Source organism: Myxocyprinus asiaticus, chromosome 32, assembly GCF_019703515.2.
Source record: "Myxocyprinus asiaticus isolate MX2 ecotype Aquarium Trade chromosome 32, UBuf_Myxa_2, whole genome shotgun sequence".
Lineage (NCBI taxonomy): Eukaryota > Metazoa > Chordata > Actinopteri > Cypriniformes > Catostomidae > Myxocyprinus > Myxocyprinus asiaticus.
In genome coordinates this window covers 20,676,682-20,735,509 of record NC_059375.1, presented here as the reverse complement: position 1 = coordinate 20,735,509, position 58,828 = coordinate 20,676,682, and the positions used below count along the sequence as shown (strand labels likewise).

Below are 58,828 nucleotides of genomic sequence, written 5' to 3'. Positions count from 1 at the left end.
CAAAGTGAAAATGTATTGTTCTTTATTTCAGTATTTTCTCTAAATGCAAGAAATTATCATCTATAAAAACTTACTTTTGCATGTAATAGTCTTCATAATAGCTCTTTAAATCCATATGCTATTTACTTTGGAGCATGCCCCACTTAAACTGAGATAGCTAGCACTCCTTCAGCAGTACTCTAAACAGAAGTGCTCTACTGCTCTCTCAAGGCCACTGAATGGCAATGCAGACACTCCTAATGTCTCATAATGAAGAAAATATGTTTCACCAGCCATTTAAAGTATTTGCAGTGAAATGTGCTTTTACAATATTTTACCCAGGTTCCACTATGGAGCCTGGCCTGATTTATGGTCTTCTCAACTTATCCATTAATGAATTAAATGTCTTAATATTGGCCATTTGCCAATGACGGTAGAATCTTTAAAGGAATGTTCAGGGTTCAAACAAGTTAAACTGACAGCATTTGTGGCATAATATTGATTATCAAACAAAAAAAAAAAAAAAAAAAAAAAAAAAAACTTGACTTACCCCTCCTTTTCTTTAAAAAATAAAAGCTATAGTCTGGGTTACAATGAGGCACTTACAATGGAAGTGAATGGTGCCAATCTGTAAATGTTAAAATACTCTCTGTTTCAGAAGTGGTGGCTCAGCGTTTAAGGCTCTGGGTTACTGATCAGAAGGTCAGGGGTTCAAGCCCCAGCACCACCAAGATACCATGGTTGGGTCCTTGAGCAAGGCCCTTGACCCTATCTGCTCCAGGGGTGCTGTATCATGGCTGACCCTGCACTCTGACCCCAGCTTAGCTAGGATATATGAAAAAAGAATTTCACTGTATAATGTGTGATAAATAAATACAATTATTACAAAAACATTATAAATTATTTAAAAAAAATGTATTAATTTTTTTTAAATTATAATTATTAAGTGTAGCCACAAAACCTAAACAGTATGTATTAACATGATTTTAGTGTGATAAAATCACTTACTAACCTATGTAGTGAAAAGTTATAAACAATTTTACAACTTAGTTGGCATGACGATGTAATTCAACAAACCCTAAAACAACTGTAAAAATTATGATTTAAACAACTTTACAGCTCAAATATCATATGAGTTTTAATAGAATTAATTTAAATGCTTTTATGAAAATTTAAGCTTCACATTTCTGCCTTTAAACCCTCCAAAAATGTGCCCCATTCACTTCCTTTGTAAGTGCCTCACTGTAACCTGTAAGAAAAGGAGGGACAAACTGAAATAAGTTTTTGTGGTAATCAACAGTATGACATTATGAAATGCTTTTAAAGGTAACGTTGATCTTTGTGTCATCTTGGACTTACACTGACACCTAGTGGCTTGGATGCAGCATCATTTAAAATCAATAGTTTTTAGTTTCAGATGCCATTGTAGAAATTCAACCATGATTACTTTAATCAGTGAGTGAAAGTGTCAAATATCAGGACAGTTACTGAGATTAAGCAAGTAATATTCAGCTGGTCATCTGATTCTAACATGTGCGGACCCTCTCCATGAAGAATAAAACAGCTTTATAAGGTCACTGATATAACTGGAGTCTTCATTTTAATGTAAGTGGTCATGATTTCCTACATACAGTATATTGCAAAATTACAATTCATGTCTTTAGGAGTTAAACTTTTTTAATGTGGAAAAAATTCTGAATGCACCTTTCATTGAGCTTAACTTATATTGAACCTGGAATAGATCTTTTAATACGTATGGCTTGTGTAAAACTAAGCTCTAAAATATTGTTTACCCTTTACTTCAATAGATTCTGGTGCCTTAGCCTATACAGAGACATGCAATAATAACTACTTTAAACACATATGGAGAATCAAGTGAGGATGAAAGAAGCATATTGAATAAATAATACAATTAATGTTAGGTTGTATGTTGTGACAGTCTCAAGAGTTAGACAAATCTTTCTCACTGTTAAAAGAAGTGTTTACTGTTCTTGGTCAGGAGGACACCTGTGGAGTACACCGCTTACATCCTCCATACAGTGACGACAGTGTTATGCAATTTCGAATACATGGGATTTTATTTTCAATTGCTTTTATTTAAAAAATAAAAAATACATTTACAACATAAAAAAATTTAAAAATACTACTCTAAATTAAAATTGCTCAAAAACAGGCCATTGCGTCATCTACCTCCAGTGCATAAGGTGGCACTAATATCGTAAATTCAAGTGACACAGTACTCCTGTTGTGAAACACGGAGCTCTAATACACCGTTTTGAAACAGCAACAAAGACGAGGGTCACGCTCGAGCTTCATGCTGGGCTACAACAGCGTAGGAGGCTGCGGTTGGCAACACGTGACGAGCGAAGATGGGCGGAAGTGATCTGGAAATGGAGGAAGAGTTGTGTGGAGGGGATTATGAAGGATTTAACAATAGTACGTGGAATTAGGACGGCCAAAATGGCATCTGTGTGGTCAAATTTTTTCAGTCTCTTGCGAAATTTAGTGCAAAACTTTATCTTATTTAACTTTCCTTGGTGATATGCGTTATTGACACAAATATCTTTATATCCTGAATGATTCTGTAGCGTTATTAAGTCTGAGTTGAGATTCTTTCTTTTATTTTTTTACCATGTGAGGACACAATGTGGTTTTCGACCAATGGAGCGCATTGATTGAAATTGCCCTTCACGTGTTGTTGAGACAATACTCTTTAGCAACTCCAGACAATTAAGTGGACAAAGGAATGGCGGAAAGTGTGAAGCGTGTATTTGATTATGCTAAACCCACTCTCGAGGAGGAGTTAAATATGGATTGTATTCCACTCTCAGAAACCCAGTCTAACAGCCATCTTCCAAAATTGCAGCGGCATACATCCAAACCTTCAAATATGGTTCTGCTGGAGGCGATCGAGAGACTTTGGAAAAAGCAAGATGATTTCATGGAGAAGTTGTTGGTAATCGAAAGGTCTGTGGCATCTAACTCTGCCTTGATATTTGAACTTACTACTAAAGTTGAATCAGTTACGGATAATACGGAGAGAGCTGTCGCTAAAACGGACAGACTGGATGTTAAAATAGGGGCCGTGATCACAGAGAATAAACAGCTGTGGGAAAAAGTGGACAAATTGGATGCATATAAAAGACGGTGGAACTTGAAAATGTCTGGCATTCCCGAGGAGGAAGGGGAAAATGTGAAAATGGTTGCAATGGACATTTTTTCTCGAGTCTCACCAGGATTGAGAGATGTTCTTCAGACTTCCATTGACGTTGCACACAGACTCGGGCCGAAAGCCTCCCTCTGGGGGAAAGAAAAACACTTTGAACTTTAACTGAAAGCTCAGCTGTGACCTCTTTGTAAAGATGGTGTCCATTTATTTTGTTCTGACATGATCCCCATCTCTGAAGGTTGTTTGTTCATCTCATTCTCAGACAGAATGGTTTTGATATTTTTGAATAACCAATTGATCCTCCTTAAATATGGAAGGTAAATAGATAGAACCATCTGCCTGCAAAACCTTTCTTGTTCTTCATTCAGTGTCTTATAACTTTTCGTGTTTTTCTTTTAATGTTCAGGGGATTCGTGATCTAACCAAACGTAAAGCTTTATTTTTATTCTGCAGTTCCAAAAGAAGAGATGTCTATTTTTTTACAAGAAACTCATTCTAGTGTTAATGATGTATTATTTTGGTCAGCTCAGTGGGGAGGTAAAATTATATTTTCACATGGTTCTACTCATTCTGGTGGAGTTATGATTTTAGGGAAGATAATAGCCATTATTCAGTCCAGGGAGACTATTGTTATATTATGTAATATTTATGGCTTTAACAGGCCTGAGCTGAACAGTATTCTTTTCCCAAAGTTTGTCTACGAAACTTTCAGCTTTAAATATGAAATTTCCTTCAGTTGAATTTATTGTGGGAGGGGATTTTAACAAGGCCCCTGATTTATATTTAGATACATTTACACCAAGACTCAATGTTAATAATCTTAATATAGTTATAAATGATTTTTGTAGCAGCCTTTCTTTGCTGGATGCTTATAGACACATTCATGGAAGCAGCGTTTCATCATTTACAGTGCATCCGGAAAGTATTCACAGCGCTTCACTTTTTCCACATTTTGTTATGTTACAGCCTTATTCCAAAATGGATTACATTCATTATTATCCTCAAAATTCTACAAACAATACCCCATAATGACAACGTGAAAGAAGTTTGTTTGAAATCTTTGCAAATGTATTAAAAAAAAAAAATGAAAAAAAAATACAAATAAAAAAATCACATGTACATAAGTATTCACAGCCTTTGCTCAATACTTTGTTGAAGCACCTTTGGCACCAATTACAGCCTCAAGTCTTTTTAAGTATGATGCTACAAGCTTGGCACACCTATTTTTGGGCAGTTTCTCCCATTCTTCTTTGCAGGACCTCTCAAGCTCCATCAGGTTGGATGGGGAGCATTGGTGCACAGCCATTTTCAGATCTCTCCAGAGATGTTCAATCGGGTTCAAGTCTGGGCTCTGGCTGGGCCACTCAAGGACATTCACAGAGTTGTCCCGGAGCCACTCCTTTGTTATCTTGGCTGTGTGCTTAGGGTCGTTGTCCTGTTGGAAGATGAACCTTCGCCCCAGTCTGAGGTCCAGAGCGCTCTGGAGCAGGTTTTCATCAAGGATGTCTCTGTACATTGCTGCACTCACCTTTCCCTCGATCCTGACTAGTCTCCCAATTCCTGCCGCTGAAAAACATCCCCACAGCATGATGCTGCCACCACCATGCTTCACTGTAGGGATGGTATTGGCCAGGTGATGAGCGGTGCCTGGTTTCCTCCAGGCATGACGCTTGCCATTCAGGCCAAAGAGTTCAATCTTTGTTTCTCATGGTCTGAGAGTCCTTCAGGTGCCTTTTGGCAAACTCCAGGTGGGCTGTCATGTGCCTTTTACTGAGGAGTGGCTTCCATCTGGCCACTCTACCATACAGGCCTGATTGGTGGAGTGCTGCAGAGATGGATGTTCTTCTGGAAGGTTCTCCTCTCTCCACAGAGAAACGCTGGAGCTCTGTCAGAGTGACCATTGGGTTCTTGGTCACCTCCCTGACTAAGGCCCTTCTCCCCCGATTGCTTAGTTTGGCCGGGCGGCCAGCTCTAGGAAGAGTCCTAGTGGTTCCAAACTTCTTCCATTTACGGATGATGGAGGCCACTGTGCTCATTGGGACCTTCAATGCTGCAGAAATTTTTCTGTACCCTTCCCCAGATCTGTGCTTCGATACAATCCTGTCTCGGAGGTCTACAGGCAATTCCTTGGACTTCATGGCTTGGTTTGTGCTCTGACATGCACTGTTAACTGTGGGACCTTATATAGACAGGGGTGTGCCTTTCCAAATCATGTCCAATCAACTGAATTTACCACAGGTGGACTCCAATCAAGTTGTAGAAACATCTCAAGGATGATCAGTGGAAACAGGATGCACCTGAGCTCAATTTTGAGTGTCATGGCAAAGGCTGTGAATACTTATGTACATGTGATTTTTTCATTTTTTATTTTTAATAAATTTGCAAAGATTTCAAACAAACTTCTTTCACGTTGTCATTATGGGGTATTGTGTGTAGAATTTTGAGAAAAATAATGAATTTAATCCATTTTGGAATAAGGCTGTAACATAACAAAATGTGGAAAAAGTGAAGCGCTGTGAATACTTTCCGGATGCACTGTACATGGTTCAAAGCAGACATGTCACAAACATCTAGGATAGACCTGTGGCTTGTGTCTGACTGGCTAGTTTCATTTATTAATTCCTGTACTATTTCTCCTGCCCCTTTAACTGTTCATGCTTGTATCGACCTTGAAATATCTGAGGTTTATAGTAGTTCTTGGAGACAGCCAGGACACTAGAAACTAAATACTTCTTTCTTACAATATTCTTCATATTGTTTAGGTATCAATACAATTATTGAAGTTTCTAAAACCAAATCAGACTCTGCAATCACAAAGTGGGAACTATTTAAATACGAATGTCGGAAATTCTCTATTCAATTTGGTAAACACCTCTCTAAGGCAAGGGAGTCAAGAAGCTCTGCGATTATAAAGGAGATAAATCATATTTTGCATCTATCCTCTCCTAGTGAACAGGACAAGGAGAAGTTTTATTCACTGAGGGAAGATCTTGGTGTTCTTTATGCGGAGAAGGCCAAAGGTGCATTTATCAGATCAAGGGCAAAGTGGTTAGAATTTGGATAAAATAATTCTGTATATTTTTTGAATTTAGAAAAGAGAAGAGGAGACTCCAAAATAATTTCTACACTTTGCATTGATGGTAATTTGACATATGATGAATACAAAATATCAAAGTTTGTATCTGATTTTTATTAGCGTCTTTATACTTCTCTTTTTCACTTTTCACATACATTTTTTGGTAAAGTGGAGCCATTCATTCCAAATGTAAGTGAAGATAGTCATGCTGCTTGTGAGGATGAGAGAATATGGAGAAATTGGACACTCTAATTACAAAGACCCCACTTAATAAAAGTCCGGGCCCTGACGGTTTGCCGTTTGAATTCTATCGGTCGTTTTGGAATGATATAAAAGTAATGATTTGAGATGTTTTTAAGGAATGTTTAGACGGGGGGGGACTATCTGAATCAATGAAGCAAGGCCTAATTACATTAATTCCAAAACCAAACAAAGATAAAAATTTCTTAGTTAATTGGCGCCCAATAACTTTGCTTAACTCTGATTATAAACTATTAGCTGCAGTATATGCTAGGAGACTGAAGCCCTGTTTAGAAGAAGTTATCTCACTCACTCAGTCTGGCTTCATGAAAGGTCGACACATTTCAAATAACATTCAGCTTGTTTTAGATCTTTTAGATTACTCTGAATTGGTTAATCATGATGCACTTATTCTGTTCATAGATTTTTATAAGGCATTTGACACCGTAGAATATGCTTTTATGTATGATGCTTTGAGATGATGTGGCTTTGGTCCAAAATTTGAGAAAACTGTACAGACCTTGTATAAAAATATTACAAGTAATGTTTCCTTGTCTAATGGGACTTCACCATGTTTTCTCATTAGGAGAGGCATTTTTTTTTTTATTTTTTTTTTTTTTTTTTGGTCGCAGAGCTTCTTAACCTCTATACAGTGCATTTTTTGAATATCAAAGGGATTCAAATAGCAGACCACACTATTTGAATCAGTCAGCTTGCAGATGATACATGTTTGTTCCTGAAGGATAAATGGCAGGTCCCCATTATATTAGATGCATTAAAACTGTTTTCAGATGCTTCTGGTCTTTCTGTTAATCAGAGCATGTCTGAGATTTTGGCAATTCATAATTCTAACATTTCAGAAATATGTGGAATTAAGCTGAAACAAACAGTTAGATATCTTGGTATTGTAATTAGTAAGTGTCCATCTGAAAGAGTTGAAATTAATTTCTCTAAGAGTCTGCACAAAGCAAAGAATGTTTTTAATTGCTGGTCTCAGAGGAACCTGACTATCCATGGGGGTGTACTGCTTTCCAAAATTGAAGGCATATCAAGGCTGGCATATCCTGCACTATCTTTGTATGTCACTCCTAGAATGTGCTTAGCTGTTGGCAGGGTTTTATTTAAGTTTATTTGGAAGAACAAGACTGAATATGAAAAACGGTTATAAGCACTCTTTCAGAGGGTGGTCTCAACGTCCTTGATTTCAGTACATTTAATATCATTTTTAAAATCAATTGGATAAAACATTGCTTGGCTCAGGAGGACTCTGTATGGATTTATATCCTCAATTTGTTTTTTAATAAGTGCGGTGGTCTAAAATTTTTACTTTCGTGTAACTTCAAATGTAGTAAACTTCCCATTAAGCTAGCTAATTTTCATAAGCAAGCACTGGAAGCTTGGAAAATAGCCTTTAAACATAATTGTTCTCCACACTCATCTATATTATGGAATAATCAACATGTGTTATAAAACTAAATTTACTAAATTGTAACGGTGAGATTTATGCTTATGAGCAGTTTATCTCTATCTCAGGAATTCTGTGTTCATGTAGAGAATACCATTTGGTTGTGAAAAGCATTTCTCCTAAATTGCTTCATCTTGTGAAATCACATTTTAGGCACAACTCAGTAGTTGGACAGGTTCCAAATATTTTCTTGGTGGTATCTCTATCGTGGATAAGAAATGTAATAATTTTCACATTAGAAAGTGTCTCACACAAGATTTAAGTTGTCCCCCAAACGCACTTGTGAAATGGAAACAAAATTTTCCTATGCTTCCCACTGACAAGATATGGTCTTGAACCTGAAACTTCTACACATTTTATTTGCACCTGTAATTATTCTACAGACTTTTGGACCCAGGTAGCCATGTTAATTTTTAAAGCATTTCATAACATAATCGCAATAGATGAGTCCATGATTCTGTTCTTGGATTGTAACACTGGCTTTCCCATAATTGATGACACTTTAAATTAATAATTATTTTTGGGAAGTTTCACTTGCATAAAGCTAGAGTAATGTCTATTAAACCTTCTTTTAAATTATTATATGGATCTGAAAATGTTTTATCATTCACTGAATGTGTTATCCAAAAATAGAAAATCAATGAAAACCTCTCTACTAATAGAAAAGGTAATTTGTTTGATTACATTTTTATGCTTTGTATGAAAAAAAGAAATAAAAGTTTTGTAATTTATTTACAAAGAAAATGTATTTTCAACTAATGTTTATATGCAGAATGGAAAGATCTGTTTTGTATCCCCCATTTTTGTTCTTATAATTTCTAACTTTGTATGCTTTTGGAAAAATAATAATAGTAAGTGGAATTTAGTAGAGTCAAAAAAGAAAAAAAAGTGGGGGTCAAGCATCTGGAACAGATAGTGAGAGAGAAAACCATCAGGCCAGAAGAAGGAAAGAAGAGTATAAGGTACTAATGAAATTCATGCCAGAAGTTGTAAATAACCTGTACCCATTGAAGTTGGCTAAAGCGCTGAAAGAAACGGCTGGCTATATTGAAAGTGATAAGATGTTGCAGGATGGTAAATTGCACAACAAAAGAAAGTTCTAGGGCTAAAATCTCTGCTAGGACAAAAAGTCACATAGAAGTTTTCTATGATGGGAGAAAATAAATGGATGAGAGGAGTGATTACAGGGATTCCCACTAATGTTTCTGTTGATGTAATTAAGAAAAGCATAACAGGAGCTGCAGTGATTGACACTAGGTGATTAAAATACATCAGAAATAAGGAAAAGATGGACAGCCTCTCTGTGATGTTACATTTCGATGAGGAAAAAAAATGCCAGAAAGAGTGGTTTTAGGATTTATGAGTTTCACAGTAAGGCCATATATACCTCCCCCGCTGAGATGTTATAAGTGTCAAAAATATGGTCATGTGGCGACTGTACACTGGCGGCCAAAAGTTTGGAATAATGAAAAGATTTAGCTGTTTCGGGAAGGAAATTGGTACTTTAATTCAACAAAGTGGCATTCAGCTGATCACAAAGTATAGTCAGGACATTACTGATGTAAAAGCAGCACCATCACTATTTGAATATGTTTTGATTCAAAATTTTTAATTATTGATCAAATTTAGACAGGCCCCATTTCCAGCAGCCATCACTCCAACACCTTATCCTTGAGTAATCATGCTAAATTGCTAATTTGGTACTAGAAAATCACATTCCGAAAATGTTCACGCTAATGCGCACCTGAACGGTCAAATACATTTAAAAATTCCGCCAAAATGCCCATCTTGGTGAGGTATTCATGTAAACGCAGAGAGTGATGTCTAAAGTGAACGTAAACAGTGGAGAAAAAAAGCAGATTTGTAATAAAATGTTGGACTTGTAAGTATAAATGTAAACTAATAGACCTGCTGCTGTCTAGTGTGTCATTATAATAATCAAACAACCATAACAAGAAAACGAGAAAACACTCACTGCTCTTGACGGAATAACTTTAGTTGCTTTAAAAAGTATTAATATATTACAATCATACAGTAAAGTTTGGACTCAAGATGGCGCCGAGTATGGCTGCTGCGTTGCGAGCTCCGACACAACTTAGCAATGGTTTGTTTGTTTTGTTTACAATTCTTATGTTTCTTGTCTTGGATGTTGCCTGCCTTATTGTCTACGACAGACAAACACTTTTGGACATTGGCTCAGCGATCTCACACCGTAAACCGGACTTCACATTCCTCAATGCCGACCCGCTGTTTACAAACACGCAAGCGGAGCCCTTTGTCTGGGCAGCACGGCCGCGGAAACGCAGGAGGAAAAGGGGAAACAGAGCCGGCGTTCTCATCAGAGTAAGACGCCGCGCAAATCGACCCCCGCTACCCACTATTCTACTGGCAAATGTTCAGTCTCTGGATAACAAGCTCTGCGAGCTGAAAGCGCGGATCTCTTTCCAACGAGAGACGAGGGACTGCTGCGTTATCTGCCTTACGGAAACTTGGATGTCTGCGGAGATCCCAGACTCAGCTATTGAACCCGCGGGGTTCTCCATGCTCCGAGCGGACAGAGCGAAAGACCTCTCAGGTAAAACTAGAGGAGGTGGTGTATGTTTTATGATCAACAAATCCTGGTGCGATCAGAGGAACATACATTCTATCAAGTCTTTCTGTTCTCCTGATCTGGAATTTCTTATGCTTCTGTGTCGACCATTCTGGCTACCGAGGGAATTCACAGCGGTCATTATCACTGCTGTGTACATCCCCCCACAAGCCGACACAGACCGGGCACTCAAGGAACTGTATGGGAGTATAAGTGAGCAGGAAACCGCGCACCCTGAGGCCGCGTTCATTGTGACCGGGGACTTTAATAAAGCCAGTTTAAAATCAGTCGCACCAAAATATCACCAGCACATTAGTTTCAACACACGAGGGGACCAGGTTTTGGACCATTGCTACTCTCCGTTCCGGGATGGCTACAAATCCCTCCCCCGCCCACCATTTGGAAAATCGGACCACTCTTCCATTCTGCTTCTGCCCGCTTACAGGCAGAAACTGAAACAGGAAGCACCCACCCTCAGAACGATCCAGTGCTGGTCGGACCAATCAGACTCTACGCTACAAGACTGTTTTGATCGCACGGACTGGGAGATGTTCCGGTCCGCCTCTGATGACGACATCGAGCTTTACGCTGATAGCGTAATGTGCTTCATCAGAACGTGTGTAGAGGAAGTGATTCCGACCAGAACTGTGCGAATCTATCCGAATCAGAAGCCGTGGATCAACAGCGATGTTCGCGCAGCACTTAATGTGCGGACCTCCGCTTTTAATTCCGGGAACGCGGAGGAGCATAAACAAGCCAGTTATGCCCTCCGAAAAACTATCAAAACAGCAAAACGCCAGTACAGGAGTAAGATTGAAGGACAGTTTAACACCACCAACTCTAGAAGCATGTGGCAGGGAATTAACATCATCACGGACTTTAAAGGGAATAAAAACTCCGCCATGAACACCGCTGCCTCTCTCCCAGATGAGCTAAATACTTTTTATGCTCGTTTCGAGGGAAATAACACCGCCCTCGCGGAGAGAGCTCTCACGGCCGAAGCTACAGAGGTTAGTTCACTCTCCGTCTCTGTAGCGGATGTAACCCGATCATTCCGACGGGTGAATATCCGCAAAGCCGCGGGTCCAGACGGCATTCCGGGCCGCGTCATCAGAGCGTGCGCGAACCAGCTGGCTGGTGTTTTTACGGACATTTTCAACCTCTCCCTCTCTTTGTCTGTAGTCCCCACATGCTTTAAAACATCCACCATTGTGCCTGTTCCAAAACAATCGAAAATAACTTGTTTAAATGACTGGCGTCCTGTTGCTCTGACCCCCATCATCAGCAAATGTTTTGAGAGACTAATCAGAGATTACATCTGCTCTGTATTACCACTCAATCTTGACCCGCTGCAGTTTGCTTACCGTAACAACCGCTCCACTGATGATGCCATTGCATCTACAATACACACTGCTCTCTCCCACCTGGAAAAAAAGAACACTTATGTGAGAATGCTGTTTGTAGACTACAGCTCAGCATTCAACACCATAGTGCCCTCCAAGCTAGATGAGAAACTCCGGGCTCTGGGCTTAAACAGCTCGCTGTGCAGCTGGATCCTGGACTTCCTGTCAAGCAGACGCCAGGTGGTTAGAATAGGCAGCAACATCTCCTCATCACTGACCCTCAACACTGGAGCCCCGCAGGGCTGTGTTCTCAGCCCACTACTGTATTCCCTGTACACACATGACTGTGTGGCAACACATAACTCCAATGCCATCATTAAGTTTGCTGATGACACGACGGTGGTAGGTCTGATCACTGACAATGATGAAACAGCCTACAGAGAGGAGGTGCACACTCTGACACACTGGTGTCAGGAGCACAACCTCTCCCTCAACGTCAGTAAGACAAAGGAGCTTGTGGTGGACTTCAGAAGAAAAGACAGAGAACACAGTCCCATCACCATCAATGGGGCACCAGTGGAGAGAGTCAGCAGCTTCAAGTTCCTGGGTGTCCACATCACTGAGGAACTCACATGGTCCGTCCACACTGAAGTCGTTGTGAAGAAGGCTCATCAGCGCCTTTTCTTCCTGAGACGGCTGAGGAAGTTTGGAATGAACCGCCACATCCTCACACGGTTCTACACCTGCACTGTGGAGAGCATCCTGACTGGCTGCATCTCCGCCTGGTACGGCAATAGCACTGCCCACAACCGCAAAGCACTGCAAAGGGTGGTGCGAACTGCCAAACACATCATCGGAGGTGAGCTTCCCTCCCTCCAGGAAATATATACAAGGCGGTGTGTGAAAAAAGCTCGGAGGATCATCAGAGACTCCAGCCACCCGAGCCATGGGCTGTTCTCACTGCTACCATCAGGTAGGCGGTATCGCAGCATCAGGACACGCACCAGCCGACTCCATGATAGCTTCTTCCCCCAAGCAATCAGACTTCTGAACTCTTGATCTCCCACGATCAAAATACATCATCCCTGCACTTTATTACTCTTTTATCTCACACCGGACTGTCATAAATTATATTACTGTCATTATATTATGTCTCTCTTAACAACTGACTATCAACCGACAGCCTGAATGTCAATACAGTACAATACTGTACATTCTATATATATACTTTTTTCATATATATTTTAATTTTTATTGAATAATGTGTATCTATATAGTATCTATATAGTAAAAAACAAAAAAAAAAAAAACAAAAAACAAAAACAGCATATTGTATACTGTGCAATGTATGTTATTATTGTATATTGTTGAGTGTAATTGTGTATAAACAGATGTTTAAATTGTGTTGTGTTAATTTGATGTTTTAAGTTGTGTAATTATGTATAACAGATGTTTAAATTGTGCTGTGTTAATTTGATGTTTTAAGTCGAGTTTAATTATGTATAACAGATGTTTAAATTGTGCTGTGTTAATTTGATGTTTTAAGTCGAGTTTAATTATGTATAACAGATGTTTAAATTGTGCTGTGTTAATTTGATGTTTTAAGTCGAGTTTAATTATGTATAACAGATGTTTAAATTGTGTTGTGTTAATTTGATGTTTATTGTAGATTGGCGTATGTCTCATCACTGTCACGACTGCTATGTTGATCGGAACTGCACCCAAGAATTTCACACACCATTGCACTTGTGTATATGGCTGTGTGACAATAAAGTGATTTGATTTGATTTGATTTAAAGACCAGTAGTAGTTTTATGTTGCATTTCATTCTGAATGTTTACTTGAATACTTGATACTGCTGTTAAAATCTTTTAAAGCTGTTAAAAAAACACTGAATTTTCTTCATTTGGTTCTATTAGTTTTAATCAATTTCTATGCATTGCTGTTTTTTATTATTTTATTACTGACTGTTTATTAGTCTTGAATAATTACTTAAGAACTTGAAACATTTCTTCCATAATTAACATATTAGTTAGTGTTATTATTTGTTGTGGTTTTAAAGCTGGTATTGAGAATTGTCAAATTTCAATACCGACTACTGACATTTTGGTATTGTGATAATGTATAGTCTTTATTGTACATGGTATATCTTGCTGCAATAACATGATGAAAACGTAGATCTCATTCCATAGATGTGTGTGCATCCCTGCTGTAAATGGTGGCAATGGAGGCTTTTCTTTATTTGACTACCATACATAACATAAAATAATTACCATATGACATCAGCCTCCTGTCCTACCCAGTGCAGTTTACATTTCTGTTGCAGAGAACTGAGTTGATAGGTACACAATTAGGTTGGGTATCGGTCATAATTTTGGAAAAATATTCAACATAAACTTTGACATGTTACTTGAGCATGTAACTTAAATGTCCTTTTTTCTCTCCGGACAAGTAACTTTTTTTACTCGGATAAGTGAATGACCAATTTACTTGTCTGGAGGACAATGCTTAATGTGGAGCCCTAGCTTAAATGTGTGTTTTAGTCGATTTTGTGTTTTGACCATTTATGAACTGCGTTAAACTCAGTCTCATTTATGCTTTGTGGGTGCGACTTTTTTGCCGTGTCATCACTGTTCATATCTATACAACCAATGTGTTTATGATTAAATTACCACTAGAGCACAAAATTCTTCATAGATCTGTGGGTTGCACCAGTCAAGATTAAAGTATAGTTTAGAGCTAATCCAGGGTTTGTTGATCTAAGATTTATTTTAATTTGAGTTGTGTTGCGCCACTTAATTTTAAATACGGTTTAACAAATCAGAGATTAATCTTTTAACCTCTGATTAAAAATAATCACCTGCGATTAATTTTGTCCGCCATGATGGATTCTGAGCCTAGCAGTTGATCGTTAGTACACAGGGCCAATCAAGCAGTTTAAGAAAATGTCGCAGCAGCATGTACAGTGTCACAAGCTTTAAAATATGGCATCATAATTTAAGAAAAAAGGACCACACAGGTCTCTAATCGACCGGCTTCCCTTCGTCAGTCCCACTATTGTGGCCAGAAATTAACAGCCCTGGCTGCCGACTGAAACGATTATAAGAAAGGAGGGGTGCAATAACGATCACCTGTTGCCTGTTACCACTCTCGTTAAAATGCTGAATAACGCTCTCCTCTTGCTTCTCTTTGAGAGACCCGTCTCTGTCCCGTGTCTCCGTATGTAAAGCACGGGGCAGCAGGTAATCGCGCCGCCACAATCGCACCCTAAATTTTAAAGCACACAGGCCCAAGATTTCAGACCATAATAAGCATAAATAATATGATACACGTGTCTCAGAGGGCTGACGGAACATCCACTGTTCGTTTACCTAGTCAATCATGTTGAAATGTAGGTCCGTTTTTTTATTTAAACCACCTCAGCTTCAAGTTTAAAGTTAATCCCTAACTGAGATTTAAATAAGAGTTTAAAGTATTGGAGCAACAGGATTAAAGTCAATTCAGATTAACTGTGAAATTTAAATCAGGATCAAATCGATGGTTAAAATTTAACCCTGATTATTTTTAAACAAGGCTTAAAGTTAAGTGCAACAGAATGATCAGATAAACCTTTATTTAATCTAAATTTAAGATTAATCCTGGTTGGTGAAACCCGCCCCTAGCCTCTTAATTTTGCTCTCAAAATGCAGTAGATTGATACATTTAATTTTAAAATGTACAAAATTTTCAACTTTTTTTTTTCTGACCATGCCCCCGGACCCCCCTAGAGGGTCAGAGGTCCACCCACCATAGTCTCACAAAATCCTGTGGGAAACACTGAGCATCAGTGTCCATGTTAAGGGAAATAAGTGTCATACAATCACAAGTTTTAAGATTAAGTTGTGGGGCGTTTAGAACTTCCCTGTCCCAGCAGTACAGGTGGAAATGGCGGAGATGCCTTTGGAAACTAGGAGACTAAAATTAAAAGTTATATACTGGAGTTCATTAAAGGGACACGCTGAAATGCATCCAGTTAAAAAAGTATTAGAAAATTGTTGGGAACATGAATGTGCAGAATTAAATAGCTTTGGATGGAATGAACAAAAAGAAGCCCAGAACATACAAATAGACAACATAAGCTAAGTCCCACTGTTGTAACGCCTGTAACACCTCCCTGGCAGTTCCCAGTGCCAACCGTTGATCTCCAGTTGTTAAATAAGCAGTGTTGGGGAGTAACGGAATAAATGTAACAGGATTACGTATTTAAAATACAAAATATAAGTAACTGTATTCCACTACAGTTACAATTTAAATCATTGGTATTTAGAATACAGTTACATTCAAAAAGTATTTTGATTACTGAAGAGATTACTTTGCATTTTATTGTCATTTGTTTCATTTAATATTTAGTCCTTTCAGATGGAAAACATTTATACATATAAATGATGTGATCCAAAGTGCATTTGAACAGCGGTGAAACACTTTCTTATTTGAGTTACATTCATATGAGCAGACAGAGAAGTAAGTTTGAAGTAAGTTTGGAGCAGAAGAAATAGAAATAAACCTTGTGTAAATTGTCAGCTTTACGCTAAGCTAAAATGCTTTTTCTAGCCATTTTACATCCACATTACCAGCCACGATCATATTTTTTTATCAAGAAAATTCACATTAGATCATAATTTATTTTTCTCTAGAAGACCTTTGATATTAGGACATATTCTTGATAATAATTTTTGTATTGTTTTCCTGTAAAAATATCTAAAAATCCTCAAAACAAGATCAATTTGATTTATCTTGTTTTAGAAACAACACTGCATAAGATATTTAGGTTTTTCAGAGAATGTATTTTTAACATGTGTATTTTGTCTTACTGTACTGGCAGAGTTTTTATAGTCAAAACAAGTGAAAAAAATCTACCAGTGCTGAAGAAGTAATCCAAAGTATTTAGAATACGTTACTGACCTTGAGTAATCTAACGGAATACATTACAAATTACATTTTACAGCATGTATTCTGTAATCTGTAGTGGAATACATTTCAGAAGTAACCCTCCCAATCCTGTAAATAAGATACATGAAAAGGGAAGATAGATTTCAAAGGATATAGTTGTGAAGTAGCATCTGGGCCAGGAATATTTCAATAGTATTCAAGTATATTCAGATGGATAAAAAAAAATAAAAATGAAAAAAGACTCTGGACAAATGGCAGCAGCTGTTTATATTCCTCATTTTAAATATAGTGTTGTGAAAAGACTATCAGATCATGTCTCAGTATACAATGGAAATTATTTCAATTCTAATGGCACTTCAATGGGTGGAAGATATTCATCCTATGGACGTAGTGGTATGTTCAGATTCATTTTCAGTATTATTAAGTTTAAACTGTGGGAAATTAATATCCAGGCAGGATATCTTATATGAAATAATACAGAATTTGTACAGAATATGCCAATTAGGAGTAAGCATTTCCTTTATATGGGTTCCAGCTCATGTAGGGGTAGAGGAGGTGGATTTTTTAGCAAAGAAGGCTCTGAGTCATACTGAGATTGATATTAATGTCCCACTGAGTAAAGCTGAAGTTAAAGGAATAATTAAAGTGGCTGTAAATAGGATGTGGCAGGAGATATGGGACAAGGAGACAAAATGGAGACATCTATATAATATCCAAACTAAAGTTGGGGTTGAGAGATATAAATATGGAAACAGAAGGGAGGATGCTATAATATCCAGGCTCCGTATTGAGCATGCCTCCCTTAACCATTCTCTTTTTGTCATTGGGAAAAGTGAATCTGAGTGTTGTGCATAATGTGGACTCCCAGAGACAGTTGAACATGTGCTGATTTATTGCTCTGCATATGAGAGAGAAGGAATCCAGCTGACAGAAGCATTAAGTAACAAAGAATGAATAATCTTTCATTAAAAAGTATGTTCCAGAATGCACTGAACGAGCCATGGGTGTATAATGCTCTGTTAAGATCAGTGGTGGCTGGTGGAAAATTTTCTAGGTAGGGTTGTGTACCACATACAACAATTTTGTGTTTTGCAGCAGAAAGAAAGTCATTTTTGGGTGAACTGTCCCTTTAAGAGAAGGAAATATTCAAAATAATAAACAATCTTGTAAATGTCAACTGACCTCTTCCACATGGATTTATTTGAGATTTATTTTAAAATGTCAACTATACACAAAAACACCACACTGGGGCTCAACATGAACAAATGTACACTACCAGTTAAAGTTTGAGTACATCTGCTTGACACCTGGTTATTCATTAAACAGCTATGAGGAATTAATTTACCGGTCTCAATTAAATGGTGATGCCTCCATGACCAAGTTAAACAAATGAGACTGAGGACAACTATGTACAAGAAAACTCAATGTGGTGAAAAAACCTGTATGTTATTGAACCAAACCACTCCTGAAGAAGTGGGACAGACAGATTTATCATCCTATTAAACTGCCACTAGCATCGAATAAGAGTGGAGTTGGGTAGTTGTCAAGCAGTTAACATAACATTTCAAGCAGTGACAGCACTGCAGTGTAAAATAAAAATGAAACAGTATTTGAATATCTATTTATTTTTTTATTTTTTTTTTAATTATTAAGAGTGTAGTTTTCATGACATATAAAGAGTACATGGAATGCTTTTACTCTTAAAAATCCATTGGTCACAATGCAGGACTATTTAAAGGGGTCATGACATGCCTTTTTATGATTTTAATATTTTCCTTGAGGTTCATTTATAATATAAAGGTTTTCTCCACAAAAAAACCAACAGTCATATTTTTGTAAAACATGATTATTTTCCAACCTCATTCTGATCCTCTGTCAGAAATGCTCAGTTTTGGTGCTGCTTCTCCTTTAAGACTTGACAGTAAACGCCCACTATTATGATTGGCTCTCTACTCTTGACTGACCTGCTTTTTCCTTTCCATCTCACTGCTCACCGCTGCTGGGCAGGGCTACAGACATGATTAAAGGTAAAGTAGGCGTTCATGTGTTGTTGTGGTCAGATGCATATGTTTACCACAGTGTGAAATCACAATGTGGAGGAAGTTTTGGCAGCTTTGTGTCAACAAATGCTCATTTTGCAGTGAAGCAAAAGTTTTGAGTTTTGAAACTTACAGTATGTTTTTATAGTACAATGACCTCTTATATGTCAAAATATCAAGGAAAATTTGATTCATGTCATGACCCCTTTAAGTGAACTGCAAAAAGGATTAAAGTTGATTAAAAATGGAAAAAAAAGACAGAGAATAACTTATTGGAAATTGATCTGGTCTGCCTTTTTCTGCATTATAGAAGTATTTCAAAACTTTGTATAGCTTAATGATAAAAGTTACTTTGATCAAGCTAAGACAAAGTGTGCATTAATATGTCTACCTGTACAGAAATATTTTACAGAGCAGCTGCGTGCTAAAGGGGTGAGCCATCTTCCCCAGACTGTGACCAGTGATGTGCAGAACGGTGACCGGTATAATGGGTACACTAAAGGAGTTGTTCTCTTTGTGACCAGCTGCATCCTGGTGGTGGACTTCCTTACAGACAGAATTCCTGCTTACCTCATAACAGGTCAGAGGGTGTTTGTGGGTAAAATTAAGTTACAGTTGAAGTCAGAAGTTTACATACACCTTATCCAAATACATTTAAACTCAGTTTCTCACAATTCCTGACATTTAATCGTAGAAAACATTCACTGTCTTAGGTCAGTTAGGATCACTACTTTATTTTAAGAATGTGAAATGTCAGAATAATAGTAGAGACAATTATGTATTTCAGTTTTTATTTCTTTCATCGCATTCCCAGTGGGTCAGAAGTTTACATACACTTTGTCTGTATTTGGTAGCATTGCCTTTAAATTGAGTCAAACGTTTTGGGTATCCTTCCTCAAGCTTCTCACAATAAATTGCTGGAATTTTGGCCCATTCCTCCAGACAGAACTGGTGTAACTGTGTCAGGTTTGTAGGCCTTCTTGCCCGCACATGCATTTTCAGTTCTGCCCACAAATGTTCTATCGCATTGAGGTCAGGGCTTTGTGATGGCCACTCCAATACCTTGACTTTGTTGTCCTTCAGCCATTTTGCCACAACTTTGGAGGTATGCTTGGGGTCATTGTCCATTTGGAAGACCCATTTGCGACCGAGCTTTAACTTCCTGGCTGATGTCTTGAGATGTTGCTTCAATATAGCCACATAATTTTCCTTCCTCATGATGCCATCTATTTTGTGAAGTGCACCAGTCCCTCCTGCAGCAAAGCATCCCCACAACATGATACTGCCACCCCCATGCTTCATGGTTGGGATGGTGTTCTTCAGCTTGCAAGTCTCACCCTTTTTCCTCCAAACATAACGATGGTCATTTCAGAGGACATTTCTCCAAATAGTAAGATCTTTGTCCCCATGTGCACTTGCAAACTGTAGTCTGGCTTTTTTATGATGGTTTTGGAGCTTTGGCTTCTTCCTTGCTGAGCAGCCTTTCAGGTAATGTCGATATAGGACTCGTTTTACTGTGGATATAAATACTTGTCTACCTGTTTCCTCCAGCATCTTCACATGGTCCTTTGCTGTTGTTCTGGGATTGATTTGCACTTTTAACATCAAATTACGTTAATCTCTAGGAGACAGAATGCGTCTCCTTCCTGAGCGGTATTATTTTTGTATAGTTGATAGTTCTTTGGGTATGGATGCACTTTTTGATCGATTTCATATATTGTACATTTTTACACTGTGCTGTTTTCTGCTAAATTCCAGGCATCAGTCAACACAACTCTGGACAGGCATAAACCTGATGTGGTGGAGCTGCATGTGTCTCTGACTCCAGCAATAAGAGCCATTCAGAGCTCTATTCTGGACATTTTGAACACCTGTTTTAAGGAGTTGAAGCACTACAATCTCACACTGGAAGCAGAAGACCTCTCTCTGGAGAACACCCTGGGTACTTCCTTTGAGAAAGTGAGAAATCTTTATTCTCATGGTGCTGAGAATTTTTTTCCCCTCCGATCTACTGCATTAAAATATAAAGCCATAGAGTATTAATGATAATTATTAGAATATAATAAATTGTGCATTGTTTTATATAAATGTACAATTAAATATACAAAGTGTTTTTGCAGTTTTAATACATTTGATTAATCTTTTAAATAAATAAAAAAATCGGTTATAGCATATTTGATTCTTTTGGTATCAATCAATGTTTGTAAGTTGTTGATCTGCAGACAATCTGCCATTACCTTGACCCATTGTGGCATCAGCTGGGATCCAGGACCAAATCTTTAGTTCAGGACCTGAAGATTTTAAGAACCCTTCTTCTTTATCTCAATCAGTATGACTGTGTCCCCTTCCTCAGTCTGCAGGAGTCTTTGAGAACCAGCTAGAAAAGCTTTGGTAGTAATTCAGGTACAGTCAACTGGCCTATTGCTCTTTTTGAACTCTTCAGATATGGAGAAAATTAGGGTCCATGTAGGTCACCTAACTCTCTTTTTTCTGTTCTCAATCAGGCTGGTTGTTCCTGAACTCAAGCACATCAATGTTTGTTAATGCTCGCAGCCGTGTGTATCGCATTCAAGAGTCCAAGAAGAAACAGAATGTTGGAGAGGCTGACCAAAAACAAAGTGCTATAGGTATAATACATTTGATTTAAAAGGATAGTTCACCCAAAAATAAAAATTCTCTCATCATTTACTCGCCCTCATTCATCCCAGACTTGTATGAATTTTTTCTTCTGCTGAACAGAAACAAAGATTTTAAAGAGAATATTTCAGCTTTGTAGGTTCATTGCAAGTGAATGGTGACCAGAACTTTAAAGGTCCAAAAAGCAAATAAAGGCAGCATAAAAGTAATCCATATGACTCCAGTGGTTAAATCCATGTCTACAGAAGTAATATGATAGGTGTGTGTGAGAAACAGATCAATGTTTGAGTCCTTTTTTACTATAAATTCTCCTCCCTGCCCAGTAGGTGGTGATATGCACAAAGAATGCGAATTGCCAAAAACAAAAGAAGAATGTGAATGTGGAGATGGATTGGAAAAAAGGACTTAAATATTGATCTCTTTCTCACCCAGGCCTATCATATCACTTGTGAAGATATAGATTTAACCAGTGTAGTCTTATGGATTACTTTATGCTGCCTTTATGCTTTTGGAGCTTTAAAATTTTTATACCCTTTCACTTGCATTGTATGGATCCACAGAGCTGAGATATTCTTCTAAACATCTTCGTTTGTGTTCAGCAGAAGAAAGAAAGTCATACACATCTGGGATGACAAATGATGAGAGAATTTTCATTTTTTGGTGAACTATCCCTTTAAGCAATAGTGGTGTACTGTTAATAACTATTGTAGATAACTAGACATTTAAATTCAATTGTTTTCTTATTAGAAGTTTGATGTACCATTTTCCACATTTTACCTATTTTAAAAGATATTAAAAAATGTATCATGATTTAAAAAAAAAAAATCTAAAAACAGCCTAAGCTGGTTGGTTGGTGTTGGCTGGTTTAAGTTGGTCTATTTGGTCTCCCAACCTGACCAGTGCCCAAGACCCCTCTAAAACCAAACAACTGTCCAGGCTGGGTGACTGAGAGGGGCCTGTCTGCGTCCTGCAAGACTACTACAAGACACGCCCACTACAAGTTACGCCCCCTCCAAATAACCAGCGAAATCCTGAAGTCTTGGAACAGTTAGATGCTACATTCATACAATGTTTGTTGTGTTTATTTGGAGTCCCGCAGCAACCATAAACACTGTAGGGCTTTACTGGTTGTTTAGATCAGTGTCACTATCAGAAATAATTAATAATTATTTCTTTAGTTATTAATTAATATTTAAAGTAATTAATTGAATCTAACTCATTAAAACCTCATATGGGGCTCCAGTAAATGTAGTGCGCTATGTTTAGGAGCAAGTTTGGTTATTAGCAATAATTAATAATTATCAAAGATAATTATTAATTATTAAAATCAACAGAACATTGATGAGAATCAATGTTAGCTTTTTTAAATCCAATTATCAAAGATAATCGTTAATTGTTAACATCGATGAAACATTAATTAAAATTAACACTATCTTATTGATCATTCAAATTCAATCATCAAAGATAATTATCAATCATCAAAAATCAATAGAATATTAATAAGGATTAACATTGACGGGGAACCACCCTGAAATCAGGGACTAATAACCAAATAGTAAAACAGTCTCAATATTAGATTGTTTTCTTAGGAAAATCGACATCCGAAGAATATCGATTTTCCAGAAATAAAACAATGAATGAAGGTTTGAATCCGAGCACTGACATCCCGTCAGCATGACACAGGCGTATGCAAAACAAACCAGAACACTTCTCTTTGTAAAATAATCAAAGTTTATTTATGCAGTAATATCAATTAATAATTAATACAATGCAGTCAATAAACTTCCAACTTAAAACTACAAACTAAACATTGATATGATTAGATATGGAAATAAAAATAATCCTATAACACATAAGGTGTGTGTGTGACAGTGTGTGTGTGTGTAAGGAGGGACGTGCACAAAATGGCGGACGTGACTTTCGTGGAGAGTATGTCACGCGAGACTTCCGGCCAGGGAATATGACCACGAGTGGGGGCGGAGAGAAACCAGTCAATGGCGACTGGCGTCTACCAGTTACCGCGTGTATCCGCTTGTACGATAGCTTAGGGACAAAGCTGGGCTTTAGCATTTAAGCTATCTACGAGCCAAAATGTGTGCCAGAATGTTTGTGAGGGGTCGCGTGCCTGCGTGTGTGTGTGTGGTTAGTACTAGAGAGAGAGAGAGAAGTGACAGCCCTAAAGCCGATTTTGCGATCGTGTGAGAGAAAGCAGCTGTTAGTTCATCGCTCAGAGACGCGGTGGACGGCTCGTAAACAGTCCCGCGTACTTTGACTATTTAATGGATGAACTCAGTTTACCTGTCTCACCCGCGATGGTGAAATTGCACAACAGTCCAATTTGGTTGGACCACAATACAGCAAAACAAAATCGTGATAATTAATACCCTGAGTATTAATAATGAGCGGACATGGTGGTCCGTAAACTGTACAAGCAAAAACCTTGAAACACAAGAATAACACACTATAATATTCTATCTCTGCCCAGACGTAAACCTCTTACTTGAATCGCATGAGGACACAGGTAGAATGTGTTTTTCTCCGTCCTTTAACTCTGACCCGGTTTCTTGAGGCTCGTGTGATGACGGGAGGCCGTTTCCTTGCTCTGTTGGCGGGCGGTACGGCTGTTGATTCTCGGCGGGCTGGTGGAGAACTCAGAAATGTCGACTTGATTGAAGATGGAAGAGAATTCTTTAATCTCTTCACTTCTGTAGGCAAACGGATGAAGATGCAAATTGCTCGGTGGTCTCCTTCGGATCCGTTAGAGTGTTCGGTTGAACACAGAGTAATCTCAACTCGTCCAGCGAGATGGAGATTGTATGGCCACAGTTTCAAGTCTGACGTTACTTCCTTGTGCCACGAGGTTGCACCTGAGAGCAGCGAAGAGCTGCGTCCACACGCTGCAAACAAAGATCCTGGAAGCAAATCCCGAAAGCATTTTTTTGGTATTTCAACTCCTAATGATGTCATAGTTGAGGTACGTTCTGTCGTGTGCCTCATCCAATAGGAGTTGAAAGTTCGATCCTTTAGTGAGCAAGGCTTCATGGGATTTGTAGTCTGTTTTGGACTCCCTTTGTTTGATTTTGGCGCGATTTTTATCAGTATAATTTACGACTTGGAATGTGGGGGCTTGAGTTAGGTTTTTATGACTGTGTTAGGGCCTGCCTTCGTCTTCTATCTGAATACATGAGGCCCAACAACACCTACACCTATCCATCACTCTAAACCTAACCATAACCACAAAGATTTAAAAAAAATGAAAAGTTAGCACAAATTAAAATTTATTTTAAATTCATTCATACCGCCGCATCAGTAGATGGCGACAATGAGGAGAAATTTAATGAAATGAAAAGGAGAATAAGCTAGTGGTATGCTAAGCTGATAGGCTAACCAATTAGCTTGTAAGCTAACTGGACAAAACAGAACAGATAAACGTTTATCTTACCATTTATATCTTTTTTTTATTGAACAAGCAGAAATTGTACAAACACCTTCAGGAAAATAGTAAAGAGCACTTCCAATAAATTTCACATTAAACAAGTTCAGTTTACCATTTATATCTTACGTTTAATACTATGATATGTGATATATAATTTCAAAGTTCTTTGTCATATTTAAAGTTGCAATATGTAACAATTTTCATGTAATACATGAAATGAATGCTTGACAATGTTCAAGATAATGCAGAATTCATTAGTGTAACGTAACTTAGTTATACAGAAAATATCAGAAAATACAGAAAATATATACATTCTATTGTTATAAAACAATAGCGCATTGATATACCAAAATTACAGTTGTGATGGAATCACATCAGTACTGAATTGTGTCAACATATTTATAATGTACAGTCTATTTAATAAACAGCTACTGTCATCATCCACCAAATTTAGCTAACAGCTATTGATAAAGCTGGCTAGCTAGCTAACGCCGACATAAGCTATCGTATAAATGTAGTCAATGTATCATGCAAAGAAAAGTGATTACTTCAAACTACAGTCTCACATAGCCAGACCTATATCCACACTTTGTTTTAGCCCTGTTCCAGCACTGGAGAGTCAAATATAATATACAGTCTCAAAGTTTGTTTTAAAACAATCACAACTGTGTAATTTTAATTATGCTATCTCATCTGTCAGCATGATGTCGGTGAATCACGTTCAGTCTCTTTGTACGTTATGTCATTGTTTTGGTCGATGCTCGCTCGCGTCCCTGTGGAGTGTGTGCACGAGCACGAGCAACAGGTAGCTGACTGCAGTTCACTTAACGGCCACAGGTGTCATTAATAACAAGGGTTTCAGAATCTTACATACTGCACCTTTAAAGAGTTTAGAGAAAATGTATCATATTCTTGTAGCCAATAGAATTGATTGATGATCCAAAGGGGGTGTTACGTTTAGTGGGTGTGACGTGAAGTAGGTGTTCTTTGTAGTCTTGCGGGATGCAGACATAGCTGTCTCGTTTCTAAGGCTGCGTCCTCCGGTGGTCGCATTTGTCGGCCGCATTCGTCATCAAGGCTGTCTTGTTTCAGAAAAGCCAGTAGGACACTTCGAATGCGACCTTCTTTCATGGGAATTCAGAGGATGCATGAGGTGTATCCTTTGTGGGCACTCACAACCCACAATTCTTTGCTTCAACGAAAATGAAAAAAAAATAAATAAATTGATGCCAATTTGAACGAAAATATGATGCAAGTAATGTTAATTCCCAAGCTGAAGTACCGCAGTAGACGGGTGTAGAGTATATAATATAGTAATATATGATTAAAATAAAGTATTATAGACTAAAATATATATTTTGCATATATATATATATATATAATATAAAATTTGCATATATATATATGCAAAAGGTTTTAAACACAATAAAAATGTCGATAATGAGTAGAGAAGTGTTAGATTCTCGCTTTTATAAGTGTAGCACATTGATCATTTAAACTTTAACATACAGATTTATTGATGTGAACTGGGAAGCTGACTCAACTCTGCCATCTTCTTATTGCAGATTTGTGTTGTAACATCGGGGAAGTTATTACTGTATGCCAATTTATTGTCACAAATTTGGCAGGTTACTTGATTATTAGTTTAATCCGAAGTAAAATATCTGAAGACTATCCAGGTCTGGAAAGCAGGTGTGTTGAAGGGCTTGTGGGATTAGTTCATACAGATGAACAAATGGAGCAGATTTGACTCAGAGTCAGATTGATGATCGTTAAGATGCAGTCATTTTATAATTTTGTAAATTGTATTAGTGCTGTTAGGCTTCTAAAATGTGTAGTAGTTCAGTGGTCGAGGAAATAAACACAGTCCGAAAATATCAACTGGTCCTAGCAAGTGACAGATTCACTTGGGGTGACCAGCTAAAACCATCTTAATCTGGTTTTAGCAGGTTTATTTCAACTGGGGAGATTGGTGTACCTTTATTACCTTAATACCTTAAGTTATTAATATATATATATATATATATATATATATATATATATATATATATATATATATATATTACTTAATACATATTTTTAGAAATAACTTGTTTTTAATCGATTTAAGTCATCTTGGAAGATTGCTAAGGCTGGCGACTGGGCCTCTGGTTGAAACCCCTGTTTAGAGCGTAGCAGGAACAATCAGAACTGTTCTAAAGTGGGAGCCTACAAGGTTAGCATAGAATAGCATAACGCAGCTGTCCCATAAAGGCATTCTATGGACGGTACACTGACGAGGAGACAAGAGGCCGTTTCTTTTGAATGAATGTCTATGGAGGAGATGGACTAATGTGATGAATAAACTGCTTTTGTGAGGAAACCGCTCATCACTTAATAAATTGACCACCTGTCTGCTAATATTAAACATGTTATACACAAAATAGTCCTTTTGGAGTGAACTATGTGTGGACTTTACTACGATACAACTGCTGTTTTATAAGAGAAGTCACGGACGATTTTGCGACAGGTAAGTGTAATTTTACGGCTCTCTGTATTTATTTGTATGGTATCCGCAAACCGGGACTTACTGTCGTAACACGCTAGTTGACCGTTTGACCTCTCCTATGGTAAAAACGCGGAGGTTGTTTTGACCAAATGTAAACAAAAATGTCCCTTGAAATGTCAGACTGAACGATACCGCCCTCTGTTGGCGACTTGCCTCTCACATCACCGTTTGCGTCACTGGGTTCAGACCAGCAGACAACAGCGGCCATTTTACTTCCACCAAAAAGAAACTTATGTCCCAAAGAAAAACAGAATCAGTAACTGTGTATATGGGTGACCACATCAAGGATAGTTATGTAGCATTACACAAAGGGATTAAGCCAGTGCAATCAAGACACGGGCGTAGGAAATACGGTAAGAACTGACATTATATGACAGTAAAGTGATTTTTATTCGCAGTGCTTGAGTTCTCGTACTAGCCTGTTGGTTGATATGAAAATTGAGCCATTGACGATCACGGAGCATGCCTGCCATATACACTCGAGATGTTGACGCTAAAAATCAAAACATTAAAATGATATGCTTTTGACTCTTCTGTCTGAGCTTTAAATCACATTTTTATATTGAAATATAGGAGCACGTTCAGTAGGCTTTGTAGGTTACTTGCATGCTAACTTATAATTGTCTGTAAACATTGAGCTGTGTTCTGTGTGTGTACATCAGTACTGCTGTTTCACATGTTTAATCTAAGACAGTGATGTTTGGATACATGTTGAGTACTACAATGTCAGCATAGGGTAGGCCAAGGAGGAAGGGGCTGTGAGATTATCTAATCCAATGCATGTCAGAAAGGTTAAACGCACTGCAAGATTATGCATCCTGTTTGTGTCTCGCTGAAACTCAAGCAACCTAATAGAGTAAACAACCTAATAGATAATACTGCAGACTTCAGATCAGACAACTCATGAGTCATACACAGGTGAAACTTTATATTGTAAATATTTTTGTCAGTCGATTAAAATTTTTAATCATGATTAATCACATATTTTTTTTGTAGTTAATCACGATTAATTGCAGATTATAAAGTGCTGAAATTTGAAATTATATATACTTCTTTTCCTGTCAAAATTAATTTATTTCCATTTTAGGAAAGAAAACAAAACAATATGTAGCAATATAATGCTTTATTAACATTTCCCAAACAAAGCCTTCCACAGTATAAAGACAATGCACTAAAATATCACCAATTCAAGTAACATTTATCATTTCCCAAAGTCTAAGTGGCAGTTTGACTATATGAAAGAACTAGTCCCCACATAGGTTGCATATTCACTGCAATGGGCATTAAATCCTTTAAACTGTCATCCTCCACTATAATAATCTGCTGGTAGACTGGCTTTCCACTTTGTTACAGCAATCGTGAAGCTGCGACCGCAGCTTTGAACTCCCCATGAAAAGCGCTTGCAAACAAAAATGTCTCATTCTGTTTGTTTTTTGGCTTGTTTTACATAAAATAGTGTTAAGAAGTCCTTTCTCCATCATTTTGTCACTGACAGGGAAGCGCTGTCAGAGATTCTTTTATTTATTGAGATAACAAGGAGAGAGCATAACAGTATCGCCCATAAAATGTCTATGGGACCGCTGCTTTATGTTATTTAATGCTAAGCTTGTAGGCTCTCCTTGGTAGAAGGGCTCTGGCACTGTGGCGTGTGCATCAGTGTAATGACTCCGGGCGGACACATTACAAAGGTTCCGCGCTTCACACCAGTGTTTATGCTGTACTAATGATATACGTTAATCGCGATTAAGAAAAATTCATCCGTTAAGCTTTTTAATTAGTCACATGCGTTAACGCGTTAATTCTGACAGCTCTAATTGTAAACTCTGTGATTACACTCCTGGGATCTCCCCTTCCTGTGATCATTAATGATGAATGTCCGAATTCAAATTCTACAGAAAGTGAGTGCAAGTTTAATGCTCTGTAATGAGCTTTTGGTTTTTAATGAGTGATTATAACATTAACTAGTTGGCAACCATGGAGAGGACAGAACATCACACTGTAATTTTTAATCACCTTTGTAATTGTAACGATTCAAGGATGGCAAGGGAGGAAGCTGGGACTTGCTTGACCAAACACGTAAACATTTATTATACAACTTAAAAGACAAAAGCAAACGCACTGCTTCCCTGCAGTCTTGTTGCACACACACACACACACACACACACAGAGTTTCATGTGTCTCCCTCTCTCTCTCCCGTCTGCCGCTGTCTCCTCTCCTTAAATACTCCCACCGCCCCTCACTGGAACGCGAGACCGGTGTGGCACGCAGGTGGAACTCATTCACCACTTATCTTCCCAGCCTTGCTCTGCCCAGATGCCGCTCAGCCCTGCCCTGCTCGCCACATACCCCCCCCCCCCCCCCCCATCATCAAACTCAGGCTGGGGAATTCTCCGGGCTGTGACCTACAACCCCCCCCCCCATTTTTAGGGAGGGAGCGTTGGCGTGTCAGGATGGTCTCCGGGTCCATTGGGGGGGGGGGTTTGGTTGGGAGGGGCAGGGGAGAGAATAGAAAGAGAGAGAGACTGCTCACCAGCCTCGGACACGCTGTCGACTGGTCCTCAGCCACTCTTCCGTCCCCCAGAGGATGGCAGCAAGTCCTCCGTCCCCTGACGGATGGCAAAGGCTCCACTTCCTGGCGGACGGCAGCAGTTCCTCCGCCTCCTGGCAGACGTCATCGGCTCCTGCTTCTCCTGGCGGTCGGCAGCAGCTAGGGCTCAACGACAGCACATCCTTCCTCCTTTCTGGGTTTCGGTACCAGTGTAACAATGTTCTCAAGATGGGCAAGGAGGAAGCTGGACCGGCTTGACAAACACGTAGACATTTATATTGACACTTCTTCGCTTTTTAGCGTCACATACAAAACACACTGCTTTTCAGCAGTCACATTTAAACTCATTGACACACAGACAGACAGCTTCGTGTGTCTCTCTCTCCATCTGCCACTGTCTCTTCTCCTTAAATACTCCCACTGCCCCTCACTAGAACGCGAGACCGGTGTGGCACACAGGTGGTACTCATTCACCACTTATCTTCCCGGCCTCGCTCTGCCCAGACACCACTCAGCCCCGCCCTACTCGCCACAGTAATTATCTTCAAACATTTTTCTTGATATCTAGATTTTCAGCAAATCTAAACAAATATGCTTTGTCTAGAATCTGTCTGATTATTGTGATAGTTTAGGATTTGTTAACATTTTCTGTTATGTGAGGTATTGATTTATGATGCCTCCATTTTAAAAGTAATCAATCAAACATTGTGGCAAAGAAGAAACTGAATATAGCTAATTATGTATGTAGCATTTTTAGGCTGCTGGATTATTAGTGGATTTATTTATAGATCCCCTCTGAACATATGGCATTTTGTAACTGACAAAATTATGAGTGTGCATAAGTAGGCTAGGTATTTTATTCAAGGGTGGATGATTTTCAAAATGTTGGTATTTAAAAAATAAAATCCACACCCTTACCTGACAGTCATTCATATTTAAAGGAGTTTTCCTCAATAAGGCACTTACTGACTGAAGCAGAATTCTCCATTAATTGGGCCTTATGCAAGCCCAGGATTTGTTTTACTTAGAGTAGAAACATTTGTACACGAAGAGTATGCTTGTTTTAATCTATTAATTTCAATGGGTGAATGGCATTCTGGCCTGTGAAATTTCCAGAAAATGTTTAAAAAAATCTTTATGCAATAATCACAAACTCTGATTGGAGCGTCGTGAACAGTTCCGAGAAAATTTACAGATGCCACTTGACAACGCCTTTTATGGGTAGCTTCAGAAGAGGTAGGACAATAATTTACACATGAATAATTACACTAAGAAACTTTGATAGTCCTTAAAATGAAAATAAAAACATAGTATAAAGTTAAAGTATTTATAAGCCTATGTAGTAAAATTGCTCAAATGTTGATTGGGACATTTCCGATTTTCTGAAAGTTGGTAGGGACATGTCCATCTCTACCTAACTATATGCAGATTTTTTAATTGACTATGGCGATAAGTAATGGACCATTCATGACAGGTTCAATTTAGTTAATCTTTAAGTTTTCCATTAACTGCTTTGAGGAAGTTGAGCACAAGTGCTGGACTGAAGTAAACAACATTTATCCCGTGCCAGCCCACCTTGGCACTTTCCTTTGATGAACACATGGAAGTTGTTGCTCAAGTTTCCAACAGAACACATGAAAAAGATTTGGGCATCTGGGTTTGCTGTTTAATTGGGCTATACAGAGCAAGTTTGATATTTTCCAGAGTATTTAGTCATAGCTTATATTTGTATGCTGTCTCAGCAAATTAAGGTTCAGATTCTTGCCATTAAGGCCACTTTAGATTAGATGAAAAGTTGGCCACTGTGAAGGAGAAGCCATTGTACTAATTGGTATATTTGTTGAACAGAGAACTAGAGCTTGAGGGCACACCTTCCTTGAGGAAAACTAAGAATGTTGTAACTTCCTTACTAGAACAGTACTAAAGCTCATTGCAACAACCATAAAAAACAGTTTAGTTATTATGAAAGGAGACCTATTATGCCCCTTTTTACAAGATGTAATAAGTCTCAGGTGTCCCCAGAATTTGTCTGTGAAGTTTCAGCTCAAAATACCCCACGGATCATTTATTATACCATGTTGTAAATGCCTCTTTTTGGGTGGAATCAAAAACACACTGTTTTCGTGTGTGTCTCTTTAAATGCAAATGAGCTGCTGCACCCCACCCCCTTTCCGGAAGAGGGCTGTGCCTTTACAGCTCGTGCTTCGGATACTATAGCAACAACAAATCAGAACCAATATTACTGACACCGTAAATACCGGAGTTCAGCCATACATGTATGAGCAACCGTAAACGACGCAAAACATAGGCATTTTGAGTTTGTGATAGTGCTTCTTATGTAGAAAATCACTTCCTGCCCTCCATCTGCATTTCACGCCATAGCAACGCAGTGACGTGACGTCATGTGCAAACAAGCTATAACGACATAGCTCTGGTCTCCGTGAATACAGTCAGAGACAATGGTAACTTTAGCTGCATTAGCCGTGGAATCAGCTAACAAGCACATTCGGAAAGGCGATTTGCAAACATTCACAAAATATAAAGTGCGATACTTACATCTTCAGGATATAAAGCTGGAACACGAACAGTTGGTACTGATCCATGCTTGAGTCAAATTTTTTGAAAATTCTGCTTTATATTGACCCTCATTCACAAAGCAGTCTGGTGTGAAATGATTTGCACAAACATACATGAATTTTGGTATGTTTTGGGGCACATTTGCTTCAAAAAACAAAACTTGTTCACTGCGTCTTCAGTGGTTCTGATGCCGGGAGTACATGAAGACTCTTATGTTCACTTTTACAGCCAACAACAGAACACTTATGACGCTTACGAAGTTGAGACATTATTCTTCTCACTGTAGCTGCTCAAGCGCGGGGAAAAATGGCGGACTGTGTGACGATCACTCAGGGGAAGATCTATGATAATAGGGTGGAGTCCGTCACCAGTCGTGGACGTGGCCTACTCTAAAGTGACGTCACTTTAGAGCGGATACGAAAACCAGTCATTTTGAGACACTGTTTTTGATTAATAGAAATATAAGAAACAGGAGTGGGTGGACTTTTCACATTGTAGGGTGGTTGTATACACACAATGCTGACTCACATTTATTTTCAAACACCATGTAAAAGTGAATTTTGCATAATAGATCCCCTTTAAAGTAGTTGTTATGAACTCACTATTTTGTGTTTGATTAAAATTCAGAAAGCTGTATAAAGTACAATGTAGCCTTTTCATTGTTGTTTTTACCAGATAGTGTTGACTTCTGTTTTGTTGAGCAATGTTCCTGGAATTTTACAGTAATAATCCTAAAAACTTATTAAATCCCCATAATAAATGTGTTGAGATGTAGCAATTCCAGGTTGATTTTGAAGGCTTTAAAGCATTTTTATTTTAAAACATAGGCTACACTATATATTTTTTAGCATAAATATGAATTGCAGAGGTGAACTTTGCCTTCGTAAAACTGCCGGGCACTTTCGAGTTCCAACTTGTTGCATCATATGTAGGGCTGCAACTAACGATTATTTTGATAATCGACTAATCTAACGATTATTAGAACGATTATTCAACTATTCGGGCGATTATTGCAATGATTAATCATTAGCTCTAAACTGACTTTTTAGCTTGTGCCCCGAGTTAAAAGGTTGTATTAAACGTGTTTGCTAACAATAAAGAGGACACAATCATCTTTTAAAAATACCTCTAAATGACATTCACTGAATTAAAGGGAAAAAATACTTTTTATTATGTTTAATTCAGTAAAAATTTCACTACAAAAAAATCCTATTGTTATCAAGTGTATATGTCTTTTTTTCCATTTAAAATTGTCTAAAAATCCTTAAAACAAGATACATTTACTTGAGAAGTAACATATAAGATATTTAGACTTGCTTTAAGAGAATGTATCTTAAATATAAGTGTATTTTGTATATAAGTGTATTTTGTCACTTGGTTATACTTCTTTGAGTGCAGTAAAGACAAAATGCACTTATATTCAAGATCTGTTCTCTAAAAGCAAGTCTAAATATCTTATATGCTGCTTCTCAGGTGAATGCATCTTTTTTTAAAGGATTTTTCGATATTTTAAAATATTTGTATTTTTAATATTATGTTCAATATTCTCAGATTTAAAAAAAAAAAATATTCTGCAGTATAGCTGCTAAAGTAAATGTATGTTGTTTTAAAGGAGTTTTAGATATTTATATTGGAAAACAAGCCAAAACAAAAACAAATCAAAAATGTATTTTTTTTTTTTGCAGTGTATAATGGGGCGAAGACTACCCTCTCTCACCTTTCTGTTCACTTCAATCCATCTTTAACTCACAAAAAAACTAACTCATATTAATAAAGCTGCATTTTGACAATATTCTTCACGATAAGAAATGCACAGTGACACATATATTATGATTCAATAAGTTGCCATCACGTTATAATCTAGCTGCATTAAGTGTGGGACAAGCGTCCCCGCAACAGAGTGTACCTCAGCCGGGTGCAGTTTCAATCTCTCCCCCTTAGATCGGGACACTTGCACAACTCATAGAAGAGGTGCTGACCGCACAGAGAAATGCCAGTTTCCTTATTATTTTAACTTTAATAAAGTTATAACGCATTAAATAGAACTGCATTAAAGATGTAACGCTGGGGTGTTTCCTTTAAAGACCCTCGACACGCAAGTTTTGCTTAAGCTGAGCGTCAGCTCCTGCTCTGCTTATTCCACAACAAGAGTGCTTCTGTATTTACTTAATTTGTATTTTTGCATTATAATTCCCTCATACTTTGCGATCGACATCACCTGAAGCTGTTTGGAAAGTTTAGAGTGTATCTGGACTGTGAGATGTTTTCCTCCTCTCCTCAGTCAGGCGTAAGCTGCAGTGCTGGTCTTGTGTGCAATCATTAGAGTTTCATAGGATCTTATTTTACGTTAAGATCAAACGACTATTCGACAACGAACATTTTTGTCGACAATTTTTTATTGTCGATGTTGTCGATAATGTCGACTAATCGTTTCAGCCCTAATCATATGGGGCATTGTTGTTGCCATGTGGCAGTGGGAATGCCACAGATGATCTGAAATATTCAAATATTGTGACATTAAATCATATGATTAGGCTGTATAGTTTGAGTATTTCTGTAACTGAAGATCTCCTGGGATTTTGACGCACAACAGTCTCTAGAGTTTACTCAGAATGGTACAAAAAACATCCAGTGAGCAACAGAGAGAGGTCAACAGAGAATGGCTAGACTGGTTCGAGCTGACAAAGGCTGCGGTAACTCAGATAACCACTCTGTACAGTTGTAGTGAGCAGAATATCATCTCAGAATGCAAAACATGTCAAACCTTGAGGCGGATGGGCTACAACAGCAGAAGACCACGTCCGGCACTTTATTAGGACCATAGTGATCGTAATAAAGTGCTCAGTGTGTGTAGGTTCTAAATGAAAGTAAATACATTAGAGGGATTTTTCACCCAAAAATACAAATTCAGTCATTTAGTAACCCTTGTGTTGTTCTAAACCCGAATTACCTTCTTTCTTCTTCAGAACACAAAGGGAGAAATTTGGAAAAATCTCCTGCTCGTTGTTGTCCATACAATGGCAGTGGATAGTGACCATCTCTTCAAGCTTCAAAAGGACACAGAAGTATAAATCAGAAGTCTAGTATATAATTTACCTGCGACTTGTTTCTTGTTCTGAAGGCATACGATAAGGTTTGGTGAGTGAAATTCTTGACCGGCTGTTGCTCTCCTGTGTGCGTTAATGAGAGTGTACAAGAGCAGCAGTTCATGCAGCCCCCGCTTGTGTTCAAGCAAAAATGTTCTTGTTCCTACAACCGGACCACCACAGAGATATTCACAACAGAGAACACAACACAGCTGTACACAAACCAGTGAACAGAACGTACAAACAAATCTGAAGAATTTAAAGTGGAAGAGGAGATGCATTTCTATGCACAGCCTTATTTGTATGAACCGGAGTTCTCTGAAATAATGACTAAAATGGAATATAATGACTAAATTAAAATTTTTGGGTGAACTATCCCTTTACGGTAAATATCCATCCTATTGTGATTTTGAGAGTAAAAATAAATTAGATATTAAAGCTGCACTATGTAAAATTCTTTTGGTTACAATTAACAAAAATTAATTATTGAGTGAGTACATAAAAAATTAATGTTCAAAACCTTGATTCACTACAGTAAGCCTACAATAATAATTTTTATTTTGAGGGAATTTCAGTTGTTGGGTTGGATTTGGCGCGAAATAGCAGGCATATGTCATTCGTCCTTGCGTGTTTACATCATATCCGAAAGCTGAGAAAGAAGCTCCGCATGTGTCGCGAGAAGCGGGAAGCGAGAGGAACAGCTCAGTCAGTCCAGTTTGGGTTTCAGGAGTCAGGACAGCAGCTTAGTAATATCACTCTCCTAATGGATTTAACTGTTTTTTACTGTTTGGTGAAGTTGTTTCCTGAACCATGAGATTCATCGGCCAGAAGAGCTGTGGTGAATCACAGCAGTCGTAAAGTTTTCCTCCTCAAATAACTTGTAGTTTTATGCTTCAACTGCAACCAAAAGTTACATAGTGTAGCTTTAAATCACCATCAGTCAAAAGAATTCATTATCGTTTGGTTCATCAAAGTGACATTTAAGTTGAATACAAAAAAGTATATACATTACAAGTATATGACTTTGCATATATTTCAGGTATATCAAGTTTTTTTTCCAAACTTTTCATGCTTAAATGTTCAAATACATGATTAATTTTTCTAGTGGTAGTATATGAGCGATCAACAGAAACAATGTACTTTAGAGAAATTCAGCTCTGTAGTCCAGCAGCTTGAGTTTATTTGTGTGGGAGGCTGTTGTATCCTAGCAACTGTGACTATCAAGGACTAATAACAGATGTACTGTACATTACAGTACAGTGTATGTAAAATGTTTGCACATTGCCCTGCAAAACAAACAAAATGTGAATTGTGTTGGCTGTCAAACAATAGACTTTACAGCATAATGAGTGTAAGAAATGCAAACATTTTTTTTACAATTATGAAAAGAAAAATGACTAATGCTAAATTGCCTTGTGTCAGGACAAGGGGTTTTGAATTCCGAATGTTCCATGGGAATTAATGGTTGTGGTTTGTGTTGATGTGGTCTTGGTGTATTCTAGCATTTCACAGCACCATGGTGAGCCCTATGTTTATGTTTTTATTGGTTTCACATCCTACTTCTAAACCACCACGATGATGTAAAGTTAAAGTAATGATAGGCTAGCAAACACAAAGCCTATTCATTTATCGTCTGTGGAGAGGCTAGTTTTTATTATTTGTTAGCATTTTGATTGATGTACGGTGCAACAGCAGAATCTGTGTATGGTGTAGGTTCCACACATCCTTTGTGTTTTTGGTTGTTCCATATAACAAAAGTGATATTACAGACACTACCACATCCTTGACCTATTGCATCATTCTCTTAAGCTCTGTTTAGTCTATTAACAATTTCACTTTTTACTTTATAATACAGCCTGCTGCCTTGGACCAAGTTCTTTTGCTCATCTCTTCACTTTATTCTTCACCTGAATTTAAGCTGCCTTTGTCTTTTGCAGAGACTGAAGTGACGAGTTTTCTGTGACTGAATCTCCTGCTGATCTCCTGCAAGACACTTGACTCCTCACTGAGGAGACATGGAGGACCTGAGGGGAGCTGAGTTTGGGGGTTTGTTGGCTCCCAGCCCACAGAGTGAGGCTGTAACCCATGAGATGGGCGAGCTGTCACTGCACCCCAGCCAGAAGCTGCCTCCCCTCAATGAGCGCAAGAACGGTGAGTGTACTCGCTGCTTGATCAGAGGACAAAACTTGCATGATTTCTACCAAGTTAAAATACTTTCTTCTATTCCAGTTTAATCTGGAACAATCCATCAAGTAACACAAGTTTAAGACATCATTTAAGATCGATTAGTAAGCTATATACCTAAATATATATACAAAAATCACACAGTGACAATGTTAGTAGTTTATAGGACAGACTGATCAGTGTTCATCACTGGACAGGCAGTTCTGGGAAGTAAAAGATTATACACTATATGGCCAAAAGTTTGTGTACACCCTCTTTCTAATTAACGAATTTGGTTACTCCATTAAATCCAGTAAAGAAAAATCTTAATGTTTCTTTATGTAATGGCTTGGGCTTTGTGTGCTTCCAAATATGTGGCAGCTGTTTGGGGATAGCCCTTTTCTGTTCCAGCATGACAATGCCCCTGTGAACAAAGTGAGGTCCATAAAGAAATGTTTTACTGAGTCTGGCGTGGAAGAAATTGACTGGCCTGCCAAAGCCCAGACCTGAACCCCACTGATCACTTTTGGGGTGAACTGGAACAGCAGCTGTAAGTCAGGCCCCATCGACCAACATCAGTTCCTGACCTCACTGATAGCCTTGTGTCTGAATGAGAGCAAATCCCTGCAGTCATGATACTACATACAGTATAGTGGAAAGCCTTCCCAAAAGAGTGGAAGCTGTTATTACAGCAAAGGGGGAAATTGATGCCTAAGGTTTTGAAATCAAATGTTCATCAAGCACTTATGGTGTCCACAAACTTTTGGCCGTATAGTGTATGTAATCTGGGTTATGTAATCGGATTACTACAATGGAGGACTTGTAACTAGATTAAATTACATTTTAAAATACTCAGAATCAGATTACAGTTACTTTGTATAACTATGATTACATATCAATCAGGCAAAGGCAGTAAATTGCACATACAGACTTGACACTAGCCATAATTACACTGAAGATGGAGCAGTAATCCACACATAAATGCTGAACCGATTGCATTTGTGCGGTATTGTTCATTTTAGTTTCGCAAATTGCTTTTGTACTCTGCTTCAAAAATGTACATGAATGTGCTTTTGCTTTTGTGACAACTTTCTTTTTTTTAATGTTAATTCACTAATATTACTGGTCTGATTTGTTACCACACATGTATGGCATTTGTAATGCCAAAAGTGCATTTTTTATTTCACTCAGAACCAGAAAAATAGCAAGTAAAATACACACACAAAATCCTATCAATTCTCATGTTTTGATCAATTAAGTAAGTTTCCTTTAACGCATTCAAGCAATATTTTGTCAAAATGATACAAGCTTTACTTAAGCTTGCTACTCAAATGCATGTGACATCAACTAAACAAAAATTAGGTCAGAAGTAATTCAAAAGTAATCCAAAAGCAATCAAATTATATTACCTTACATTACTGACTACATTTTAGTGGTGTTATTTGTACCAGATTACAGTCCAGAAGTAATCTACTTTGCATTTAGGACAGGTCAGATGAAGTCACCAACAGTTTCCATCATGCCGCATATGGCAGTGCGCTTTGGCTTAGTTTCAAGTTAGACAGCATTTAATTTAAGTGAAATATAATCATTCCATTTTTTAAACAAAAAATGACAGAACATAAAGCCCTTTTAATACATAAAATTCTTATTACATTTAATCAGAGATATTGGTAGGGATTTGAATCGTAACATGTATGTCCCTCAGTGATGGGCAGTAGCTTTGCTACATATAGCGAAGCTGTTAGTATAACTACATTTTTGAGTAACGAGGTGGTAGCATCGCTAGTTTTTAAATCAAGTAGCTTTTCAGTAACGAAGCTATATTTTTTATTAGGTAGCGTGTAGCTTTGACAAAAGCTACACCGCTACATCATACATTACACCGGTGTTTACTGTCGCCAGTTTTGAATCAACTAAAGATGTCCGATTCAAATTAATCGCTCATCTGAGTCGGTTCTTTACAATGAATTGGTCACACGCTATCTACATGTAGAAGCAGTATGAATCGGTTCGCGATTCAATCTGCGTGACTCAAAAAGCTCACACACATGCTGCTGAATCATTTGGTGTGCGCTCTCTCTTGCCAACACACTGACGGAATATATTAAAATACGGAAAATAAAGATAACCTGGTTGCTGTGGATCTTCAATTAATGGAAACCAAACCTGCAAATGCGTCCGATCGTTTGCCAGTGATGAAGAAGGTCTTTATTAAGTTCAACACGTGTACAGCTTTAATGGCACTGCAGGTAGGGGTGGGCGAGATAACGGTAGACATGATAAGCCAGTAGAAATTTGTCAACCGGTATACACTTTGGATTATCGTCTCTATCACGGTAACGCAAAATTGCCACACAAGAACTGTGTACAGCACATAAAACGTACGCATTACTCAATCTATCGGATAAATGGACGAAGGCGGAGGGACTGCTCATTCCTCAAATTAATTTGAATGAGAAGATGAGGAGATTATGAATGAAAAAGTGCATCCTCCGTGGTGTGGAATTGGTTTGGCTTGAGAAAACGCGATATAGAGCAGAAAACAGCGATTTGCAAGGTTTGTACATTGTGTATGTCGATATATTCATGTGCACGTATATATCAGTGGTCAGGGCTTCACGTGAGACTGATAGAAATAATGAAATGCAGTTTTTCCGCTGACAGTTGCACGAATCATTAGATGAAAAGCTTGTCTAGAAAGCGAGAAAAAGTGACACTGAATCCCCTTCTGCAGCATGAAATCCCGCTTGAGCCACCATCAAAGCAAATTAAATTACATTCATCCCACGCTCCAAACATGCCTCCCATCCAAACACGCACAGCTGTGTTTTGTGCAAGTGTTGCGTACGCAGTCTGAAACACGCAAGTGCGCATGAGTATTGAAGTCATCCCAGTCCCTTCATTTGTGCTGCTGTGACAGAAAAAGTGCAGATCACACCCGTTACTCATTCTAGTTTCTCTTGATGTCAAGTGGGTTTTTAAAATACACATCAAAATCCTTTCTAAAATTCTGTTTGAATGATGTCTGATATCAGGAAACAAACCAGCCATATTTTCCTTCAGATATTTTATGTTCTTTGTAGAGATTACTAAAAACACAAAGAGCCTCATTAAGTGTTTTATTTATGGATACTTTTTTTTAATGTTATTTTACTTTTTGCATTGCTTTGAGAAGGTTTTTTAGGAAAGTTATAACAATAATCATAATAATAACAATAATTACAACAACAACAACAACAACAACAATAATAATAATAAAAAGAAAAAGAAGAGGGAGCCTGGGTAGCTCAGTGGTAAAAGATGCTGGCTACCGCCCCTGGAGTTTGCTAGTTTGCTGGAGTGTCTCCAGCCAGGTCTCCTAAGCAACCAAATTGGCCCAGTTGCTAGGGAGGGTAGAGTCACATGGGGTAACTTCCTCGTGGTCGCTATAATGTGGTTCGTTCTCGGTGGGGCGCGTGGTGAGTTGAGCGCGGATGCCGCGGTGGATGGCGTGAAGCCTCCTCACGCGCTGTGTCTCTGTGGCAACACGCTCAACAAGCCACGTGATAAGATGCGTGGGTTGATGGTCTCAGAGGCGGAGGTTTTCATCCTCCGCCACCCGGATTGAGGCGAATCACTATGCGACCACGAGGACTTAAAAGCGCACTGGGAATTGGGCATTCTAAATTGGGTGAAAAAGGGGAAAAATCAAAAAAAAAAAAAAAAAAAAAAGGAGAAAATTGGTGCAAATCATCAGACTGAAATGTGGCATTTATTTTTTACTTTTTAACTTCAAGTTCAAAATAAATGAAAAGTATAAGATGAAGTTTTCATTTATAAAGTATTTAATTCACTGACTGGATTACTCAAAATTACACATTGCGTCATGTCTTAATGTATAATAAAATGTTATTGATTTTTCAGAAAAATGTAGCTATATTGTGATATATATATTGTTATCGTGATATAAAATTACTCATATCGTGATATAGGATTTTGGTCATATCACCCACCCCTAACTACAGTTAAAGATTTTACCACCAAAAGAGTATCAAAACACTTAGTAGCTTACACGAAAACACATAAAATGTATACATTACGTGGGAGCACCATGTTAATACAGTGGTATAAGAATAAGGTAGTCATATAGTGAAGTACCATAGCAGTACCATGGGATTCTTTAAATTACCTTGAAGCACCATGTACATTCAATTGTATATGAATGTGGTAATCATATATCAAATTACCATGGTAGTACCATGGTATTCTTTGGAGTACCATGTAAATACAGAATAGTACATAAATATGGTAATTGTATATCAAAGTACCATGGTATTACCATCTGATGATTGTTATTGCCCAGATGTGCTCACACACACACACAAGAAATTTGACCTCTGATCAGAAGCTTCCAGTACATACAGAAATACAACAGCAAGACACAGAATTACAAGATAAAATGAATAGTATATGCACAGAGTTTTTTTTATTTTTCATTTTGAACACGAATTTGTATAGATAACATGCATAAATATGAATTTACTTATTTAATTTGATTTGATTTGCATACTTGTATACTGTATTTCACTATGCTGTACCATGGCTTTGATAAACATCACGTGAATAAGACTTTTAGATGCTTTGTCTTTGACGGTATGCTCTGTGCATCTGGTTGAAATAATATGAAGTAGCTTAAACGCAGCAAGCTACTTTTGGTGTGTAGCTTGTAGTGTAACTTGCTACTTTCTGTGAAGTGTAACTTTTAGCTTAGCTTAACTAATTTTTCTGTTGAGTTGTTGGTAGCTTACCTTGCTAAATTTTTTGAGTAGCTTGCCAAAAACTGTTGTCCCATCCATACTCAATTCTACACCAATGATAACTTTGAAAATTGCGTTAGAGAACTGAATTAAACCAATGATGTTGGGAACACGGCAGGCTTCTAAGACTTGGTCTTAGACAAGTTGTTTGTCCTCTCTTTGGTCTCTTTGCTATTAGTTCGCCATCAAGCCATTTTTGGTCAACAGTGAATTTATTGCGAGATTTAAAATTTAGCCAAGTTCTGGAATGGTACAGTCTGCCACTTTGTAATCACAGCCTGTATAAATTCAGCTATTCAATTTTGGCTCTTTGAATTCACTGCCTTGCTAAATTCATGGCACATACTGATTAGGTTAGCCTCTATCTCCAGTTGATTAGATAACTTTATATTTTTGTGCCTGTTGAAAAAGATAACCTCTTTTTCCATTCTGTCAGCCTCAGCAAACAGAAGAAATCTTCACTACCTTTAGAATTTCTTTGCATCGTACTATGGGTGCACACACGTTTTATTGACATGTGAAAGGTCACAGGACAGCGTTGTCTGCATGTGGTGGCTCGTAGCTGCCACTCATAGAGCTCTAGTTATGCTGAGGTCACATCGTCACACTGAGTAGAAATGCAAACGACTCTGGCAGAGTGTGCCCCATGTCAGTTACTCTTCATCCTCCGGCTGTCTCTCAGAAGTTATTCACATTGTTGATGAAGAGGATTGTTATTTTGGTTGAGAACTGTTTTGTTTTGCTTTTTGTGTGTTGTTCGATTTGGTTAAGTCTGTATTTTGTGTTTTGTTTTGCTTTGTTTTAAAAAGCAAAAAATTAATTTAGACTTGTCCCACCTTTTCTTTAAAAGATGCAAAAATCTGGGTGGGTTGACCCCAATTCACTTCCATTGTAAGTGCCTCATTGTAACCCAGATTTTTGCTTGTTTGGTTTGATTTGGTTTTGTTTAGTTTGTAGTTTTGTTTTGTATTGCTTTTTGGTTTTGTGTTAAGTTTTGTTTCATTTTGTTTAGCCTAGTCTGTATTTTGTGTTTTACTTTTTTGTTTTGGGCTAAGTTTGTTTTGGTTTTGTTTTGCTTTTTGTTTTTGTTGTTTTATTTGGTTTTGTTTAGTTTGTATTGTGTGTTTAGCTTTTTGTTGTTGTGTTAAGTTTTGTTTTGTTTATCCTAGTTTGTATTTTGTGTTTTGCTTTTTTGTTTTGGGCTAAGTTTGTTTTGATTGTGTTTGGTTTTGCTGATTTCATATCCCCAAAATAAAGCATCCACTGTTGTGATCCACCTGTCCTTAACAGATGTTATAAAAAAAACTATAAACAGGAGATCTGATCTCTGTTTAAGTTAAGATGTGAAGATCCAGTGGCAGGGAGGGGTTAACCATGGACTAGTCTTTCTGCTCCCTCCTTTTTTTTTTTTTTTTTTTTTTTGCTGGAGGAGCAGAGATGCTGTCTCCTATGAGGGAGTTCCAGTTTCAACAGAGCTGCTAACTGTAAATGGAGAGCCCTGAAGAACAGGGTCTGTATGCCTTCCTCACAAAGCTCTGGTCCTGTCAAGAGTCCACGCTGAGATCCCCTGAGGATACGGCAGGACAGTTAGAGCGCATGGCTTGCTTAGGAGTGGAGCCTCAAAACACCTGCAGAGGAAACCTCATATCAGGTTCTGTTGCTTGCTGTGCCTCTTTGAGATGTGGATATCGTCCTGACACTGAGAGGACACCACAGTAGCTTATTTTGAATACCTTTTATATGCTTTCCGAAGCTTTGTTCAGCAGTGTTTACTAAGGTTTTGTGGTAATTTGCATGACAGCATTAGAGAATAGAAAGCTACACTTCAGCAGCCTTTTATGACAGAATTATGAGCTCTGCAGTTACACATAATAATCAGTGATTGTTCCAGATAATCAACATCTCTGCCTGAGTATTTGACTGTCATAGACTGTGTTACTCATAGATGTTCTGAATTCGCTGAGTTGGCCGTACACTTAGGGTCCAAAAATGTCTTAAACCACATTTGGGGAAATATGGGATTTCTTTCTCCATTTAAACCTGGAGATACATGTTTTGGATTTTGAAAAATTTTAAACAAAGAAAAGTGATAAAAATTAAGACGAATTTAATATTCTGCACTATTTTTACTAGTATTAGTATCATTCATCAAATGTATTAAAATTTGTGACATTGTTTGGAACACTTCCTGTGACAATTCTGAAGACATTTTTCTTTTCCCCTCTTGGCTGAGCCTCCCGGAATTTCTTGGCTGATTATAATAACAGCTCAAATTGGTTTGTTTTGTTAAGACAAAAGGATAACATCTGACATTTTATCAGAGAATCAAGCTCTATTAGCTGTGAATTTTCATAAACGTTAGACAGGAGGATTTCCTATAACGGATGTGGCCAGATGGTATAAAATGGAATAACCCAACCTAAAGAGCTGCAATTATGTTCTGCAATTCAGACATTGCACAGCTTGATTTTTTTTCTGTGCCCCAAGTAAAAATGAACCTGATTAAGGTGCACCAGGAATGCATGTTATCACCCCCCTCCCCATTTTTATGCTGTAAAATTTTCATGTTACAGTGTGCCCCGCACATGTTACAACATGCCCAGTAGAGAGTTTTAACCCGTAGGTTGTAACATTTCACTTTTCTTTTTTTCAGGTAGACGGCAAAAAAAGTACATGCTGTATTCATAAAACAAGAACAATATGTTTGATCATACATTTATTTTCTTAACCCTGTAAAGGGCGAGAACGTAACGATTAATTTATTGCTATTTTCCAACACGGTTCCAAATGATACATTTCTGTTTTTCTCCAAAAATAGCATTTATTTTCAATTTTACAGCTTGTAGAAATCATGATCGAAAAGATGACATTTGCCTCGATGCTTCTCAATGCTTAATCACAACAGTTACATACAACAGCATACAATGTGTAAATTACTAGTATGTTTTATTTGTAACTAATAAATGGCAAATGAGTAATCATTTTTTATTGTAATAAATGCTAAAATCTGAAGAAAAAAGTATACTTTTACCTTGTTGGTTAGTTTTATTTTTTATTTTTAGGAAGGTAGGCCCATTAAGAATCAAACTAAATTACAAATGAAATTACTGAATCAAATGCATAACATAACTGTTGCAGGGCAGTATCATTTAAAATTTGTTTTATAAATATACATTTTCTATTATTTAATATTAATAATTAATATTAATAAATTATTGCAATGCACCTTAATACTGTGAATTTTTTTTTTTTATATATATATGGTTACTTTCACTTTCAATCTTTATTGTTCTTGGTAGGCATTTCAGTTGGTAGACAGCAGCCAATAACACAAAAACTATTAACATTGAACAAAACAAAAATTATTTTATGAGCTAGCCTATTTATAAAAGTAGGCCTAACTGCCAGAATAAAATCAATAAAATCTTGAAAATCTCATAACGCGACCAGGGAGATAATCGTCATCCATGCAGACAATTAAATTAACCTTCAGTTTAGTTTTACTGTGCGCAATTTATTTGTTTACAAGATGATGAAAGAGCGGGCTTCAGACACTCGTTGTGCATGACACCGCGGATACTCCGCATGTGGAGGCTCATGCTACGCTCCGCGATCCACGCACAACTTACCACACGCCCCATTGAGAGCGAGAACCACTAATCGCGATCATGAGGAGGTTACCCCATGTGACTCTACCCTCCGTAGCAACTGGGCCAATTTGTTTGCTTAGGAGATCTGGCTGGAGTCACTCAGCACACCCTGGATTCGAACTCGTGACTCCAGGGGTGGTACCCAGGCCCGCTAGAATTTAATTTTAAACTTTTTGTGCATTTTATCTAAGCGACTTACTCTGCCCTACAATAGCAAATGCAGTAACTACATGTTTAGTCAAAATTTAGTTATGACTGGAATTCACATTTGGCTGGACAATCAAAAACCAGTGTTGGTGTAGTTACTGCATCTACCTTGAGATATACATTTTATCAGTATGAGTTCTCTGAAAATCAAACCCATGACCATAGTGTCACTGACACCATACTCTACCAGTGGGGCTATATGAATTCAGCATTAAAAACAAAAAAGAATGTTTATTATTTGACTAAAATTGGAGCATGTTACTCCCTGACGTGCAGGCTTGTGTTGCACTGGCCACATCCGTTAGAGGAAATCCTCCTGTCTTACGTTTATGAAAATTCACAGCTAATAGAGCTTGATTCTCTGATAAAATGTCAGATGTTATCCTTTTGTCTTAACACAACAACCAATTTGAGCTGTTATTATAATCAGCCAAGAAATTCCAGGAGGCTCAGCCAAGAGGGGAAAAGAAAAATGTCTTCAGAATTGTCACAGGAAGTGTTCCAAACTGAACGCTTCAAAGAGTCGTTCAAGAGCTTTTTGTTTTGGTAGCAGGAAGAAATTTATGGTGACTCTGTAATGCTAGAGAGGGAATGTGTGTGGTTTCAGCTGTGGTTCAGGTTAGATTCCCCACTTGTTGTGAATTTGTTTCAGTGTATGTGTGCTAATCAGGTGGAAAAGTTATTGTCTGAGGTTGGATCAAAAATATAGCTGGTCTAACCAGTCTTCTTCTGTCCACCAGTTCTCCAGCTAAGGTTGCAGCAGAGACGCACCCGCGAGCAGCTTGTTGATCAGGGCATCATGCCACGTGAGTACAGCCCCTTCATGAACCAATATAGGATGCAAAACATGATTTTTTAATATTGTTTGCAAAGTATTTTATAATATGGGTAGTTTACATGAACTACAAGTCCTGTATTGACTTGCATTTTGCTAATTATTATGCGTGCAACTTTATGGATGAAATATGTTTGAATGGACAAATGAATTTTTAAGTATAAATATTAAATGTAGTCTTAATGAGGTAATAAAAGCTGCATGCATAATAATTATAAAATAATTAGCAAAATGCTGTTTAAAATAGTATTTGTTGGAGAATAGCATGTTAATTTCCCAAAAGTATTTTGTCGAAAACCCACATTCCTATAAATGTTCACCTAAAATGTTTTATGTTGATCAAAAATAAAATAAAATGTTGATTAAAATGCAACAAGTAATGTTTACTATAAATTTAAAAATGCATCATTCATGGGGAGTTGGCACATAAAACAAAGTATCATTACTTGTTTTACAAAATATGTTAAGTCACGTGAATGAGTTTTCCTGTTCTAATGTGCATTTAAGAGAGGAAATCACTTGGTGTTGTGGTTGCTGTACCACATCTTTTTTTGAATCAATTGATTTCTCACTTCACATCACAGTTCTGTCACAGCCATACATGACTGATGTGTGTGGTATTTGTTCAAACGCTCATCTTAGCTCGTTCCATTATTGCTCATAACCACTTTTTCATTCAACCAAATCAGTGAGTATTGTGTAAGCGCTTTTACGCAGAACAAACATTTTTTCCAGATCTCCAATCTGATGGAATTATATTGCTTGCTTTCTCATAATTCAGTGTAAAATTAGACTCAAATTCATCCGGGATTACGAGGTAGCTGTCTGGTCATGGAGTGCATTGTGTCGACTGTGTGTCTAACTGTGTGGGAATGTCTGTGTGGGTCCTCTAACGCTCTCCATCATGTCTCTGAGTAATCTTTCCATGTGAGAACAGGCACTACAGCAAATGCTGGTGAGCAGCATTTAGAAAGACTGGGAGAGATGAAAGAGCACCGTGTGTTTGTAGTGTGTGGGTGATGCCCTTGTGTCCTCATGAGACCGAGGTTATTATCGTTTATTATAAGGATATTATAGCTAGTTTATTATGCTATTAAGCTACCAATGAAAAATATTTCCGTTAACTAATAAAGAAACAACATGAATTTCAAAAGAAAAAAATAAAATTTATAGTTTTTGTTGTTCAGATGGAGCAGTTTGTGGCACTGTATTATAAGGGATGTAATTGAAGACTAATACCGAAAAATAAATAAAAATTAAAGTAAAAAAAAATTTTCAAAGCTGTAATCGAAATAAAATCTAATATATATATATATATATATATTTTTTTAATACCATATATACATATGTTTATATAAACATCTATCTGTGTGTGTGCGTGTGTGTGTGTGTGTGTGTGTATATATATATATATATATATATATACACACACACACACTTTAGACAAAACTGAAATTGAAGATGAAAATACATAATGTAAAAAATTTACATTTTCAAAGCTGTAATAACCCTGTATGTGACTGCTCTTTTATGTATTTGTGCGTGTGACTTTACAGCCCTGAAGAGCCCAGCAGCCTTCCACGAACAGATCCGCAGCCTTGAGAGAGCCAGGGTAAGAGCAGGGCACCAGGCCCCAATCCTCTACTTTTTTTCTCAGTCATCTGGGGTCTCTGATCCTCCCTAAAGCCCTTCAGGGTTCAAAAGCTCTCCATAATGGGACACACGTGAACCTCTCAGTTGTTTTATTAGCTTAAGCCCACTGTAAATATGTTTGTAATTTGCAAAGCACAGAGAGGATCATTGCGTACTCATTTGAGGGGTTACTCTCTGATCCCTGAATTGCAGAGGGATTTAAATATCTAAAACTCTGTTTCCTTTCTCTCTGTAGACTGAAAATTTCCTAAAGCACAAGATCCGCAGCCGCCCAGAAAGGGCTGAGTTGGTTCGCATGCACATCTTACAAGGTAGTCCTTCATTCACATGACGTGTAACAGCAGCTAATCGGCATGCTGGTAAAAGTTTGGTTTAATCTACCACGCTTCAGAACTAACTCAAGATTTGTTTTTATAGATTATTATTTAGAAATGTTGACTCAACACTAAAGGAATAATTTACTAAAAAAGATTATGTCATGAATTCCTCACCTTTATGTTGTTCTAAACCCATAAAATGTTCTTGCATGGAAAACAAACAAAGATTTTTTGCTGAATGTCCATTGTGCTCTTTTCCATGATGGGGACTGGGGCCGTTGAGGTCCAAAAGTGACAAAAAGCACCATATAAGGAACCCATATAACTAATTTGCAATATTCAAAGACTTCTGAAGTCATACAATGGTATTGTATGAGGAACAGACTTGATATTAAGATGTTATTCATTTAAAATCTTTCCCTCAGTAATAGCTCTCAAATTTCATTCACACTCGTGAATCAATTCAAATACTCAAATATGATGTCAAACCTGGGTTTACGCATATTGACGGGCCTTATTTGAATTCAACACAAGCTCCGAAGTCCCAGTCTTCATTATGATAAAGAGTGTCTGGACTTTCTGTATTATATCTTCTTCTGTGTTCCACGGAAGAAAGTCATTAGGGGTTAATAATTGGCATAAGTTTGAGTACATGATGAAAGAATGTTCATTTTAAGTTAACTAAACCTTTAAGTATAGTCACCCTCTATACTGAAGTCATCCAGATAAGTACTTGTCCATTGTTTATCGTTGTGACTTAGTTGACCATAGGGCTTCTTCTTGATTGTTGCTATGATTGTTGAGGAGTGGGTTTGGGTGATTGCTGTGCTGATTGTTTGTGGTTTTTGGTGGTTTGGCAGAGACGGTGGCAGAGCCCTCACTGCAGGCCACACAGCTGAAGCTGAAGAGAGCTCGATTGGCTGATGACCTGAATGAGAAGATCGCACAGAGGCCTGGCCCCATGGAGCTGGTGGAAAAGAACATCCTGCCTGTAGACTCCAGTGTCAAGGAGGCCATCATTGGTGAGTATACACCCTTAAGTTAATGAATGCACTTGTGGGAAACAAGAAACATTTTGAGAAAGTAGAGTTGGGTTGTCAGTTAACATGAAGCAAATGTTGTGGCCAGTCAGAGGTCTTAGGAGCCTTATTAGACAAGATACATTTTGAATGAATGCTTTCTGAAGTGGGCATACATGTCCTCTGTTCTCTGTCCTCTTACATTGTATTTTTTTGGGTAGATGGTCAAATGCAATACCCCAAAATTCTGGAGGGCTATCCAATAGACGAGGACAGTGGTGATGCTCTTTCCCCTGAGCAGCCAGGCAGTCAGGAGTCCCAAGGATCTGCATCCTCACCTGGAGAGGCCCGGACCATAGAGGTGCCCTCGCCACTGCCCAATAACTTGTTACAGGTATTTCTCCCTCTTTAGTCTTCTTGACTCCAAAGGACACATAATTTGGGGCCAGAACAGAGAATTTGGTGATTCAACATTCAGTCATTTGTTGTTTGCTTTTAACAGCAGTGTCCACTAGTCACAAACACTTCAACAGATTTCCTCAAGCCTTTTTCCACTAATGAGCAAACAGTTAGCCCTCCAGCACCCATGATACAGCCAGTCACCACTGTGGCCCCTGCAAAGTCTGGACTCACCCTTATAAAGGTCAGTAAATGACTTCTGTGGCTTCTATATTTAGAATTACAAATGTACAAATGAAGGTTGATGGTATATCTTGTTATTTAGTTAGTTTGTCCTCATATCTGTTATATCTTCATATTTATTTCATATCACTACAATTTAAATGTATTCAAAAATATCCAACATTGCAAAATTCAAGTTCTTGGTTTGAACATTGAGAAAGGTGATGTGTGTCATTTTTTTCAGTGTTCAAATACGTTCTCCTATCCCAGCCTAATGTGCAGAGACAACTATAAGTAAGCCATTAGCTGGTTGATTTTCCCAAAAAGTGTGAACACTGTGACTGTGGTGCAGTCAACACATTGCTATGTTTGTTTTGAGCATCATAACCAGACCAACAGCAACATTTGCTCAACCAATGGCATGAGTTTGGGGTGGGATTCTCTGTGTTCTACCAGATTTTCATCATTTTTGCAATTGTATTTGGTGACGCTAGTGACAGAAATTACTCACTTCATTTTTAAATGTAATTTGATTCATAACTCCCCTTGATTCAGATGCAAATGGGGAACTCGCAATCTTTCTTCTATCTACAGCAGAGTCATCCTAAGTTACCTGGAGACAAGAGTCGCAGCAAGAAGAGCAAGGAGGCCAAGCCACGTGTTAAAAAGTTGAAATATCATCAGTACATTCCCCCAGACCAGAAACAAGAACCTGACCAAGCCCCAATGGACTCTTCATATGCACGCTTGCTACAACAACAACAGCTGTTTCTGCAGCTACAGATCCTCAGCCAACAGCAACAGCAGCACTACAACTATCAGACAATCCTCCCTGCACCTCTCAAGTAAGCAAGGAGATCTGCTTCAGTGTTTTTGTAATCTGTTTATCAGGCCTTGTTGTGTTCGCTGTGCACTGCTTTGACATTGCAGTCCTGGTTCGGTAGATGCAAACAATTTAGCCTTTGTCTTTACATGCCTAATTTGACAAAGGTCATCTTTTGCTTTTGAAGCCTTGCTAGCCATTCGGATGTTTTTTTTTTTTGTGTGTGTGTGTCAACCATTAATATAATAGCTTCATATAAATTATTTTGGTTGGAAAATGTCTGCAAACCCAGTATTGTTTTTGCTAGTGGCTCTCAGGACCATTACCTAGTTTCCTATAACAAATCCTGTGTAGTGATTTCCATTAATGGCAGGAAGTCAGTGGGGTTATTCCTCTGCTTCCTTTTCAACCTCCACTGGTATATGTGCAAGATTTATTTTAACTGGCATTGTTTTCTGCCTCTACATTGTTCAGTAGCATTTGTTTATTAAAAGAGAGGGATGGGCAAACAATAGTTCTTGCTGTGATTTTAAGTGATTTTTTACCCCCTCTGCTTCCCTCATCACTAATTCTTTGCCAGGCCTGTGATAGAAGGCCAAAACAGCAGTGCCACAGTGGCTATCAACAGCACCAGCAGCCTTCCTGCCTCTATTGTGGTGTCTCTGCCCGCAGCAACACCTGTGCGACCCAACAGCACCCTGTCCAATCGCAAGGCTGGCACACTGCCAGCCAACCTGGAGGAGATGAAGGTAATGAGAGATTTTTATTTTTCACACAAAATGTAACCCAAATCAACCTTACATAAATACTTTTGTGGTGTACAGAATGAGTGAGATAATAAATATAACTTTGGATTAAATAATAGTTAGGGTCAAGTTGAATACATTAGGTGGAAAAAAGTATGTGAACCCTTTGGATTTACCTGAATTTCTGCATATATTTGTCATAAAATTTGATTTTGGAGTCCAATCAATGAAACTGATTGTAGATGCTGCTGTTGACCTTTCCAATAAAAAAAATGCTGCCAATTTTGAGCTTGCTTTTCACAAGTAGTGTTGCCTGATCTGTCGAACTACTGAGATCTCAGAACACCTTAACTTAAAGGTGAAGTATGTAATTTCTGCACTTCTAATGGCACCAAATGGAATTACAAAAATAAAGAGTTTTTAAACAACTTTTGCCAACGCCCCGTAGACTTATCCCACCCTTTTGCACTCTCTGATTCCCTATGAACAAATAGGCCATACTAAATAAAATAGTGATAAATGTTCAACACCAGAATAAACAAGACCACTATAAGATATACACCGGACAGAAAGGAATGGGTTGTCTGAAAACATCGCCGGATTGAACAGCAGCTGGGTGTGCGGGGGATATAGCACTTGAGGTAGGATGGTTCTTCTGGTTACTATTAAGCGTAACAATACATATTCAGAGTATCTTACAAATTTATTTGGAGCTCGACAGTAATGAGCTAACTTGTGTGGCAATACCTTGAGTGTAGCTTACCTTTCGAGAAGAAACTCTTAAGTTTGGCGTCTCCATCAAACCCCAAAAAGTCCTCCACCTTGTAAATGCAATGCCAATGTTCACTCTGATTTTACTCTGTTCTCTGTGTAAGTGTCTTTTAGCAAGTCTTTGAATTTTGGCAAAGATAAATACCTTTTCCTGTGGAAACATCTTCCATGTATGTTCATATTTCCCCGGCTGAAAAAGTAGCCACTCCCCAAGTTCACGCTATAGGTTGAGCTAGAAAGGGATGGGTGGAGCTGAGCGGGCCACTCAAAATATAAACATCAATGTTTTGCTAGTGCCTGGGAGGCTCAGTATTTATACTTTTGGGGAAGGTAAACCCACGAATGGCTTACCTATAGTTGTCACTGAACAATAAACTGGGATAATAGAACGTATTTTGACATTAAAAAAAAAAGTTACATACTTCACCTTTAATAATTCTTGGTTTACAAACCAATAAGTTGTAGGTTACTTATTTTCAAAAATAATTTAATTTTGGCAGGTGGCAGAGCTGAAAATGGAGTTGAAGTTACGTGGTCTTCCAGTGTCGGGAACAAAAACAGACCTTATTGAACGGCTTAAGCCTTTCCAAGATATCCATGTCACTGCTGCACCCAACAAGTGCAGCAGACCTAATACACAGCCCTGTGGCACACCAATGGAGGTATTCAGCACCACTACAACCCTCTCCTCCGACCAGCAGCCCTCTGAAAACATGAGCTCCACCCCGTCCTTATCTCCTGGTTCCTCAGAGCTTCAGTGCAGAGTTGAGGCATCCATGGAGGGACAGGCTGAAGCCCAGAACCGCATAAGCAATAATATGGTTAAGGCAGCTCCTGTTCCCGAGGAGCAGGACCGAAGACTACATGAAAAGGAGCGGCAGATCAAGGAGCTGCTGCGTAAACTGGAGCAGGAGCAGAAGCTGGTGGAGGTGCTGAAGATGCAGCTAGAAGTGGAGAAAAGAAGCGGACAGGCCGTCCCAACTGTAGAAAGTAACAACATTTCCAGCCCAGCCTCTATCTTGGCCTCTGTGAAGACAGAAAGTACTGTTCCTGCCAACTGCACATTGGGTTCACACACTACACCAACACTGGTGAAACTCGAAGATGCACACCCCACCCAGGTGACTGCTACACCTTTTCCTCAGTTCATTATCAGCCACAAAGGGGTGTCACAGGTCATAGGACAACCCCAGACTCTACTTACCACTCAACATGGGGGCACTCAGATCCTTTTTCCAATGCCCCTGGCAAATAATACCACTACCATCCAGCTACCCACTACTAATGTCAAACTACAGGTAATGCAATCCCTCCCTGTTATTTATTTTTGTGATTTACTGTATTTTATCAATACTATTGGGCCTAGACCCATTCATTATTTCTTTCTGTTTATGATCATCTTTGCTGGAGGTTATATGAGTAGATCTGATACTTAGTTTGTCATTTTTTGCAGCCAGTTTTGCACGCTTCTGTCTCACCATCAGAGCCAGGTCTCATTCAGACTGCCCAGCTACAGCCCACCAAAGCAGAGAGTCCTTCATCACAGCAGCTAGTCAGTCACAACCACATGGTTCGGGTCAGTTCTCATTCATGCATCGATGTAAAATATGCTCATCAATGATTAAACTTCACTTAACTTTGTAGGTGTCATTCTGTCTTTAGAGCCAGTATGTGTTTTCGATGGCAAATGCAGATATCTAGAGAGCAGGGTTGCTGATTTTCAATAAAATGCAGATACATTGTACCATTTAATGACGGCAAATGAGACTAAACTTATTCTACACAATATTTACTCTAAATTCATTGAGAAAAAAAAATCTTTAAATATTTTGGAATTTGCACCAGGACGAGTTGATCTGTTAATCCTTGTTAATCTGCAAAATGGACACGGTTATCTGCTGATAATCTGTAAATCTTCAGAGTAATTGACCTGGCTGATATAACAGTCTATCATTTCTTCTATCTGCACTAGAGAGTTGTAGTATATTGAACTGAAATATTGAATGACTGTGGAATTGAGAAGGATATAGCTGTAGGCCGAGCTCCAAAAAGGAGCGGGAGCTTCAAACCGCCAGCAAAAATATAGAGAGCCCCTAACCCTTTCCCTAACCCTAACCCTGAGTGGCGCAACCCCCTTTTGGTGTAACCACGCCCATTCTGGGGTAACTCCGCCCTCTTTTGGAGCTCTCCAGCCTCCAGCTATGCTATACTTAGTTGAATTTGAGTAAGAACAATGGATCAATGCCAGTGGGTGCAGTCAGAGCAAGTGAATACTTGTCTGGACAGAAGAAGAGCCATCCATCATTGGATCCATTCCTTTCTAGGCTTTCATTGTACTGTAATTAGCCTGTCCTGGCTGCAGTGCAGCATGCTAAGTTTTCCCCTTTTTGATGCCCATACCATTGGCATAGAGAGTGTGCCTGGCCTGAGTCCTGGATGAGAGTGCAAGTAACAAGAGCTCATCGGTTGTGATGAGCTGATAATCTTTCCATTGACAACCCTACATGACGGACACATACCAATGTGACCTGAGTTGGCTTGTTTTTAGGCATACAGGGAAAACTCCAGTGACGGCAGAAAGAGGGCATTAGCCTACACAAACCCGGCTGTTAAGCAGATGCTCTTTATAATGCTAGTGGGTGTCGGTGAATGTTCATGGTCTAAAGTTTTACTTCATGTCTACACCATCTTATCGCATCAAAACTAAATTGCTCCCATTTTAATGGGTGATGCTGTAATTCAGTTAGCTGTCTACTAGGGCTGGGTATTGCCAACCACATCATGATACGTTATGGATCGCAATACATATGTCACGATACCAATTGATTGTTATGAATTTTATTTGTTATATATTTAAATCACTTCTTACTGTTACATCAAAGCCAGCTTGTGATGTTTCTGGTCTCTGGTCTCTGGTCTGCTCATTTATAATCTTTTGTTTCTATCCATATGTATATACAGTTGTAGCAATACTTTATTATAATACAATGTAATAAATCAGGTTTCATACCAATGGATTTCTGTTGAAAGAAATTATAATACATAGTTATATTCATCCATTTGACCATTGCTGAAGTCTAGAATTGAGCTTACAGCAGATATGTCAGTGTTTAAACGCTTCCATTTTAGACACTGTGTTTATCTTCACACAGACCCTGCCTGTGGGCGTCTCTGAGGGATCAGTTTTCCAACACGGTGCCAGTGAGAACCCAGCAGGCCTTGAGATACCTCAGTGTTTCCTGAGCAGCTCCCCAGAGCATAGGATCTCTCCTCAGGCATCCCCCATCCCACCCTGCCTTATCAATGGGCCCCTAAATAAGGTAGCATAAACTGATCCTTTTGAGATGTTTTAGTGTGCACTGTCTCAGTGTTGTGTTCTGCATTGACTCCCCATTCCCCTATCATTTACCCTTTATACAGCAACCCACAGCTTTCACCCAGACGCCCAAAAACAAAGAGCCGCCCCGCTATGAGGAGGCTGTCAAACAGACCCGCAACCTACAGAATCCTACAGTCGCAGAGGTGATGTGTCTTCTACACATGCTTACAGACAGCACATTATATTATGTCAGTTCAGTAGGCAATCCTAATATGTTGACTGTTAAATGAAAAATCATCCATTTAATTTTATTGCTCTGCAGAGTCCCACAGCAACGAGCCAACAGATGGATGAACTCTTTGACATTTTAATAGAAAGTGGTGGTGAGTTCTACATAATTTTAAAGAGTAGGGTAAGAGTAAAGTGTCTATGTAGAGCATTCCAAATCAGGCACTTATGAAGTTCCTTCTCAGTTAGTATGCTTCTTTAGACGGTAACTGCCTAAGTAGGCAGTAAATAATGAGGCAGCTCTCTAGGTTTTGGAAGAGTATAATCTTTCAGGTTCAGATGTTTATTTTCTTGACAGTCCTCATGCCTTCCCCTGTTTTGCCTTCCATAGAGATGACCCCCTTTAGTCAACAAGACCTCTCTGTGCCTAAGATGATGCCTGTCACTGCTAGCATCACCACCCTGCCTATCAACACCGCCCTGTCCCGACAGCCCGCCCAGGTGCAAATGGCACCCCCACCGGCACTCATGGCGGAGCCCATGCCCAGCCTAGCTTCCTTGGACTCTGACAACCAGTTGGAGGCTCTGCTAGAGGGCACGCTGGTCGGGGACGCGGAGCCCGAGCAGAGGACTTTGGGCCTGTTGGAGGAGCTGCAAAACCAGATCCTGGAGCAGCCAAACTCCCCGATGGACACATCCGAGCTGGGTTTCTCCGACCCACCTCCTACTTCTCTCTCCTTCAGTTTGCACGACACTGGCCTGGACAACATGGAGTGGCTGGACCTTACTATGCCCGGGCCCATAGGTGGACTCAACCCGCTGGGCATCGCCTCTGAATTCCTAGACACGCACGACCTGCAGCTACACTGGGACTGAAAGGAATCACTTATTCTCCTTCAAACACGACTATACTTTCACTCATACATCTCTCCTCCAAACTAGCTGTCTGTCTGTGGGGCTTGCAGTAGGGGAAGTGGGGATTTGTTTGTGTCCTTAATGCTGGAGTTTGAGAGAGAGTGACCCTGTCCCAAATGCTGCCCTATCCCCTTGTGGTCATCCTCCCAAGTCCATAGACTGTCGGGTAGTGGTGCGCTGTGGAGTTTGCATCATTGCAGGCACTGCAAAAGTGTGTGATAAGGGTGGATAGCAAGGGGTCAAGGCTTTACTGGTTAGCGTGGTGCAGTTATCCCTTGCTGGTAGATGCTGTATCTATATCATCTGGCTGAAAAGAGTATCTTTCTCCTTTGATGACCATTCAGAAGTAAATTTTTTGCAAGCAACATATAATTTTTTTCCCTGTCTATTGCCTTTGATGTCACAACTAATACACTAGCAGGATAGTCGCTAGTAAATGGCTTGGGACTGTGTGCGTTCTTGAGGTGCACAAAGGGGGCGCTCTTGAGCACCCTTAAAAAAAATAAAACAACAAATGAGACACACCATGGTCTTGCAAACTGCACAGACACACATACATCAGTCTAGACCACAAATTCTCATCAAATGCCCCATTTGGGACAGGGCATTGTGTGGTGTGGGTGTGACATTGTCATTTGAGACAGCCTAATGTCTGGCAGCTTCATGTGACTAGACTTCACCTCAGCTGTATACTTATGCTGTTGTTCTATTCACCATCTGTTCTCATTTACATTAATGCTATTGTTCAATCGGAATGGACCCGAGAGCCTGTAATGGGTATTGCTGGCTAAATCCTGAATGTGCTCTCTTCTCTTCTCTTTTTCTTCCATTTTGAGGGGGACCTTCTTTTGGGCAGATTGAATTCTGCTGTATTGCGCATATTGTTGTTTTTTGTGGTCATGTGCCATTGGCATCAGATTTGTTTTGCGGTCAGTCAATAAATATCCTCACGGCTAATTCAAAGTCCTGATTAGGATGGCCAGTCTGTCTGTTTCAGACAAAAGTTTGCTTTGCACAAAATTGACAATGGCCTTGTCTTTTGGTTGGTTGTGAGTGTCTGTATAGAGGATGAAAATGTCAGATTCATCCTGGCATATGG

General features: G+C 38.5%; 1 protein-coding gene across 4 annotated transcripts; it reads left to right on the top strand.

Moving 5' to 3' along the window:
• The first annotated feature begins 27,654 nt into the window (after positions 1 to 27,654).
• On the top strand, positions 27,655 to 57,690 carry LOC127422893 (myocardin-related transcription factor B-like). 4 transcript variants are annotated; one of them, XM_051666714.1, is made up of 17 exons: positions 27,655 to 27,804; positions 35,544 to 35,715; positions 37,601 to 37,814; positions 47,223 to 47,288; positions 48,874 to 48,929; positions 49,206 to 49,281; positions 50,148 to 50,309; positions 50,528 to 50,700; positions 50,809 to 50,949; positions 51,483 to 51,772; positions 52,331 to 52,499; positions 53,768 to 54,565; positions 54,721 to 54,843; positions 56,420 to 56,587; positions 56,688 to 56,789; positions 56,909 to 56,969; positions 57,206 to 57,690. In XM_051666714.1, the coding sequence occupies exons 3-17, from the start codon at positions 37,679 to 37,681 to the stop codon at positions 57,688 to 57,690; spliced, it is 3,006 nt and encodes a 1,001-aa protein (XP_051522674.1). In that variant the 5' UTR covers positions 27,655 to 27,804; positions 35,544 to 35,715; positions 37,601 to 37,678. The 4 variants fall into 4 exon arrangements, with proteins under 4 accessions (XP_051522674.1, XP_051522677.1, XP_051522676.1 ...); XM_051666717.1 differs by lacking the exon at positions 35,544 to 35,715 and having other exon boundaries at positions 51,525 to 51,772; XM_051666716.1 differs by lacking the exon at positions 35,544 to 35,715 and having other exon boundaries at positions 51,522 to 51,772.
• The last annotated feature ends 1,138 nt before the right edge of the window (positions 57,691 to 58,828 follow it).

What these genes read in the sequence shown, in the direction of transcription:
- LOC127422893 (XM_051666713.1), top strand. Translation starts at nt 37,679, where the DNA reads ATGGAGGACCTGAGGGGAGCTGAGTTTGGGGGTTTGTTGGCTCCCAGC. An exon ending in ATCCTCCCTGCACCTCTCAA is followed by an intron (nt 51,773 to 52,330) that starts GTAAGCAAGGAG and finishes ATTCTTTGCCAG; the next exon opens with GCCTGTGATAGAAGGCCAAA. An exon ending in TCAATGGGCCCCTAAATAAG is followed by an intron (nt 56,588 to 56,687) that starts GTAGCATAAACT and finishes CCCTTTATACAG; the next exon opens with CAACCCACAGCTTTCACCCA.